The sequence below is a fragment of the Somniosus microcephalus genome, chromosome 20, assembly GCF_052327205.1.
Source record: "Somniosus microcephalus isolate GS21.2 chromosome 20, FLI_Smic_1.0, whole genome shotgun sequence".
Taxonomy (NCBI): domain Eukaryota; kingdom Metazoa; phylum Chordata; class Chondrichthyes; order Squaliformes; family Somniosidae; genus Somniosus; species Somniosus microcephalus.
In genome coordinates this window covers 23,104,607-23,176,695 of record NC_141006.1, presented here as the reverse complement: position 1 = coordinate 23,176,695, position 72,089 = coordinate 23,104,607, and the positions used below count along the sequence as shown (strand labels likewise).

General features: G+C 46.3%; 1 protein-coding gene across 1 annotated transcript; it reads left to right on the top strand.

Annotated features, from left to right (window-relative positions):
* The first annotated feature begins 20,824 nt into the window (after positions 1 to 20,824).
* LOC147103089 (glycoprotein endo-alpha-1,2-mannosidase-like protein) lies at positions 20,825 to 69,136 on the top strand. Its single transcript, XM_085962410.1, has 4 exons — positions 20,825 to 22,275; positions 46,720 to 46,829; positions 67,269 to 67,345; positions 68,402 to 69,136. Exons 1-4 carry the CDS (start codon positions 21,789 to 21,791, stop codon positions 69,036 to 69,038), a joined length of 1,311 nt encoding a protein of 436 aa, XP_085818536.1. The 5' UTR covers positions 20,825 to 21,788; the 3' UTR covers positions 69,039 to 69,136.
* Positions 69,137 to 72,089: the final 2,953 nt, after the last annotated feature.

Sequence of the window (72,089 nt, the reverse complement as noted above, 5' to 3'; positions counted from 1 at the left end):
GGGCAGAAAACGTTAGTGGGAGTGGTATATAGACCTCCAAACAGTAATGCGGAGGTCGGGGATGGCATTAAACGGGAAATTAGAGAAGCGTGCAATAAGGGCACAGCAGTTATCATGGGTGACTTTAATCTACATATAGATTGGGCTAACCAAATTAGTAACAATACTGTGGAGGAGGAATTCCTGGAATGTATACGGGATGGTTTCCTGGACCAATATGTCGAGGAACCAACTAGAGATCAGGCCACCTTAGACTGGGTATTTTGTAATGAGAAAAGATTAATTAGCAATCTTGTTGTGCAAGGCCCCTTGGGTCAGAACAATCATAATATGATAGAATTCTTCATTAAGATGGAGAGTGAAATAGTTGACTCAGAGACTAGGGTCCTGAATTTAAATAAAGGGGACTATGATGGTATGAGGTGCGAGTTGGGTAAGATTGATTGGGGAATGTCACTCAAAGGGTTGACGGTGGATGGGCAATGGCAAACATTCAAAGATCGCATGGATGAAGTACAGAATTTCTTCATCCCAATTTGGCATAAAAATAAAACAAAAAAGGTGACTCAACCGTGGCTAACAAGAGAAATTAGGGATAGCATAAGATCCAAGGAGAAGACATGTAAATTGGCCAGAAAAAGCAGTAAACCTGAGGATTGGGAGCAGTTTAGGATTCAACAAAGGAGGACAAAGGGATTAATTAAGAGGGGGAAAATAGAGTAAGCTTGCAGGGAACATAAAAACTGACTGTAAAAGCATTTATAGATATGTGAGGAGAAGAAGATTGGTGAAGTCAAGCATAGGTCCCTTGTAGTCAGAATCAGCGGAATTTATAATGGGGAACAAGGAAATGGCAGACCAATTAAATACATACTTTGGTTCCGTCTTCACAAAGGAGGACACAAATAACCTCCCAAAGATGTCGGGGAACATAGGGTCTAATGACAGGGAGGAACTGATAGAAATCAGTATTTGTAGGGAAATGGTGTTAGGGAAATTGATGGGATTGAGGGCCGATAAATCCCCAGGGCCTGATAATCTACATCCTAGGGTACTTAAGGAAGTGGCCCTAGAAATAGTAGATGCATTGCTGGTCATCTTCCAAAATTCGATGGACTCTGGAACAGTACCCATGGATTGGCAGGTAGCTAATGTTACCCCACTGTTCAAAAAGGGTGGTAGAGAGAAAACGGGGAATTACAGACTGGTAAGCCTGACATCGCTAGTGGGGAAAATGCTAGAGTCCATTATAAAGGATGTAATAGCAGAGCACTTGGAAAAAAGTGACCGGATCAGACAAAGTCAACATGGATTTACAAAAGGTAAATCGTGCTTGACTAATCTACTGGAATTTTTTGAGGATGTAACTGGTAAAATAGATAAGGGAGAACCAGTGGATGTGGTGTATTTGGATTTTCAAAAGGCTTTCGACAAGGTCCCGCATAAGAGATTAGCGTGTAAAATTAAGGCACATTGGGGGGAGAAATTCGGTATCGCCCCGTTTGGGGTGCTAGTATTGGCGGTGCGCAAAGTTTAGCGCCAGGCGAAAATTATCACCACCTCCAGCGATATTGGGAACCTGCGCCCCTGAAGGTGATTGCGGCGCTAAATCAGGCGCTGCATGACAGTCTTAAGGCGCTAACCCGGCGGCGCGACGCAATATCACCGAGGGCGGGTGCAGCGCAGGTGCTGTCAATTATCGAGTGCAGCCAGACACGCTGGCGCCGGACAGCTCTTAAAGGGGCGGATCAATCATCATCTCCAGCCGCACCCTGCGCATCGTAGGCCTCAAACTCGGCGGTAACCTACCTGTGGCGTCGACAACTGCCTGAACATGGAGAGGGCCAGGGAGAGAGCGCAACGCTTCAGCGAGGGGGCATTGGATGCTCTGGTTGGCAAGGTGGAGCGCAGGTGATCTGTACTCTACCCAGAGAATGGCAGGAGGCCTCAGCACAGCGACTATCGCAGAGCTTGGAGGGAGGTTTCCAACAGAGTCACCTCCAGCATCATGGTTCCCAGGACTCCTGTGCAATGCAGGAAGAAGTTCAACGACCTCACTCGGGTCGTCAGGGTGAGTGCCTTTTTCAGAATCATCTTCATCCCTCCATCTGGACCTCACTTTATGGCCAGAGGGTGTGCAAAGCCCCAATGGCCAGCTGTCATCCAGCACCCATGGCCTTTTCTGGAAACACACACGCACATTCAGCTCTGTGCATAATGTAAGGGCTCCTGGAGCATGGGAGGCATGTCATCCCAGATCAGGGCAGCATAATGTAAGGGCTAATCGACCATGGGAGGCATGTCATCCCAGATCAGGGCTGCAGGTTTCCTCACACCCCGTCCTTTCTCTTGCAGGCCAAGCTGGCCCATAATAGAAGACAACAGCATCGGACCGGAGGAGGCCGGCCTCACCTGCAGACCCTCACAGACCTGGAGGAGCGAGTCCATCGGATTGTGGCAAGCTGGATGATTGGCCCCGTTGCCTCTGGAGATGCCGACCCCATTGTGGACAGCAATGGTAAGGTCATCACCTTTTTGACCTCTCTCCTTCCACTTGTTCCCCACACCAGCATGCTTTTTCACTCTCGAGCCAACTCAGAGCATTGCAGCACTCATACATCCCTTGCTGCCACCCTGTCCTTTCGCTAAAGCCACTCTTGAACCTCCCTGCTTTCAGATGCTGCATCACCAGCTCGGGAGGCGGGCCCTCAAGCTGCCAGTGCAAGTGACTCTGGAGGCGACGAGGAGGAGGAAGCCGGACCACCCGTGCCACCCTCAGGCGAGCCAGCCCATGTCCAGTCTGGGGAGACGCCTTCCCTGGAGGGGAGCAGGGGGAAATGGTCTGAGGAGGATGCAGCTCCAGGACCCAGCAGCCTGCAGAAACGCGAGGGGGGTAGGGAAGCTCGGGGGCTCCCCGGAGGGCGAGTCGGGCCGCGAGTGCTGCTGCACAGAACGCAGAAGAGGTGCGTGCCCTTGTAGCAATGAGCGCCCAGGCTGGGCAGAGGCACACTGAGCTCATGGCTGCAGTGGCAAGGATGCCCGATTCCATTGAGACACTGGCAAGGAGTGTCCAGGACTTCGGCGCAGCACAGGCAAGGATTGTCCAGGACTTCGGCGAAGCACTGGCACCTGCCACGCAAGTGCTGAGTGCTGCCATGCAGTCAGTGGCTGGTCTCATGCAGATGCAGATTGAGGCCACGCGAGCACTGACTGCTGCCACCCTCGCTGGATCGGGCAGGATTCCCCGGGGCCCTTGCCGCGCCACAGCAGGCCAGCAATCTGTGCACCAGCTGATTGCTGCGCATGCTGCGGTGCTGCCCCGTCAGAGTGCCAGTGTGTCAGCCGACCAGGGAGCTGCTGTCCGTTCTCAGGATGACAGCATTCCTGATGCCACAACTGGCACTTCTCCACTGCAGCTGCCACCACCTGTAGGACAGACTGCTGCCGCCCATGCAGAGTTGGAGCAGTCAGCAGCCGGGCCCTCCAGGCCCAGAGCTGGTTCAAGCCGTACCTCAAGGGCATCTGCGGTCTCAGTTTCGGACAGTCAGCAGGCCTCCCCCAACCTTGCTGCAGCCACTGGGGTCCCATTACGGAGGAGCTGCAGGGCGGGAAGGGGGCAATTCTGCAAGGGAAGCAGATCACCATCGAGGGGCAAAAAGTAGGAGGTGTTGCTAAATTATGTTATTTCTTTCATTCAAGGCCGAGGATGCTGGTCTGAATGTTGGTTATGTTTTGGACATTGTCTCCAGGGTGTGAGAGCCAGTTATGTTTTGGACATTGTCTCCAGGGTGTGAGAGTAAGTTATGTGGCAGTCTGTTTGTTTTGGTGTTTGTTTCCATTGTTTTGTCATGCGGGAAGGATACACAGTTTGTTAAATAAAGAAGTTTATTTATTCACAATGTCCATGTCTGTTCTTTGCACAAATTGTTGCCTTGACTGGCTTAGGGGTAGCAGGACGGTTCCATTCATGTTCTTGGAATGGCAGCAAGCATTCCCTCAGAGGGGCCTAGAAGCGACTTGCTATAAGCCTCTGACGGACGGCCCTTGCAGTTTGTGCCTCCCTCCCGTCTTGGTGCTGCTCCTCCTTCTCCTTCTCCTCCTCCTCCTCCTCCTCCTCTGCTGGTGCTTCAATGTCTGGTGGCATTGGCTGGGTCCTGAGGATTGCCAGGTTATGCAGCATGCAACACATAACCACGAAGTGGGAGACTCGCTCAGGTGAGTACTGAAGGGCTCCTCCGGAATGGTCCAGACAGCGGAACCGTTGCTTCAGCACGCCGATTGTGTGCTCCACGATGTTCCTGGTCGCTTGATGGCTCTTCTTGTATCATTCTTCAGCAGGGGTGCTGGACGAACGGAGCGGGGTCAGCAGCCAGGGGCACAGAGGATAGCCCTTGTCCCCGAGAAGCCAGCCTCCTGGGTGAGCCGGGGCTTCAAAAAGGTCTGCCACAGAAGTCTGGCGCAGGATGAAGGAGTCATGGCTGCTGCCTGGTAAGTGGGCATTGACAGCGAGTATCAGCTGTCAGTGGTCACAGACCAGCTGCACATTCAAAGAATGGAACCCCTTTCGGTTGCGGAAATCCTCCACATTCTCTAGAGGCGCCCGCAAAGCCACATGCATGCAGTCAATGGCGCCTTGCACCATGGGGAAGCCCGCTATCCTTGCGAAGCCCTCTGCGCGCTCTCGCTGCTTGTCCGGGGTCATTGGGAAGGAGATGTACTGCCGTCTCCTTTTAAAGAGGGCATTAGTCACTTGACGGATGCAACAATGCACCGCGAACTGTGAGATGTTGGCAATGTCCCCAGCAGCGGCCTGAAAGGAGCCGCTGGCATAGAAGTTTAGAGCCACAGTGATCTTCACAGCCACTGACAGAGATGTCCTGCACCTTAGTTGAGGCTGCAGATCTGGCTGAAGCAGGTGGCAGAGCTCAGTGACCACCTCCTTACTGAAGCGCAGCCTTCGGAAACACTGCTCCTCCGACATGTTGATATACGAAAACTGTTGGCAGAAAACCCTGGCAGCATAAGGTCTCGTGTGCCGACGTCTGTTGGCCCTCCTCCATCTGGCCATGCCTGCCACTCTATCCCTGCGTCTCTGTGCCCTGTCAATATGATTGAGAAGGACGACGTTCCCATCCAATGCAGCCCCCATAGTAAGTGCGCACTGAAAGTTATGCCGGTTGAGAAGCTTACCAACTGCGAAGTTATGTTCAGAAGGCTAAAGTTCCTCAGCCAGCGCTGGCTCACTGCAGAAATGGCTCTCCGTTTGTCTCTGAGCAACTCTCTCTCTCTCTCACAGAAGGTGTGGTCCAAAAATGGCTACCACTAATAATCCAGGAAGAGTCCCCTTTAAATAGCGCCCCCCCAGCCCGACAGCGACTGGGAAACGTTCCAGGTAACCTGTCGTTGGTAGCGACAGGTGGAACGTAGGGGGGCGCCACTGAATTTCCGGTCCGGGGCGCCCCAAGGGCATTTGCACACTGAAATGACGTCATGATCTGCGTGCACCGGTGAGCGGGCGCTACGGTTTAGCACCGGCGCTAAATGTCCACTCAATTTGGGAAGAGGCGCAGGATTCGCTGCGCCCGGGCGCTAGTTGGTTAGCGCCCCACTTCTCGACCTCTTTAGGCGCTAATGGGTGGCGCAACCAACTGAATATTTCCCCCATGGGATTGGGGGCAAGGTACTGTCTTGGATAGAGAACTGGTTGGCAGACAGAAAGCAAAGAGTTGGAATAAACGGCTCTTTTTCCAAGTGGCAGGCAGTGACTAGTGGGGTACCGCAGGGATCGGTCCTTGGACCCCAGCTATTCACAATATATATTAATGATCTGGATGAGGGAACTAGATGTAATATCTCCAAGTTTGCAGATGACACAAAGCTGGGTGGGCGTGTGTGCTGTGAGGAGGATACCAAGAAACTCCAGTATGATTTGGACAGGTTGGGTGATTGGGCAGAAGCATGGCAGATGCAATATAACGTGGATAAATGCGAGATTATCCACTTTGATGTCAAAAACAGGAAGGCAGATTATTATCTGAATGGCAATAGATTGGGAGAAGGGGAAGTGCAATGAGACCTGGGCGTCCTTGTGCACCAGTTGCTGAAAGTAAGCATGCAGGTGCAGCAGGCGGTTAAGAAGGCAAATGGTATGTTGGCCTTCGTAGCGAGAGGGTTTGAGTACAGGAACAAGGATGTCTTGCTGCAGTTGTACAGGGCCTTGGTGAGACCACATCTGGAGTATTGTGTGCGGTTTTGGTCGCCTTATCTGAGGAAGGATGTTCTTGCCATGGAAGGAGTGCAGCGAAGATTCACCAGGCTGATACCTGGGATGGCAGGAATGACATATGAGGAGAGATTGGGTCGATTGGACTTGTACTCGCTGGAGTTTAGAAGAATGAGAGGGGATCTCATCGAGACTTATAGGAGGAGAAATTCGGTTGGTAGCGCCTCCAACTAGCGCCTAAAGAGGCCGAGAAGTGGGGCGTTAGCCAATTTTCGGCCGGGCGCAGTGAACCCAGCACCTCGCCCCATATTGAGCATACATTTAGCGCCAGCGCTAAATCTTAGCGCCCGCTCACGGGTGCAGGCAGATCATGGCGTCATTTGAGTGTGCAACGCCTTTTGGGTGCCCCGGACCGGAAATTCAGTGGCGCACCCCTCCGTAGCGCCTGGCGCTAATAAGGATAGCTTACCTGGAGCCTTCCCCAGTCGCTCTCGGGCTGGAGGGGCGTTATTTAAAGGGCACTGGTGTGGTTTAAAAGCGGCAGCCTTTTTGGCTCACAACTTCTTCGAGAGTTACAGAGAGCTGCTGGGCTGCACACTGCGAGTCATTTCACCACTGAGCCAGCGCTAGCAGAGGAACTTCAGCCTTCTGACCATCACCTTGCTGTTGGTGAGCATTTCCAACGGCAAAACTTTCTTTGCGCACTTATTATGGGAGCTGCATTGGAGGGGAACGTCCTGCTGCTGAATCATCTGGAAAGGGCACAGAGATGCATGGAGAGAGGGGCAGGCATGGCCAGACGGAGGAGGATCAACAGACGTCGCCACACCAGACCTTACGCTGCCAGTGTTTTCCGACAGCAGTTTTCCTACATGAACATGTCGGAGGAGCAGTGTATCAGAAGGCTGCGCTTTAGAAAGGAGGTGGTGACTGAGCTGTGCCAACTGCTTCAGCCAGTTCTGCAACCTCAGATAAGGTGCGGGACATCTCTGTCGGTGGCTGTGAGGATGACTGTTGCCCTAAACTTCTACGCAAGCGGCCCCTTTCAGGCCACAACTGGCGACATAGCCAACATCTCGCAGTTTGCGGTGCATTGCTGCATCCGTCAAGTGACTGATGCCCTGTTTAAAAGGAGGCGGCAGTACATCTCCTTCCCAATGACCCCGGACAAGCAGCGGGAGCGCGCAGAGGGCTTCGCTGCAATAGCGGACTTCCCCATGGTGCAGGGTGCCATTGACTGCACGCACATGGCTTTGCGGGCGCCTGTAGAGAATCCGGAGGATTTCCGCAACCGCTAGAGGTTCCATTCCTTGAATGTCCAGCTGGTCTGTGACCACCGACAGCTGATCCTCGCAGTGAATGCGCAGGTCCCAGGCAGCAGCCACGACGCCTTCATCCTGCGCCAGACTTCTGTTGCAGACCTTTTCGAGGCCCCGGCTCACCCAGGAGGCTGGCTTCTCGGGGACAAGGGCTATCCTCTGTGCCCGTGGCTGATGACCCACCCCTTTAATAGCTGGCCGGCGCCAGTGTGTCTCGGGAAAAGTGATTATTGACAGCACCTGCGCTGCACCCCGCCACCGCGAGATTGGGTTGCGCCGCCGGGTTAGCGCCTTAAGAGTATCGTGCAGCACCTGATTTAGCGCTGCAATCACCTTCAGGGGTGCTGCAACCCAATATCGCGCCAGGTGGCGCTAAATTGCGCCTGGCGCTAAACTTTGCGCATCACCAGGACTAGCGCCCCAAACGGGGCTATACCCAATTTCTCCCCCATAAAATTCTAACAGGACTAGACAGACTAGATGCTGGAAGGATGTTCCCGATGGTTGGGGAGTTTAGAACCAGTGGTCACAGTCTAAGGATAAGGGGTAAGCCATTTAGGACAGAGATGAGGAGGAATTTCTTCACCCAGAGAGTGGTGAACCTGTAGAATTCTCTGCCAAAGAAGACAGTAGAGGCCAATTCATTAAATATATTCAAGAAGGAGTTGGATATATTTCTTAAGGCTAAAGGGGTATGGGGATATGGACGATCAGCCATGATCTCATTGAATGGCGGAGCAGGCTCGAGGGGCCGAATGGCATACACCTGGTCCTATCTTCTATGTTTCTATGTTTCTAGGGCATCTCATTCGCATGGGTCAGGCGGGTGCAAGCACCATCTCAGATGCATCGCTGCTACCCGGCTTCCCCAGGTCTGCCAGAAACTCTGGGGCTCGCTCACCCATTGGTGCTTTGCCCAGGCTCCCACCTACCCAACCACAAGGGGGCTGATCAGCAATCATTTTAAAATCACTATAAGGACTGCAGCAGTTCAAGGAGAAGACCCACCACCAACATCTCAAGGCCAACCAGGGATGAGCATTGAATGCCACCTTGCCACCGTCACCCACACCCTGAGAACACATTTTTTTTTAAACTCACGTCGCACAATTTGAGCTGAAGTCATGTAAATTTTTATCACTATTTGATATCAGGGAAGAACAAAGCCAGCATAGAACGGCCCAAAAGCAACCATGTGCCGCTACATTAGGTGACTCACCATTTCCAATAGTGTCAGCTGTGGCTCAGTGGGTACCACTCTCGCCTCTGAGTCAGAAGGTCAAAGGTTCAAGACCCACGCGAGAAATTTAAGCCACATCATCGAGGTCAATACTTCGGTCGAGTGCTGCACTGTCGGAGGAGCTGTCCTTCAGATGCGACGTTAAATCGAGTTCCGTCTGCCACATGTTGTCAGGTGGATATAAAAGGTCCCACGGCACCATTTGAACAAGAACAGGGGAGTTCTCCCCAGTGTCCTGGCTAAAATTTATCGCTCAACCACCATCACTAAAAACAGATTATCTGCCCATTATCTCATGGCTGTTTGAGGGAGCTTGCTGCGCGCGATTTGACTGCTGCGTTTCCTATATGGCAACAGCGACTACACTTCAAAAGTACTTCATTGGCTGTGAAGCACTTTAGGACGTCCTGAGGTCATGTAAGGCGCTATATAAATGCAAGTTCTTTTTTTTCTTTTTCAAAAGGAAGTTTACTGGAATTTGAGTTGGTCATCAACATGTGGCAGATGAAGCTGCAGTGGTCATAATATTCCAGTAATTGCTTTTTGTAGTAATAATGGTGGTTAGTTGTATAAAATTACCTAAAATAAAACTAAAATAAGACAAAATGACTTGGCTTACAGAGTTAAAAGTAATAGTCCTGCTATACAGCTATACTTAAGTGGAATCAGTAAATGTGACCATGAAGCTGTCGGATTGTCGTAAAAACCCAATTGGTTCACTAATGCCCTTGAGGAAAGGAAACCTGGCATCCTTACCTGGTCTGGCCTATATGTGACTGCAGTCCCATAAAAATGTGGATGACTCTTACCTGCCCTCAGTTGTATCAAACTGCTACTGCCATGGTTCAAGAAGAGGGCCCACCACCACCCTCTCGGGGCAACTAGTGATGGGCAATAAATGACGGCCACATCCCGTGAACAAATATTTTTTAAAAATAAATAAGGGTCACAGACTTGAAGCGTTAACTCTGTTTCTCTCTCCACGGTTGCTGCCTGGCCTGCTGAGTGTTTCCAGCATTTGCTGTTGTTATTTCAGATTTCCAGCATCCGCAGTATGTGGCAGCAACACTGATCAGATAAGCGGATCTCTGTGCATGTTTAACAACCACGTACAGAAGTAAACACATCCCCAGTTAAATTTTAATGTTAGTGCTGAACCAGGGCACCAGTCAGCTCTTCACTGACACCAAAAGAGCTTGAAAACACAAGTCTAAAAAGTCCCCAGTTGGTCCAACATTTTTAAATTTCACTTCACGCTAACGGCAGTTATACTACTAACCATCAGTTACACAGAAGATCGTGCAAAGCCAAGGTGACATCAAACATCCCAAGGTCTCGCACCACTTGCATCACCAGTCATACAGCAGATTTCCCGTTAAAGAAAGAAAGACTTGCATTTATATAGCGCCTTCCATGACCACCGGACGTCTCAAAGCACTTTACAGCCAATGAAGTACTTTTGAAGTGGAGTCACTGTTATAATGTGGGAAACGCGGCAGCCAATTTGCGCACAGCAAGGCCCCGCAAACAGCAATGTGATAATGACCAGATAATCTGTTTTTGTTATGTTGGTTGAGGGATAAGTATTGGCCGGGATGCAACGCATAAAGCTATGTTATACAAATACAACCCTGAGAATTCCTTAAAGAGAACGTATGATCTATGGATGGAATGTGCAGAACAAACAAGAGTAAATTGAAAATGTAGGGAGCCTCCTTTCAAGGCTAATATATTTAAAAACTGGCCGACATCCAAGTATTCATGAATTAACCTGGGATTTTTAATTTGACCTTTAAGCTCTGTGTCGCTCTTGCTAGGGATTCTACTGAAAAACCATTAAGAGAAATAATGAAGAACAAACACTCACTGAAAATTAGTTCTGCTACATAAGCTTTACATAAATTAGCATGATATTTACATATTAGCTGCACATGCAGAAACTGTCTGTTATCTTTGTGGGTTTTATTCAGATATCTCTCTCATGCTCAGCATCAAGCACCATGCCTGTAAGTGCGCTTTCGCTTCCTGCAAATCAGAGTGCCTACCTTATGTGCACAATATCTGGGAGACTGTGGGGGCAATTTTCCCACTGGAGGCGAGATGGAGGCGGGTTTGAGTTTGGGTGGGTTTGAAACCCGCGTCCACTGATAGGTTTCAAAATGTTGCGATTTTCCCATGATTGGCCACTTGATTTCAGAGGTGTGGGATGCCCTTGGTCAATTAGTGTTTTGGGACTGAAACCCGCCTCTGTTGACAGCACTTTTCCAGTCTGATTTTATGGCTTCTTGCTCCCTTGTCTCATTCCACAGCATTTCTGCGTCCCCTGCACCACCTCCAACATCTTTTCAGAAACCTATGTCCAATTCCAAAGCAAGGGCCTACCCGAGGCTCTCGGATGAGGCGCAGCAAATGTTGTTTGAGGGGGTGACATGGAGGTGCTCTTCCACTCATCTCGGAGGAAGAGGCCTGCCAAAGAAACCAAGGCTGTGTGGGTACAGCTGGCAAGGGATATGACCTCCAGATCTGTGTGCAGATTGGGAGAATGTTTCTGTGTATTGATGAAATGCCATCCCTGTTGGAAAACATTAAAATGATTTGAAGCCAAAATGTTGGTGTTATGGCATCTCTTCTTTCGCCTTAGGCAGCTTCACATTGCGGGCACCGCCACACTTGCATTGTCAGGTTGGTGGCCTGAGTGAAAGGAGGCCAGAGAGTCATGTCCATTGTCAATAATGTCCTAGGATGGAGCCAAGGACATGTGCCAACTTGGGCAACCTATGCAAAACTGGCCAGGATAAGTTCACCCCTTGCATCCCTGGCAGCCATATGCTCACGTGCTGCCGCTGCCGCTGGTCGATACACCGGCGCTCTGACCTCCTCCTGCTCCTCCTCCTCCTCCTGCTCCTCCTCCTCCTCCTCCTGCTCCTCCTCCTCCTCCTCCTGCTCCTCCTCCTCCTCCTCCTCCTCAGCCTCCTCCTCCTCATCATCCTCATCTGAGGAGGGCTGGAACTGAGCCGCTTGCTCATCAGGAAGCTGCAAGCCATGACACTGTGCGATATTGTGCAGGGCACAGCTGACCACGACCATTCTGGAGACCCTGTATGGTGTATACTGCAGGGCTCCACCTGATCGGTCAAGGCAACGGAAGTGCATCTTCAACAACCCAATGGTTTGCTCTATGATGGACCTGGTCGAAGTGTGGATGGCGTTGTAGTGCTCTTCAGCCTCATTAGCTGGCCTCCTGATCGGCGTCATTAGCCACTTCTTCAGGGGATAGCCTTAGTCACCAAGGAGCCATCCGTTAAGTTGGTTTGGTGGATTGAAAAGCGGAGGAACACTAGAGTGCCGCAGGGTGAAAGAGTCATGGCAACTTCCACAGAACTTGGCGTAAACATGAAAGAACTCCTTCTTGTGGTTACACACCAGTTGAGGGAGTGGAAGCCCTTTCTGCTGACAAAGATAGCTGGGTTGTGATGGGGCACCCTAAGGGCCACATGTGTGCAGTCTATGACGCCCTGCACCATTGGCATGCCTGCCATATTTGCGAATCCAACCGAACGGGTGGTTATACTTGCTTGATCCCTTGTGAACTGGATGTAATTGTGGGCCTTAGCAAAAAGGGCCTCAGTAACCTGCGTGATGCAACTGTGGCCGCTGACTGGGAGATGCCACTGATGATCCCTGGAAGGAGCCTGAGGCAAAGAAGTTGGAATGCGGTGGTGACTTTGACAGCCACTGGTAAGGGGTGTCCACCCGTTCCTCTGGGCACCAGGTCTTGCTGCAGCAGGCCGCAGATCTCTCGGACAACCTCTCACGAAAGTCTCAGCCTCCTTTGGCACTGCTGCTCACTCATGTTGAGGTAGCTCATCCTTTGTCTGTAAACCTTCTGTGGGGAGTATCTCCTGCGGCGAGATGCCTCGATGCGCTGGTGCCTTCTGCCCTGTGCAGCATCAGGTGGCTGAGCAGGAGGTTGGGGCTCCTGCTGATGTTGCTGCTGAGCTGCCTGGTTCTGCTGCTGCCCTGGATGGTCCTCATCCTCATCTGAGGTCCATGCAGAAAGAAAACGAATGGTTCCCATGCTGCTTGTAGATGCCTCCTTTGGGGAAGCGCTCATTACAAGCGGGGAGAGGGTCTTCCAAGGAGGTCCCACAGTTGATGGAGTCAAGCTGCAGCACCTCTGACTTCGGAAAGCCTTCTAAAAGTGCTCAGAGACCTTTTAAAGCCAAGGTCCGGCACCTGCAAAAAATCCTTGCTGCAATAAACGATGTCTTGTTAGACCTGCAGCAGTGAGGAGGCCACCCATGAGTCAACCCGCCTGGTTTACCTGGCGTGGTTCAGGAGGTGCGTGGAGCACACCGAAATCCTCGAAAAATCACGAGGGCCTCTCAAAATAGGCTTAGAGAGGCCCTTAACAAGCATTTAAGGATGTTAAATAGCGCAATGGCCAGCTGGAGGTGGGAGCGTTTAACAACCTCCAAAACCGGCACTGGTAGAATCCCATGGAGGCGGGTTGGAGGCGGGTTCCGAACCCGACCTCTTTGAATCTGATTTTCCCACCTTTCCCGCCTCCAAACACGCCTCCTCCAACGTCAGAAAATCGCCCCCTGTGACTCTATTTAACTTACTGGATAAGTCACAAGCCAGCTCGTGATCTCCTAGACCTCAAAGGGCAATATCATAAATATTCTATCAGATGGTGGCTTAGTGTATAACCTACATTATTAGTAGCATATGAGTAGTAGTAAAAACAATACAGCAGATTACAGTAGCATACAGAATTTTATACACTCAATACAAAAATAACAAAGGTGCAACCCTTGACTAATTCTCTCAATAGTAATAAAGCAGCTTCCGTAGCATAACTTACATAGAATTACATAGAATATACAGCAAAGCAACAGGCCAGTCGGCCCATCTAGTCTGTGCTAGTGTTTATACTCCACTGGAGTCGCCTCCCATTCTCTCGACCTCATCTCAGCCTTTCAGCATATCTTTCTATTCCTTTTTCTCTCTTGTACTCGTCTAGTTTCCTTTTGAAAGCATCTAAGCTATTGGCCTCAACCACTTCCTGTGGTAGCGAGTGCCACATTCTAACCACTCTCTGAGTAAAGAAATTTCTCCTTATTTCCCCATTATTTTTATTAGTAACTATCTTGTATTTATGGCCCCTTGTTTTGGATTCTTTCCACATATACCGCGACCAACACATTGATCATTTTAAAGACCTCTTAAAAATGAAGAGGTGAGGTTCTGTTTGATCAACCAAGCCTCGGGCCTCTATCTCATGACTTCAGGAGAACTGAAGGAATTGACACAAGGCGGGCCGAGATATGCTTTCCATACCTTTGAGGTTCGAGCAGAGACAAAGAAAATTAAATTTGTATCTTTCCAAATCAAATAAAGCATATTTAGCATTAAAGACACTGAGAATTTCTGCAGTCATAGGGCCCGTGGAGTGTCAGCAGATTCTACCTAATAGCTGTTAGAAACATCCATTTGTCACCTTGATGCAACCCACACTTGCCTCGATCGAACACTTGCAGAACAAAGCAAGCAATTAAAAGGAAAAGCTTCTGATGGGATCAACCCAAATGCCGCAAGACTGCCATTAATAACTGAGAATACATCAAAGCCAATTTGCCTCAACTAAGAAGGTTTATCTCTCAGAGTGGATACACTGGCCTAATAAAAAGTGCAGCTCTTAAACTGGATTATTCCCTTAAACGAACCTGGTTTTAACTCTGAAAACAAAACCATGAAAAGAAAAGCAGAAGAGCGCACCATGAATAAGATACTCCATTTTGTGACACTTATACATACGGATACAGGAATCCCGCCATATGCGGATTTCACGTATACACGGTTTCCTCACTGCAACAACTTTTGCCAACCAGCGGTGAATTTTTGCGTTAACGCGGTTTGCCGCTCTTTTCAGCATAATAACAACTACGCTTGTTCTCGCTCCAATCGTGGATATACTGTACCTGTACTGTGTGTGTGTGAACGTTTAGCCCTTAATCATGGCCCCTAAGTGTAATCTCAGTGGTAAAGGTGAATCAATAGCGAAAAGGGCAAGGAATGTACTAACCTTAGATAGGAAATTAGATGTCGTTAATAGGCTTGCCCGTGGTGAAAGTACAGCGTCGGTTGAACGACTAATGGAGGTTAACGAGTCCACCATTAGAACCATAAAAAAAAGGCACTGTTCCTTGCTACTAATCTCTCGGACCTCTTTATGGAGATTGACCCATTCTTGGAGCGTAGTTTAAAATTCAAGCGAGGTTTGGAGGATTTAATGAGACCATACAAGCAGGTCCAGAAAGATATTCAGAAAAAAATGAGTCAACCATCCATCGCAGAATTCTTTAAGAAACCGCCCAGTTGATCTTTTTTATTGTGTTATTTGAACATTTATTGTTTTTGTTATATTATTGTGTATTTTATTTATGTTTAATAAAAGAACAAGCAACTTACATAGGCTCTGAACAGTTTATATGTGGCCGCGTTCCCCCTAACCCCATTTTTCCCATAGGGTCTTGTATTTGCCAACCGCAGTTTTTCTAACCACGGGGGGTTTCAGGGACATATCCCCCGTGGTTGGGGAGGGATTCCTGTATTGAAAAATACATCACCATCTCCACTGGCAATGCCCAATGAATAGACTGAATTGTATGTGCAGGGAATAAGACTGTTCAATAACACATGTCAGCTTCTTAATTATAAAATATAATAATGTAAAATCTCAGAAATGAAAACTTAACATTATTACAGTAAAAGCATAAAAAGAATTAAGTACTAAAGTCTTCTCCTTCGCGAAGCCTTGCCTCCTGAGAACAGCAAAATGGTTTTAAAGTCAATTTAATGAAAATCATAAACTATACTGAGCTGCATTAATATCCAAAATATGCTTCACGCCTATCACTAAATCTCATTTGGGTCTTTCAAAAGATTACACAATTAGAATAGATTACTTTGGATGATCCTGCTGAAGCCTCCTTGTAGATTATAGCTGTGATATTAGTAGGATGCTTGAGAAGCTTCTATTTGTAGTTGCTCTCTGGGCCACCTTATAGGGAGACAGGTGGCCCTGCGCCAAACACTAGTTTCCCATTTAATGTGCTGCAGGCCTGGAATGACCTTTGGTTCCATCATTGGTCTGCACTGAGTTGGCTAATCTCAGTGCAATTGTTCTCCTGGACTGAGAAAAATAATAAAAACCAGCTGGTGTACCCACTCCTGATCACTTATCTCCGTTGGAAAGTACACATGTCTGGACATTGAGTCAGATTTGGCACAACTGTAATAGCCCCGTGGTTGAATAGCCAGCCATCATCTCTGCCCTCGCTGACCTGCATTGGCTCCCTGTCCCTCAACACCTCAAATTTTCATCTGTGGGTGTAAATCCCTCCATGGCCTTGCCCCTCCCTATCTCTGTAGCCTCCTCCAGTCCGACAACCTGCACCCTTCCCCGAACTTGCTGCTCCTTTGGCTTCTTGCGCATTCCCCCCCCTCCCTTCTGTGCATTTAGCTTCATGCTCTGGAACTCTCTCGCTAAACCTCTCTGCCTCTCCACCTCCCTCCTTAAACCCCATCTCTTTGATCACCTCCCTCCTTAAACCCCACCTCTTTGATCACCTCCCTCCTTAAACCCCACCTCTTTGATCACCTCCCTCCTTAAACCCCACCTCTTTGGTCACCTCCCTCCTTAAACCCCACCTCTTTGATCACCTCCCTCCTTAAACCCCACCTCTTTGATCACCTCCCTCCTTAAACCCCACCTCTTTGATCACCTCCCTCCTTAAACCCCACCTCTTTGATCACCTCCCTCCTTAAGCCCCACCTCTTTGATCACCTCCCTCCTTAAACCCCATCTCTTTGATCACCTCCCTCCTTAAACCCCATCTCTTTGATCACCTCCCTCCTTAAACCCCACCTCTTTGATCACCTCCCTCCTCAAACCCCATCTCTTTGATCACCTCCCTCCTTAAACCCCATCTCTTTGATCACCTCCCTCCTTAAACCCCACCTCTTTGATCACCTCCCTCCTTAAACCCCATCTCTTTGATCACCTCCCTCCTCAAACCCCATCTCTTTGATCACCTCCCTCCTTAAACCCCATCTCTTTGATCACCTCCCTCCTTAAACCCCACCTCTTTGATCACCTCCCTCCTTAAACCCCACCTCTTTGATCACCTCCCTCCTTAAACCCCACCTCTTTGATCACCTCCCTCCTTAAACCCCATCTCTTTGATCACCTCCCTCCTTAAACCCCACCTCTTTGATCACCTCCCTCCTTAAACCCCATCTCTTTGATCACCTCCCTCCTTAAACCCCACCTCTTTGATCACCTCCCTCCTTAAACCCCACCTCTTTGATCACCTCCCTCCTTAAACCCCACCTCTTTGATCACCTCCCTCCTTAAACCCCATCTCTTTGATCACCTCCCTCCTTAAACCCCATCTCTTTGATCACCTCCCTCCTTAAACCCCACCTCTTTGATCACCTCCCTCCTTAAACCCCATCTCTTTGATCACCTCCCTCCTTAAACCCCATCTCTTTGATCACCTCCCTCCTTAAACCCCATCTCTTTGATCACCTCCCTCCTGAAACCCCACCTCTTTGATCACCTCCCTCCTTAAACCCCACCTCTTTGATCACCTCCCTCCTCAAACCCCACCTCTTTGATCACCTCCCTCCTCAAACCCCACCTCTTTGATCACCTCCCTCCTTAAACCCCACCTCTTTGATCACCTCCCTCCTTAAACCCCACCTCTTTGATCACCTCCCTCCTTAAACCCCACCTCTTTGATCACCTCCCTCCTTAAACCCCACCTCTTTGATCACCTCCCTCCTCAAACCCCACCTCTTTGATCACCTCCCTCCTCAAACCCCACCTCTTTGATCACCTCCCTCCTCAAACCCCACCTCTTTGATCACCTCCCTCCTTAAACCCCACCTCTTTGGTCACCTCCCTCCTTAAACCCCACCTCTTTGATCACCTCCCTCCTTAAACCCCACCTCTTTGATCACCTCCCTCCTTAAGCCCCACCTCTTTGATCACCTCCCTCCTTAAACCCCACCTCTTTGATCTAGCTTTTGGTCGCCTCTCCTAATATATCCTTCTTTGGCTCAATGTCCATTTCTTTTATTGTTATGCCTCTGTGAAATGCTTTGAGAGGACTGTCTTTCTTTATTTATTAGTATAGGATAACTATTACTATAACCGCTACCTGTGGTCTTTAAACAGCTTTATCACTGAAATATTCGTGAAATTGTAAATGTAAAAGGGATGAGTTACAAGGCAAGATTAAAGAAACTCAATCTATACAAACTAGAGAGAAGATTAAGGGGGAACCTCACGATAGATATCAACTATTAAACGGTATAGATAGGATAAACCCAGAATAATACTTCAAAGTACGTCAGGCTGGTATGGCCAGTGAGCATAAACTTAAATTAGTGAAAGGCAAATTTACAGCAGATATCAGAACTTCTTCACTCTTTGAGGTAGATTTTGACTTTGTGCAATCGGGTAAAATGGCTGATAGAGAATCGACAGCCTCTTTCACATCTCTCCCCGTTTTTGTTTCCATTGAAATCAATGGAAAAAGGGGGAGCATAGAGTACAGTGGAACTATTCACAGGGGCACTCGGGAAAGCTCCCAATCCACCTATGGCCAATCCGCCCCCAACACTCAACATTCCAATGGATTACATAGGATTACATAGGATATACGGCACAGAAACAGGCCATTCGGCCCAACCAGTCCATGACAGTGTTTATGCTCCACTCGCGCCTCCTCCCATCTTTCCTCATCTAAATCTATCAGTATAACCCTCTATTCCCTTCTCCCTCATATGCTTGTCCAGCCTCCCCTTAAATGCATCTATACTATTCGCTACAACCACTCCCTGTGGTAGCGAGTTCCACATTCGCACCACTCTCTGGGTAAAGAAGTTTCTTCTGAATTCCCTATTGAAAATCTTGGTGACTATCTTATATTGATGGCCTCTAGTTATGCTCTTCCCCACAAGTGGAAACATTCTCTCTGTATCCACTCTATCAAAACCTCTATTAGGTCACCCCTCAGCCTTCTTTTTTCAAGAGAAAAGGGACCCAGCCTGTTCATCCTTTCCTGATATGTATACCCTCGCATTTCTGGTATCATCCTTGTAAATCTTCTCTGCACCCTCTCCAGTGCCTCTATATCCTTTTTATAATACAGCGACCAGAACTGCATGCATTTCTTTAAGTGTGGTCTAACTAAGGTTTGATACAGGTTTAGCATAACTTCCCTACATTTCAATTCTATCCCTCTGGAAATAAACCCTAGTCCTTGGTTTGCTTTTTTTATGGTCTTGCTAACCCGTGTCGCAACTTTTAGTGATTTGTGTATTTGTACTCCGAGATCCCTTTGTTCCTCTACCCCACTTAGACTCGCACCCTCCAACTGATAAGTGACCTCCCTATTCTTCCTACCAAAATGTAATACCTCACATTTATCTGTGTTGAACTTCATTTGCCAATTATTTGCCCATTCTGCAAGTTTATTAATGTCCTCCTGTAATTTGTTGCAGTCCTCCTCAGTATTGACTATCCCCCCCAATTTGGTGTCATCCACAAATTTAGAAATTGTGTTTTCGATTCCTAAGTCTAAATCGTTAATGTAAATTGTGAAAAGCAGTGGTCTCAGCACTGATCCTTGTGGAACACCACTACCCACCTTCTGCCACTGTGAATAGCTACCCTTTACTCCTACTCTCTGCTTTCTGTCCTGAAGCCAGCTAGCAATCCATTCTGCTACTTGTCCCCTGACTCCGTATTCTCTGACCTTGTTCATCAGTCTATTATGGGGTACCTTATCGAAGGCCTTTTGAAAATCTAGATAAATTACATCTACTGCATTATCATTGTCTACTCTCTGTTACCTCTTCAAAAAATTCAATAAGGTTTGTCAAGCAAGATTTTCCCTTTTGAAATCCATGCTGACTACTCATTATTATACTTTTTGTTTCTAGATGTTCTTCTATTTTCCCCTTTAGTAGGGATTCCATTATTTTTCCTACCACCGATGTTAAGCTGACTGGTCTATAATTCCCTGGACATGTTCTATCCCCCTTCTCAAATATCGGTATTATGTTAGCTATCTGCCAGTCCTCTGACACTATACCTTTTTCTAACGAGATATTAAATATGTGTAGTATTGCCTCTGCTGTCTCTTCCCTAGATTCTTTTAAAATGTGGGGATGCAATCCATCTGGACCAGGGGTTTTATCCTCTTTGAGTTTGATTAGTTTATTTAATATTTCCTCTTTTTATTTTAAATGCACTTATCTCATTACTAATCTCATCACCAAATGCCATGTCCACCTGTTCTATCTCCCTGGTAAATACAGAAGTGAAATAATGATTTAATATTTCTGCCATCTCCCTATCGTTTCCTGTGGTACTGTCCTGTCTATCCCTTAATGGTCCTATTCCCATCCCAACCTTCCTTTTTTATTGATGTGCCTGTAAAATATTTTACTATTTTGTTTTATGTTCCTTGATAATTTAATTTCATAGTTCCTCTTTGCCTTCCTAATTGGTTTTTTGACTTCTCTCCTAATCCCTTCATATTCTCTCTTATCATGCACTCCCCTGCTGTCTATGTACTTAATGTATGTCTCTTTCCTCACCCTCAATTGTTCCCTTGTGTCTTTATTCATCCATGGAGTCTCATTAGTGTTTAGAATCAACAAAAACTTGCATTTATATAGTGCTTTATGGAGTAAAAGATCCCAAGGCGCTTCACAGGCAAGTAATCAGCCAAGGAGGGGAACATTGGGACAGAGCTTGGTCAAAGAGGTAGGTTGTAAGGAGCGTCTCAAAGGAGGAGAGCCCTGGTGGAGATGCAGAGAGGTTTAGGGAGGGATTCAGAGCTTGGGGCCTAGACCGCCACCAATGGTGGGACGAAGGGTGTGGTAGCAGGAAATGGAAATAATCAAACTGTCAGCGGTCTCTCTAACCCTCTAATTTTAAGATTCTGAACGGGGAAAGTTTCTCCTTTAATGCTTCAAAGAACCTAAATAGTTTCAATTTTTAATCATCTGTTAAATATATATCCATCCTGGCATTAAAAATTAAGAAAAAGATTTCTACTTCCTTATTTGATTGCTGCGCGGGGATTCTATTTTTAAATCCACTTAAAAACAAGTGATTTTATTTCATTCCCTTCCAGGCTGGGACAAGGATTGATGCCAATGTGATTTCAGAGAGGGCTGGAATCCACTCCCCATGAAGCCCCTACCTGCTTCTCTCAGTCCCGGGTGCTGTTTGATTTTCAGAAGAAGGGAGACGCATCTGGAATCAGAGTCAGTCACCCAGACTCGACGCCCGCTCCTTCAAGAGCTTGTGACATCCTGACGCTCCTCCCAGTGAAACTGACAAAAGGCACTCAGTTTCTGCTACAGTTTTTTTAAAAAACTGCATTGACTTCACAGGACAGCACTTCCCTCTTAAACCCTGCCAGGAGATGCGAGGTGGTGGGGAATCTACAAATGGAAGGAAGGACAAGGACTGGGCTGGATGGCCTCTGTGATGAGTCTCGGGGTTGGGTGCTTTGTGTGTGTGTGATTGACGGTCCATTTGCAGATCGCATCTGATCGGCGGCCTCCATGGGAAGGTAGAGTCTGCATTCAGGCGCTCCTTTAATAATAATTTATCTCCATCCACATATTGGACGAAGGGGAGGGGAAGGGAGAACAGGAGAGGGGGGGGGAAGGAAAGAAAGAAAGAGGTGGAAGATCGGATTGGGGTGGAATGTGGAGAGACTGTCACTGACCCCAGGATATTGACCTGGATTTCTGTGGATTTGTTGAAAGATATTTGACTGAATGTTATGATGTGACTGCATTTGCAGCATAGCTTTGTGAACTAAAACCGGGGCTTGTTTCTAGTCTTGTTCTTAATATAGTAAAATATAAATATTATTACAACCAGAAGAAAAGGAGGACTTGAGAAATCATGGCCAGGTTCCGCAGGAAAACCTGCGTCGCCTTATCGCTCTTCACGCTCTTCATTTTCGGTACTATGATGGGGTTGAAGACACTGAAACCGGCCGAGGGCTTCGGAGAGCTTGACCCTGGCCTTCAGCGGATGCCCTTTGCGGAGAGGGTGGACACCAGGCGGCCCACCTCGGTCAAAGCCATCTTGATGCTGCCTCCCACCGTCACCCGAGCCCACCCGGACGCTTACCCCGCCGCCAATCGCGACCTGCACATCTTTTACTACGGCTGGTACGGCAACCCCCGGTCCGATGGGAGGTTCGTGCACTGGGACCACCTCCTGGTGCCTCACTGGGACCCCAAAGTGGCCGCCAGTTACCCGAAAGGCAGGCACAACCCCCCCGAGGACATCGGCTCCAGCTTTTACCCTGAGCTGGGACCCTACAGCTCCCGGGATCCCCGGGTCATCGAGGAACACATGAGGCAACTTCGAACCGCAGCCGTAGGTAAGGAGTCTAAAAGCATTAAAGTGAGCATTTCTTAAATCAGAGCCAATATTTTAACAATGGCATTGTACACTGGCGTGTAAGACTGAATTCTTAAAGAAAAAGTACGAAGATATCCGTGTAATTTTAAAGATGCATAATGATATACATTTCTGGTGTGTATATTATATTATTTATAATATCAATGTATAGTATGTGGGGTATATATACGGAGTGGATGTCATTACACACAGTTATGGATACAGATAGACATCACTCAGGTTTAACCCTCTGTCACCATATTCTCCCCTGTTGTACCTTGAAGATACACGATGAAGGATTTTGTTGTAGTGTTTAATCAATAATTTTATTGTGGCGATTCGGATCTCTCAACAAAGAGATCAGCGTTGCTACTCATGATGAAGGATGAAAGTCCACCACCATGTTTTTCAAGGGGTGAAAAATGTAAACAGTTCAATATTCATTTTGGAAATGTCATGGTAGATCAGTTTGGACGAGAATTTCCGGAAGCTGCCTCAATAATAGCAAATGTGGCATCAAGGTTGCAACTGTGCAAATGGTTGGAGCCAGACTGGAGAAGTTGGGTCAGTCTGCAAGATAAAAGTTGTAAGCAGAAGCTGTGCTGCTGAATATGAAATTGCTTAAAATCCAGAATAAGATCCAGATCTCCCTTTAATCATTCAATGCTGGGTTCCTGAGAACCATACAACAATACAAGAGTAGCAGGGTGTCAGAATGAAAGGGAAAGTGGAGTGAAGAATCACAGTAAAGTAACTGAAGTAAGCGAGCCTGGTGCAGCGACACACAGGAGAGGTTAAAATGGATAGCTTGCAACCTCCATCAAGCCCTTAGGTGACTGTAAATCCTGCAGAACATTGATTGAACAACAGTTGGAAGTGGATCTCACAGCCAACCAAGGGCATGATAAAAGTAAGATGAAAGCATCCATTTCCCTACAAATTAGAGGACTGCTAAATATTTATAATAATAATTTCAACTTTGAGAAAAGAGAGAATCTGGTCCTGGATGTAACAATGAATTGCTACAATGCTAAACAAAATGTGAGCGAAAAAAAGAGAGAGTAATTTTTTGTGTGTGCAGGAAATGGGACAATTCCTTGATCTGACTAATTTGATTGAATTTTTTGAGGGGGTGACTAGGTGTGTGGATGAGGGTAACGCAGTGGATGTGGTATACATGGATTTCAGTAAGGCCTTCGATAAAGTCCCGCACAGGAGACTGGTCAAGAAGGTAAGAGCCCATGGAATCCAGGGTGCCTTGGCACATTGGATACAAAACTGGCTTAGTGGCAGAAGGCAGAGGGTGATGGTCGAAGGTTGTTTTTGTGACTGGAAACCTGTGGCCAGTGGGGTACCACAGGGATCGGTGCTGGGTCCCTTGCTGTTTGTGGTCTACATTAATGACTTGGATATGAATGTAAAGGGTATGATCAGTAAATTCGCGGATGATACTAAAATTGGTAGGGTGGTAAATAGCGAGGAGGGTAGCCTCAGTCTGCAGAACGATATAGATGGGTTGGTCAGATGGGCGGAACAGTGGCAAATGGAATTTAACCCGGAAAAGTGCGAGGTGATGCACTTTGGGGGGTCTAACAAGGCAAGGGAATACACAATGAAGGGAAAGACCCTAGGCAAGACGGAGGGTCAGAGGGATCTGGGTGTGCAGGTACACAGATCCCTGAAGGCGGCGGAACAGGTGGATAAGGTGGTAAAAAAGGCATATGGGATACTTGCCTTCATTAGCCGAGGCATAGAATATAAGAGCAAGGAGGTTATGATGGAGCTGTATAAAACACTGGTTAGGCCACAGCTGGAATACTGTGTGCAGTTCTGGTCGCCACACTACAGGAAAGATGTGATCGCGTTAGAGAGGGTGCAGAGGAGGTTCACCAGGATGTTACCAGGGCTGGAGCGCTTCAGCTATGAAGAGAGACTGGGCAGATTGGGTTTGTTTTCCTTGGAGCAGAGGAGGCTGAGGGGGGACATGATTGAGGTGTACAAAATTGTGAGGGGCATAGATAGGATGGATGCTGAGGAGCTTTTCCCCTTAGTAGAGGGGTCAATAACTAGGGGGCATAGATTCAAGGTAAAGGGCGGGAGGTTTAGAGGGGATTTGAGAAAGAACTTTTTCACCCAGAGGGTGGTTGGAGTCTGGAACTCACTGCCTGAAAGGGTTGTGGAGGCAGAAACCCTCACAACATTTAAGAAGCATTTGGATGAGCATTTGAAATGCCATAGCATACAAGGCTACGGGCCAAATGCTGGAATATGGGATTAGATTAGACAGGGCTTGATGGCCGGCATGGACACGATGGGCCGAAGGGCCTCTATCCGTGCTGTATTACTCTATGACTCTATGACTCTATGAGTACGTGCCTGGATGGCAGACTTACAGCCAAACCCGTGAACTGAGAGAATCACTATTTCTGGACTTCCAGATAATTGTCTGAGAGAAAAGCTGCCAATGAAACAAGATCTTAGCTTAGCAATAAAAAAATGTGGCCCCAGGAGTTGTGAACTGAGAAATAAATAAACCTTAAGGGCTATAATTTGGAAAATGATCAATAAACAGTAAAACATAAATGCTACCCATCAAATCAAAAGGAGAGTGAGATAAGAGAAAATAGTGTGGATGGTATGGAATGGAGTAGAGATCCAAAGGTTGGAACAAGTGAGCGGCTAACTACTAAAGCATATATTTTCACTAGTTAGTTGCAAAGCAACAACTGTAGTTACCAACCGAGTGGGCTAGTTGGATTGCCAAGCTAGCCATTAATAAGGTGTGAAAGTACTAGTGGCTGGGTGTGATTTTTCATTGATTGGTTGTCTTGAAAGTGGTGCCTGTGTTTGGTTGTGTGTCTGTGCTGAACATGTTGTTTTAAGGGGATTGAATCATAGAATCATACAGCACAGAAGGAGGCCGTTCAGCCATCGTGCCTGCTCTGGCTCTTTCAAAGAGGTATCCAATTAGCCCCATTCCTTTGCTCTTTCCCTATAGCCCTGAATATGCTTCCTTTTCAAGTATATATCCAATTCTTTCTTGAACGTTCAATTGAAATACATTGTAAAAGGAAGAGGTGATCATGTTGCAAGAGACAATCAGAGTGAGAAGGCAGCTGGGTTAAGTATTGAGAGTTTGGTCTGAATTGGAATTCAGCGCTGGCTTGAAACTACTTTGAGTCCATTTATTATGGCAGTATAGTGGAAACCAATGGTGTATGGAACTTACACGACAAGGGAGTTTCTAGAGACTTTGAGGGTCCAGGGCAGTCACAGATGTAACAGATGTTTCCAGGTGGACTCACTCGAGCTCAGTTACTGAGCTCAAGAAACAATTGGAGCCATTTTGGACTATATTGTAGGAGGATGGGTCCCTCCAGCAGACATTGCAGGAGATGGTCACCCTGCAGCTTTGGAGGAATAGCGAGACAGAGAAAGAGAAGTGGGTGATCGTCCCCCCAGGGAAGAAGGAGGGATCAGGTGGAGGCAGTTCAGGAAAGCCCTGGAGTCTGAAGTTGCTGCTAGGTATCCAGCATTGTACATCTACGATGCAGATGAGGGTGACAACTTGGAATAGAATCCACGAGCAATGCCCAAAATTAAAATAATCACAGAAAGAATTAAATGGGTAGATTAGAAAAAAAATCTTTACGCAGAATGTAGTTAGAATTTGGAATTCTCTGCTGCAAATTATTGCTGAAGCAAGAACCACAACTCAAATTCTGTTAAAAGGCAATTAGAAAGTCACTAAAGAAAGAGGAATATGAAAGGGAATGGGAAGTGAGCAGGAGAGCGGGATTGGACCAGGTGACTCATGGAGAACAATACTCTGTGCTGTAACGTTCTATAATTCTATGTTGCCAATCGCAGAGCAAGAAAAATCAGGTGCGATCCGTGGGGGGAAAAGGTAATTGGAGAAATTTGACTGAAATGTAGCAGTTGCAAGGAAAGCAAATGAGAGGAAGGATGCTGCCATCAGCAATAACTAAAAGAATTATACCATTTAAATTAAATATAGGAGCACCGGTGAAAGCATTACCTGAGCAGGATTACAACAGATTACAGAGTAGATCAATAATACTCAAGAATAGATATACTCATGAAAGGCAGATGAGTTGCAAGCATTACACATGTAAAAAAAGAAAGACTTGTGACGTAATAAAACTCACTACGCACTTGGTTCGAGTATAAAGCAAGGCTTTAATCAACTTGTTTCAGAACATGGAGGTCTAGTTGTACTTCACTAGTTCCTGTTTTACAAAATGGCCCCTGGGCAAGCTGGGCCCACGCCCGAGTATTTATACTCCTTGGACAGCGCCACCAGTTGGCCATCCAGTGTTATTTCATGAGTCGTTTCTTCATGATGATGAGATTTATAACAACTTGCATTTCTATAGCGCCTTTCATGACCTCAGGACATCCCAAAGCGCTTCACAGCCAGTTAAGTACTTTTTGACGTGTAGTCACTGTTGTAATGTAGGAAACATGACAGCCAATTTGCACAGAGCAAGGTCTCACAACCAGCCATGTGACAATGATCAGATAATTTGTTTTAGCGATGTTGGTTGAGGGAAAAATATTGGCCAGGACACCAGGGAGAACTCCCCTGCTCTTCTTCAAAATAGTGCCATGAAATCATTTACATCCACCTGTGAGGGTAGACGGGGCCTTGGTTTAATATCTCATCTGAAAGACGGCACCTCCGAAAGTGCAGTACTCCTTCAGTACTGCACTGGAGTGTCATCCTGGATTGGGCTCAAGTCTCTGGAGTGGGACTATGAACCCACAGAGGTAAGACTGCCGCCTACTCAGCCACAGCTGACACAGCAGTGCAGTACTCGGGAACAGATATATATATTTTTTAATTCATTGATGGGATGTGGGCGTTGCTGGCAAGGCCAGCATTTATTGCCCATCCCTAATTGCCCTTGAGAAGGTGGTGGTGAGCCGCCCTCTTGAACCACTGCAGTCCGTGTGGTGAAGGTACTCCCACAGTGCTGTTAGGTAGGGAGTTCCAGGAGTTCGACCCAACGACGATGAAGGATCGGCGGTATACTTCTAAGTCAGGATGGTATGTGACTTGGAGGGGAACTTTGAGATGGTGGTGTTCCCATGCACCTGCTGCCGTGTCCTTCTAGGTGGAAGAGGTCGTGGATTTGGGAGGTGCTGCCGAAGAAGCCTTGGCGAGTTGCTGCAGTGCATCTTGTAGATGGTACACACTGCAGCCACGGTACGCCGGTGGTGGAGGGAGTGAATGTTTAAAGTGGTGGATGGGGTGCCACTCAAATGGGCTGCTTTGTCCTGGATGGTGTCGGGCTTCTTGAATGTTGTTGGAGCTGCACTCATCCAGGCAAGTGGAGAGTTTTCCATCACACTCTTTACTTGTGCCTTGTAGATCGTGGAAAGACTCTGGGGAGTCAGGAGGTGAGACACTCGCCGCAGAATGCCTAGCCTCTGACCTGCTCTTGTTGCCACAGTATTTATGTGGCTGGTCCAGTTAAGTTTCTGGTCAATGGTGACCCCCCAGTATGTTGATGGTGAGGGATTCGGTGATGGCAATGCCGGTGAATGTCAAGGGGAAGTGGTTAGACTCTTGCTTGTTGGAGATAGTTATTGCCTGGCACTTCTGTGGTGTAAATGTTACCTGCCACTTATCAGCCCAAGCCTGAACATCGTCCAGGTCTTGTTGCATGCGGGCATGGACTGCTTCATTATCTGAGGAGTTGTGAATGGCGCTGAACACTGTGCAGTCATCAGCGAACATCCCCATTTCTGACCTTATGTTGGAGGGAAGGTCATTGATGAAGCAGCTGAAGATGGTTGGGCCTAGGGCACTGCCCTGAGGAACTCCTGCAGCGATGCCTTGGGGCTGTGATGATTGACCTTCATTCATCTTCCTTTGTGCTAGATATGACTCCAGTCAGTGGAGAGTTTTCCCCCGATTCCCATTGACTTCAGTTTTACTAGGGCTCCTTGATGCCACACTCGGTCAAATGCTGCCTTGATGTCAAGGGCAGTCACTCTCACCTCACCTCTGGAATGCAGCTCCTTTGTCCATGTTTGGACCAAGGCTGTAATGAGGTTGGGAGCCGAGTGGTCTTGGCGGAACTCAAACTGGGCATCAGTGAGCAGGTTATTAGTGAGTAAGTGTCGCTTCATAGCACTGTTGATGACACCTTCCATCACACTGCTGATGATTGAGAGTAGACTGATGGGGCAGTAATTGGCCGGATTGAATTTGTCCTGCTTTTTGTGGAAAGGACATACCTGGGCAGTTTTCCACAATGTCAGATAGATGCCAGTGTTGTAGCTGTGCTGGAACAGCTTGGCTAGAGGCGCAGCTAGTTCTGGCGCACAAGTTTTCAGCACAATAGCCGGGATGATGTCAGGGCCCATAGCCTTTCCTGTATCCAGTGCGCTCAGTCATTTCTTGATATCACGTGGAGTGAATCGAATTGGCTGAAGAATGGCTTCTGTGATGGTGGGGGCCTCAGGAGTAGGCTGATATGGATCATCCACTCGGCACTTCTGGCTGAAGATGGTTGCACTCACGTGCTGGGCTCCACCATCATTCATGGGGCCTCCTCCTCCCGTTAGTTGTTTAATGGTCCACCACCATTCACGACTGGATGTGGCAGGACTGCAGAGCTTTGATCTGATCCGTTGATTGTGGGATTGTTTAGCCCTGTCTATAACATGCTGCTTCCGCTTTTTAGCATGCATGTAGTCCTGTGTTGCAGCTTCCCCAGGTTGGCACATCATTTTTAGGTACGCCTGGTGCTGCTCCTGGCATGCTCTTCTACACTCCTTATTGAACCAGGGTTGGTCCCCTGACTTGATGGTAATGGTAGAGTGAGGGATATGCCGGGCCATGAGGTTGCAGATTGTGGTGGAATACAATTCTGCTGCTGCTGATGGCCCACAGCGCCTCATGGATGCCCAGTTTTGAGCTGCTAGATCTGTTCTGAATCTATCCCATTGAGCACAGTGGCAGTGCCACACAACACGATGGAGGGTGTCCTCAGTGTGAAGATGGGACTTCGTTTCCACAAGGACTGTGCGGTGGTGACTGCTACCAATGCTGTCATGGACAGATGCATCTGCGACTGGTAGATTGGTGAGGACGAGGTCAAGTAGATTTTTCCCTCGTGTTGGTTCTCTCACCACCTGTCGCAGGCCCAGACTGGCAGCTATGTCCTTCAGGACTCGGCCAGCTCGGTCAGTAGTGGTACTACTGAGCCACTCTTGGTGATGGACATTGAAGTCCCCCACCCAGAGTACATTCTGTGCCCTTGCTACTCTCAGTGCTTCTTCCAAGTGGTGTTCAACATGGAGGAGTACTGATTCATCAGCTGAGGGAGGGCGGTAGGTGGTCATCAGCAGGAGGTTTCCTTGCCCATGCTTGACCTGAAGCCATGAGACTTCATGGGGTCCAGAGTCAATGTTGAGGACTCCCAGGGCCACTCCTTCCCGACTGTATACCACTGTGTCGTCATTAGTGAAAGGAAGATGGGTCGCTAGCATTGCATATGACAATGCTAAATGGAATTTGACTTAGTTAGTGGTGACAATTTTAGGTCTCAGTGCTTGTGAAATCTTGACCTAGTAGAGTGAGCACAATAAAGGCCCAACGTGACATGAAATACTGAGCACTTGTACAGGAATACCAGGATCAATTTCCAGGTCATAGAAGCAGTGAAAAAGGATAGGTAAACAAGTCACCCATGTGGAGAACACCATTTGCACTGCAAGGGGAAAAAACTAAAAGTGGAGCTTGATAGAATGGAGGACTTGAAGGTCACAAATGAAATAGATGAACCAATGGAATGACTGAGTTCATTATTAATTGCTGACAAAAAAATTAGTACATTTTGAATTTGGTTCAATCTCACAGACTAAAGCGGGGTTAATAAGAGGGGAAATCCCAAGCTTCCAATTTGAGATAAAAAATATCTCAGCAAGTCAGATGCATTCTAAACTTTCTGGCAACTGAAACTGAATGAAGCAATTTCCTTGTTTAGGCATTTACATTACATCTTATGAGAGGTACAGATTCATAAGAACATAAGAACATAAGAAATAGGAGCAGGAGTAGGCCATACGGCCCCTTGAGCCTGCTCTGCCATTCAATAAGATCATGGCCTCTTATGACTTCCTTTTGACATTACCTCTGCTCTGGAAGTTTGTAACTAAACCACTCTTAATATATACAAGCAGATTGATGATATCAAAACATCGATGGATGGCACAATGGTGCAGTGTTCATCCAAAGAGGAGCATGAAGTCCAGAAGGCACTTAAAGTTATTGGAAAAGTCAATCTAAAATTTAGTAGAGATAATTGTCTATCTGGAGTCGCTGAGCTGAGATTGTTGGTGACATCATTACTGGTGAAGGCGTTAAACCTAACAATATGAAAGTCTCATAACTGACCGCATACTACATCTACAGCAAGAAAGATGTGAGGCATTGTCAATTACCTGGGTAAATTCATGCCGAATATTTCAGGGAGAACAAAGTATCAGGTCTTGCAAAACTGTTAGAAAATACTCCTGAATGGAACCAGAATCAGAAACAACAACATCTTACATTTACATAGCTCCTTTAACGTAGTAAAACATCCCAAGGTGCTTCACAGGAGTGTAATCAGGTAAAAAAAAAATCACACTGAGCCAAAGGAGACATTAGGACAGGTGGTCACAGAGTTAGGTTTTAAGGAGAGTTTTAAAGGAGGAGAGAGAGGTGGAGAAGTGGAGGGGTTTAGGGAGGAAATTCCAGAACTTAGGCCCTAGGTGGCTGAAGGCACAGCCGCCAGTGGTGGGGTGAAGAAAGTGGGGGATGCACAAGAGGCCAGTATGGAGGGAGCACAGAATCACAACAGTGCAGATAGAGGCCATTTCGGCCCATCAAGCCTGCACCGACACATATCCCACCCGATCCCCGTAACCCCTGCACCGACACATATCCCACCCGATCCCCGTAACCCCATGTATTTAATCCCCCTAACACTAAGGGTCAATTTATCATAGCCAATCAACCTAACTCGCACATCTTTGGACTGTGGGAGGAAACCGGAGCACCCGGAGGAAACCCACGCAAACACGGGGAGAATGTGCAAACTCCACACAGACAGTCGCCCGAGGCCGGATTCGAACCCGGGTCCCTGGCGCTGTGAGGCAACAGTGCTAACCACTATGCCACCGGGCTAGTGAAGGTTACAGAGATAGGGTGGGGGCGAGGCCATGGAGGGATTTGAAAGCGAGGTTGAGAATTTTAAAATTGGGGGCCGGGAGCCAATTTAGGTCAGCAAGCACTGGGGCGACGGGTGAACGGGTTAGGATACGGAAAGCAGTGTTTTGGATGAGCAAGATGAAATATGGCAAACCATAAAAGGACTGCTCAGGCAAGAGCTGGTTCCAAAGTTTGACGATCCTGAAAGGCCAATAAAAATTCCCACCGATGCATCACCAATGGAATAAATCACTGCAAAAGTGCGATATATGACATTCATTCACCATTACACATTTAAAATATCCAGGGATCGAGGAGGAGCTGTTAAGTTTTACATCTGCTTGTGAAAGTTCATTCAATCTGTAATGGTTCCACCATTGAAATAGACATTTGAACGATTATTAGGCTACAAAAGTATAACCTGAGGGTATCAATTACATTGGACAAATTTGGACAAATTTTATATGCAGCACTGATCCAGCACCAAGAGCAGCAGACCAGAATGCAAAAGTCTATATAAATAAAACAGACTAGGGTATTCATGCTTACTTTGATATGACTATTATACGTCATGAAGTTAAAATATGAAGCTAATCAGAACTCAGACTATAAGGAACAAGACCTCTGGGATACAGAAATAAATAATAATGGAGGATGGATACAAATAAAACAAGACATGAAAAAATATTAGAAATGAAAAGAGGAATTAACAGTAATAGATGGGATAATGTACAATGGGAGTGAGATTGCAGTGGCGAAAAGAATCATGCAAAGAAATGCTGCAAAAGATTCATGAGGACATATAGGCAAAGAGAAATGTAAAACTGGGGTTTAGGAGGTCCTGTGTTCATCAAGGACAACTCAGGACAGTGGTCATTGTGCTTAAAATGAAGACTAAACCATTAAAGCTCACATCTATCGTACAAGAGTCTCAGTTTTGTTCACTTGGCAGCGGAAAGACTGCTCGCTTGTGACTAATTGCTATTCCATTTACCCAGAGGTGAGCAAACTGCACAATGCCACTTGCAAAATGGTGATAAATTGCATTAAACCAATTTTCTTCAGACATGTAATACCTAATGGACTACAGTTTGTAAAAGATTACTTCAGGCAGTATGCCAAAGAATGGGATTTCATTTCACACATCTTCAAGTCCAAATTTTCCACAGTCAAATGGACTCCTGGAGAAGTTAGTACAGACCATAACGAAGAAATAATGGGACAGTGAGAGTGATGGGTATGAGAGTCCCATAGCTTAATGTAGTGTCCTAGTACAGAGTGGATTAGCATTAGTACAAGTACTCACGGGGAGACTGATAGGAGCAGGGAGAATTACTGAAGACCACTAATTCAAAGATGGGAAGGCACAGAAAAGAACAAAAGTTTAAGCAAAAGTAATCTTCCAGCCCTGAAATCAGGTGATAGTGCCTTAAAAATAGAACCACAAATACATGGGGAGCGATTTTCTGCCGTCGGAGGAGGCGGGTTTGGAGGCGGGAAAGGCGGGAAAATCAGATTCAATGAGGTCGGGCTCGGAACCCGCCTCAACCCGCCTCCGCGGGATTTTGCCGGTGCCAGTTTTGGAGGTCGGGAAACGGTCCCGCCTCCAGTGGCCATAGCGAAACTTGTGATCATTAAATGCTCATTAAGGGCCTCTCTAAGCCTATTTTGAGAGGCCCTCATGATTTTTCGAGGATTTCGCCATGCTCCACGCATGGATTGAAAAGCGGAGGAACACTAGAGTGCCGCAGGATGAAAGAGTCATGGCAACTACCACAGAACTTGGCGCAAACATGCAAAATCTCCTTCTTGTGGTTACAACACCGTTGAGGGAGCCCTTTCGGTTGACAAAGAAAGCTGGGTTGTGATAGAGTGCCCTAAGGGCCACATGTGTGCAGTCTATGACGCCCTGCACCATTGGCATGCCTGCCATATCTGCAAAGCCAACCGAACGCGCGGTTATACTTGCTTGATCCCTTGAGAACTGGATGCAATTGTGCGCCTTTGCGAAAAGGGCATCAGTAACCTGCGTGATGCAACTGTGGGCGGCCGACATGGGAGATGCCGCTGATGTCTGCTGATGATCCCTGGAAGGAGCCTGAGGCAAAGAAGTTGAGTGCGGTGGTGACTTTGACAGCTACTGGTAAGGAGTGTCCACCCATTCCTCTGGGCACCAGGTCTTGCTGCAGCAGTGCGCAGATGTCACGGACAACCTCTCGCGAAAGTCTCAGCCTCCTTTGGCACTGCTGCTCACACATGTTGAGGTAGCTCATCCTCTGTCTGTAGACCCTCTGTTGGGGGTATCTCCTGCGGCGAGGTGCCTCGATGCGCTGGCGCCTTCTGCCCTGTGTACCATCAGGTGGGTGAGCAGGAGATTGGGGCTCCTGCTGCTGTTGCTGCTGAGCTGCCTAGTTCTGCTGCTGCCGTGGATGCTCCTCTTCCGAATATGAGCTCCATGGTGAAAGGAAATGAATGGTTCCCATGCTGCTTGCAGATGCCTCCGTTGGGGAAGCGCTCATTGCAAGTGGGGAGAGGGTCTTCCAAGGAGGTCCCACAGTTGATAGATACAAGCTGCAGCACCTCTGACTCTGCTAAAAGTGCTGAAAGATCTTTTAAAGCAAAGTTCTGCCACCTGCGACTAATCCCTGATGAAAGCTCCGTTGTAATGGTGGAGCTGCAGCTGTGAGGATGCAAGCCACTTGTCAACCCGCCAGGTTTAGCTGGCGTGGTTTAGGAGTGTCATGGAACATGCTGAAAATGTCGAAAAATAATGAGGGCCTTTCAAAATAGGATTAGAGAGGCCCTTAACGACCATTTAAGGCTTTTAACAGCCTCTCTGAGCTGCTGGAGGCGGGATCGTTTCCCACCCTGCAAAACTGGCACTGGCAAAATCGTGGGGAGGCAGGTTGCGAACCCGCACTCATTATTTGTGATTTTCCCACCTTTCCCGCCTCCAAACCTGCCTGCTCGGGGCTGAGAAAATCGCCCCCTAAGTGTCTAAATGGGGTAGAGGAGCAGAGGGATCTGGGTGTATAGATACACAAATCACTAAAAGTGGCGACACAGGTTAATAAGGCCATAAAAAAAACAAAGTACTGGGATTCATTTCTAGAGGGAGAGAATTGAAAAGCGGAGAAGTTATGTTAAACTTGTATCGAACTTTGGTTAGACTATGCTTGGAGTACCATTAACAGTTCTGACCTCCATATTCTATAAAGGATATAGAGGCACTAGAGAAGGTACAAAAAAGATTTACTAGGATGATACCAGAGCTGAGAAATTATACCTATCAGGAAAGATTGAACAGACTGGGGCTCTTTTCTCTAGAAAAGAAAAGACTGAGGGATGACCTGATAGAAGTCTTTAAGATTATGAAAGGGTTTGATGGAGTAGACGTAGAGAAGATGTTTCCACTTGTGGATGAGACTAGAACTAGGGGCCATAAATATAAGATAGTCACTAATAAATCCAACAGGGAATTCAGGAGAAACTTCTTTACCCAGAGGGCGGTTCGAAAGTGGAACTCACTACAACAAGGAGTAGTTGAAACAAATAGCATAGATGCATTTAAGGGGAAGCTAGATAAACACATGAGGGAGAAAGGAATAGAAGGAAATGTTGAGGGGGTTAGATGACGTAGGGTGGGAGGAGGCTCGTGTGGAGCATAAACACCGGCATTGACCAGTTGGGGCGAATGGCCTGTTTCTGTGCTGTAAATACTATGCAACTACGTAAATGAAAGTGTGTAATACTGTGGTGTGACTCATGTAACATGGTAACACTTGGGTTTGTCTATTATACCGCAGGGACCTGTCCCTACCCTACCAGTTAGGTCACTGCTAGGTCCTGCTCCCATCACTGCAAATAGAGTAATCGTAAAGAAAGCCTGTGTATTTTGAAAGTCTGACAAGATTGCCACAGGGAAAAGATCACTAGTGATTGGAGAGTTGGTCTCAAATTTAAAAAAATCACATTTACACAAAGGAAAATGGAACAAGCTGGTGTGCTGACAGTAACCTGCCAAGATCAGAGCCGCAGGCCGTAATTTTCTGTGGTCCGTGCGGGTGCGATCGGAGGCAGGTCGGGTGGGAAAGTTGAAATTTCTTGCAGCGGGTCGGGAACATGCCGTCATCCTGCCCCCACGCGCCTTTCCCTCGGGTGTGTCTATCAGCGCGGCAGTGACCCGACCGGCAGAGGTGGGCAACCCAACTTAAAGGATTATTAGCGTGTTCTGAGACCCTTAAGAGTCTTTTTAACCTTACCTTTGCAATTTCACTGGATGCCCACGGGACTCACGCTGCTCAGGGACCACATCTGTCAACCTGAGGCGGGAGTTGAGTGGTCATTGATCCAGCTGATTAGTTGACAGCATCAAATGTAGGATAAAAGCTCCCACCTGACAGCTGATCACTTTCCTCAGACAGAAGCTGTTGCTGACTACATTCCCAGCACAGATTAAGCTTTCTGCAGGCTGCAAATCTTTCCAGCAAAGTTTCCATCCAGTGTCGCCTCATTGGAAGAACCTTTTTCACCATTGACAGATTGCTTCTGTCATCTCTACTTCACCTGCCATGTATTCCATCAACATGGGTGCCGTTTACACTGTCTCAGCTTGGTCCTCAGAATCTGACCACAATGAGCCCCAACACTAGCAACGCCCGGCACACCAGCAGCACCAACAACAACACCACCAACCTTCTCCGCAATCACCTGATGTTGCACAGGACAGAGAGCATCAGCACCCGACCACATTGCTGCCCGGGATAGCCTCATCACGGCCAGATTTACTTCACTTTACGCTGTACACCCATATAGCTGCCACATGATGCCGTAGGTTGGCACCACCCCACACTAACACAGTAAAGCATCCCTACAATGCCCAAGCCATTCCTTTCACACTGACCACCATTGCTGGAGGTAACGTTATGTCTCACCATTCACTGCAACTCACTAAGCCACTTCCAAAGATGCACACAAATCTGTCCAAGACAGCACATTAACGGAAACTTTACATAAACATTGGATAAAACACCCAAGTGGCTACTCATGTGAATCTACTTGTGTGTCATCTTTCTCTTCCGCGTGTTTCTATGAGGTGCTACCCCTGTCGCTTCAGCAGAGGTAGAGGCAGCCTGCTCACTTCCCTGCTGCCAAGGAACTGGAGAGCACCTTGCTGCACATCAATGGGGCCATGAGAACCCACGTCTACGCGGAGAGGTCTATGAGCCTCTGCCATCTACTCTCCATAGACAGCCATCTATTCTCCATAGAGACCATGTGCTCCTGTGAGTGGCGCATTAGCTGTTCCATGCAGGTGGCCATCCTCTCCATGGAGGAGCTTACAGTTGTCATTGCCTGTGACATGGTGGTGCTCATGTTGTAGATGATCTCCTCCATTCTCTGAACATTTGCAGACATCACGCTCGCAAAACCTGTCAGAGCCCCCTGCACTTCTTCCTGCACCTCCAGGACCGCCCTCTTTCTCAATGGCCCCCGAGGCTCAGTGTCTGCATGCAGCTGAGCAGAGCTGGGAGTGTCCTGCGCCCTCCGATGAGGATTCTCCACTGCTGTCCATCTCCATCATCTGCTCTTGCTCACTTGTGACTTGAGAGACACCAGGCGACAACACTACTCTATCTCCCATGGGACCCACCAAGGGGTGCGTATCTGCTCTGGTGCTGGGTGCGCTTATGTCTGGTGACGGTGCACCGTCAGAGGCTGGAGGCTCCTCTGAGGAGTCATCTTCCTCTTGCTCCTGGACAGTGAGGGGGGGCCTCTTGATGGACCTGTGGGACAGTAAAGAAATGAGTTAGATATGTCATGTGAAGAATGGGTACAGATACCATTATGCACATGATGACCGTTCAACGGCTGCTGACGTCAGTCCCTATATGAGTGAGTGCTGTATGCCATGTCGCTGTATGATATGTAATTCTGTCACCAGGTTGCTGAGATGTCCCCCTCTCTCCATCTCCCACCTCCAGCTGCTCAGCTACTCCAGATATTTCTAAAGCAGCCTCCTCTGCTGTTGTAAGGTTTGCAAATGATGGAGGGCCACCGCCGGCTCTCTCCCTCTCCCTCTTATTGTGGGCTCTCTTTTCCTGCAAGAAGGGAACGAAGAGAAGGTTGAGTGAGAGCGATGGAATGAGTGTACGGAATGGATGGTTTATATTTGTAGAGGGTGACTATGATGGAGTAGGGTTGGTATGATTGCATTAGGATGAGGGTGAGTGTGAGGGGTGGTTAGTCAGATGGGGATGTGATAATGTAGTTAGAGAGAGAGGGATGGGTGGATGTGCAAGGTATGTTGGTGTGAGTAAGGATGTGGGAAGGCAGAGTGATGGGGATGTGATGAGAGGCACAGCAGGATGAAGTTGAGTGTGGCTCACGTTTCCTGATCTAATGAGATCATTGAAATGTTTGCGGCACTGCACCCAGGTCCTCCTGACCACATCCCTGCTGTTGACCTCCTCTGTAATCTGCAACCAGGCTGTTTCAGTCTCCTGGGAGATCTCTTCCGCCCATTGGAAGGGAAGAGGACCTCCCTGCGTGCATATGGAGGGAGTCATCGGAGAACCTGAGTGCAGCCCTGTGCCTCTGTACAGTCATTTCCAAAGTGTTTGCAGCACTCCAATGCTGTAGTGCACTGACTGCATTATTTTAGATTAACCTTCAAATGTAATGTGGCCATGGCCCCTTTAAATATCCCGGCTGAAAATGCATCATGGATGAGGTCAGCAGACCTGCGCCATTTAATTGGACTGGGTAACACGCAGGGCGGGCTTAATAGGCCCCACTGACGTAAATAAAAATAGAAAATGCTAGAAATACTCTTTCACATTGATGAAACACAAATACAGACGTGTATTTTCGGATATAGTGATGCTGCCACTTTTGCAACACCAACAACTCTGAAGTCGGATCCTGGTCTGACTGTGGAACAGAGCCATGTGACCACCTCCCCCCCCCCTCCTCCACTTGGTGAGGACTCTCACACTTTGGTCGAAATTGATGGTGTAACTACAGGCCTCCGACACAGCCACAGATCTCAATTTATTTCCGAATCAGTGGGCAAGGCGAGAGAAATGTAAACTTGACTTGTCTGGTGCAACTTCTGCCATCAACTGAGCAAGAAGCTGAACCGAGCTTTCCCTACGGCACTGTTCAGTATTCATGACAGTTTAATGTATCTGACTCCTTGATTCATTGTTAAGAACAATCCAACAGCAGACTATCAAAATTATCAACCAGCCCAGCTGAAACCGGCATTTTCTACAAGTACAGGCATGGCTGAAATTCTAAAATCTGATTTCTTTTTTAATTTGAGAGCAACTCTCTGACCCTTAGCGATCTTTTCACCATGGCAATCTTGTCAGGATTTCATAATATGCACGCTTTAACGGGACTCCATTTGCGACAGCCATTTTCTGTAAGTTTCCAGTCACAATTCTTTGCAGCAGCGACAGCTTGCAATTTACATAGTGCCGTTCACAAACTTAAGATGTCCCAAAGAGCTTCACGGCCACCACAGTACAATTGTCACCGTTGCAATTTTGGCAAACATGGCAGCAAGAGAAAGATATTGAATACAGTATTGGTAAATAGGGAGCATAGAAAGGCATAGACCCAACAAGCCCATCATTTATTTGATAGATCTCAACTCCACCTGCCTTTTCACACTATCCCTCAATGCATTTTTTCTTTTCAGAGACATCCCTAAGAATTGGATCACCTCGCATTTTAACCTGGATCACCTCGCATTTTAACCTCGTTGCATTTGGAGCACCTTACATTGAAATTTCCTCGCAATTAAATCTTCTCAGATTTGATCATCACACATTTAGATCATCTCACAAGTAAATCTCCTCGCATTTAGATTACCTCGCATTTAGATTACCTCGCAAGTAAATCTCCTCACAAGTAAAACTCCTCACAAGTAAATCTCCTGACAATTAAATCTCCTCACAAGTAAATCTCCTCACAAGTAAAAGTCCTCACAAGTAAATCTCCTGACAATTAAATCTCCTCACAAGTAAATCTCCTGACAATTAAATCTCCTCACAAGTAAAACTCCTGACAAGTAAATCTCCTCACAAGTAAATCTCCTCACAAGTAAATCTCGCAATTAAATCTCCTCGCAATTAAATCTCCTCACAAGCACAATTAAATCTCGCAATTAAATCTCCTCGCAATTAAATCTCCTCACAAGTAAATCTCCTCGCAATTAAATCTCCTCGCAATTAAATCTCCTCACAAGTAAATCATCTCGCAAGTAAATCTCCTCACAAGTAAATCTCGCTATTAAATCTCCTCGCAATTAAATCTCCTCGCAATTAAATCTCCTCACAAGTTAATCTCCTCACAAGTAAATCTCCTCACAATTAAATCTTGCAATTAAATCTCCTCACAATTAAATCTCCTCACAAGTAAATCTCCTCGCAATGAAATCTCCTCACATGTAAATCTCCTCACATGTAAATCTCCTCGCAATTAAATCTTGCAATTAAATCTCCTCACAATTAAATCTCCTCGCAATTAAATCTCCTCACAATTAAATCTCCTCACATGTAAATCTCCTCGCAATTAAATCTTGCAATTAAATCTCCTCACAATTAAATCTCCTCGCAATTAAATCTCCTCACAATTAAATCTCCTCACATGTAAATCTCCTCGCAAGTAAATCTCCTCACAATTAAATCTCGCAATTAAATCTCCTCACAAGTAAATCTCCTCACAAGTAAATCTCGCAATTAAATCTCCTCGCAATTAAATCTCCTCGCAATTAAATCTCCTCAAAAGTAAATCTCCTCGCAATTAAAACTCCTCACAAGTAAATCTACGCGCAATTAAATCTCCTCGCAATTAAATCTCCTCACAAGTAAATCTCCTCACAATTAAATCTCGCAATTAAATCTCCTCACAAGTAAATCTCACAATTAAATCTCCTCACAAGTAAATCTCCTCACAATTAAATCTCCTCACAAGTAAATCATCTCGCAATTAAATCTCCTCGCAAGTAAATCTCCTCGCAAGTAAATCTCCTCGCAATTAAATCTCCTCACAATTAAATCTCCTCACAATTAAATCTCCTCTTGCATTGTTCCACGGAAGCTCAGCATAAGCTCGAGGAACAGCACCTCGGCCTAGAAATTCAGTAAGGCGCTGCAAGCTTTGCGCCCAGTTACCGCCTAAAGAGGGCTTCTGCGCTAGTATAGGAGGTTGCGCTGATATTGAGATCGGCGGTAATGGCGGCGGTAGCCGGTAGCGCTGCGCCGGCACTGATGACGTCATCGGTGTGCGCAGTGCCCCGTTTCCGCCCCGATGCCGGCCCGATGCCCATATTCAGTTGCCGCCGCCTCCTCCGTGGCGGCCGCTACTAACATCCGGAGACCAGGGCCTTACTGCAGCCTTAGTGGGGCGCATAAAGGTGGAGGTGCGGCCGGCCGCTTTTTCGGCGGCCGCCTGCCCGCACCTCCTTCCCCGGCCTCCTCCACCCACCCCCCCGCGGCATTGCCGGCTGCTTTCCGCGAGCCCGGCACTTCTCCGTGGTGCCGGGCTCATTTGCCGGCACAATCCAGCGGCGATCTACCCGTTGCAGGCACCTCCACCTTAAGAGAAGGAGGAGGCCTGCAGTACCACAGCCTGCCGCACCGCATCGGGTGGCGCAGCGGCACTTAGAGCGCTGATATTCAGTTTCAGCGCCCCAAGCGGGGGCGGGCACACCCTGGAATAGCGCCCGGTTCCGACTTGGGGCGCAAAAAGTGAATATTTGACGGTCGCACATGGCTCCGCGCCCAGCGCTAACTTTTGGCCGTTAGCCAGCTGGCGGGGCCATAGTGAATTTCTAGGCCCTCATCTTTTGATTAGGCACTCTACAGCCCTCTGGACTCAACATAGAGTTCAACAATTTCAGATCATAACCTCAGCCCCTATCCCATATATATATATGTGATGTTCCTGGGACTAGGGACAGGGTCACTGGCAAGGCTTGGAAGCTAAGCCAAGCCTTGGTTAGTATGTGGAGGGGTGACCATCAGGGAAGACCAGATGCAGAAGGTCACGGAAGGAGCCCTGAGGAGGGGCGGTTGGTGAGAAGGTCACGGAAGGAGGGGCGGCTGGTGAGTAGGCCCGGGCGTTGGGCTGAAGATTGTCGGACAGGAGGAATGGTGGAAATGGAATGGCGGCGCGCACCGACGCAGCGGCTTTGCTTCTCCCAGTCATGGGAGCTTGCAAGATCACATTTTGTTGTTCATGTACTTGTGCAATGACAATAAAGTTGAATTATTATTATTATTATACATTTTTTATTATTTTTTTTATCCACACTTTTTGTTTGGCCTTTTTTCTTCCCTCCCACATGGCAGCTGTCCTTCATTGTGCCAGCGCAATTCACACCACATCTAGAGCCATCCTTTGTTCCTTAACCTGTCCTATTACCACCTCCTCTTGCCTTGAATATCTCTTAATGTCTCTCAATCTCTCCTGCTTTCTAGCCTATCACTGACCTTCCCTTTTGTTCTTTCATCCTTTTCCCAGCTCCTAACTTGCTTCACAATCTATTCCTTTTCCTGCTTTTTTCCAGTTCTGACAAAAAGTCATCGACCTGAAACGTTAACTCTGTTTCTCTCTCCACGGATGCTGCCCTGGCCTGCTGAGTTTTTCCAGCGTTTTCTGTTGTTATTCCTCACAAGTAAATCTCCTTGCAATTAAATCTCGCAATTAAGTCTCCTCACAAGTAAATCTCGCAATTAAATCTCCTCACAAGTAAATCTCACAATTAAATCTCCTCACAGTTAGATCCCCTCGCAATCTTCTCTTTGGAAATTATAAGCTCCAAATCCCTGACTTTTCCTCTTACAAACTCCTCTCAAGGGCACTAACATTCGTCCTATAAGTGATCAGAATTCCACACTGTTCTCCAAATGGAGTTCCACCAACATTTATTACAGAAGCAATATAACTTTTTTCTCCCTCTGCTAAAATAATCCCATACCATTTTTGCCTTTTTCAGTGAGTCCACCTCTGAAGGAGATGTAGAGGTAGCTATAACATCCTGGTGTTAATACCTTTCGTTAATAGCTTTCGTTATCACTGTTTCAGAGATATGGAGGGGCGAGGCCATGGAGGGATTTGAACACAAGGATGAGAATTTTAAAATCGAATCAATGAAAGTTGAGATGTGGCCTTATCAGAGGCCATGGAGGGATTTGAACACTAACTCCAACTCAGCTGTCCCTACTGTGGAAAGGATAGACATATTTGACAGATTAAATTCTGCCGTCCAGCTTCTTGAACTTTTGAACTTCTATGAGATAAGTGACCAGAAAGGCCACATCTCAACTTTCATTGATTCGATTTTAAAATTCTCATCCTTGTGTTCAAATCCCTCCAGGGCCTCACTCCTCCCTATCACTGTAACCTCCTCTAGCCCTACAACCCTCCGAGATCTCTGCGCTCCTCCAATTCTAGCCTCTTGTGCATCCCCAAATTCCTTCGCCCCACCATTGGTGGCCGTTCCTTCAGCTGTCTAGGCCCTAAACTCTGGAATTCCCTCCCTAAACCTCTCTGCCTCTCTCTCCTTTATGACACTCCTTAAAAACTACCTCTTTGACCAAACATTTGGTCACCTGTCCTAATGTCTCCTTCTTGGCTCAGTGTTAATTTTTGTCTGATAATCTCTCCTATGAAGTGCCTTCAGATGTTTTACTTCATTAAAGGCGTTACATAAATGTAAGTTGTTGTTATTATTAGTTGGTAATTTATTACATGAGACTGTACTATTGCTAAGACTGCTATTGGCTTTAAACATATTTAAGACACATTTAAGAAGATACTAAGAGGACAGTCTTTACCAGAACACCAGCAGCATTTTGTAAATGTTGCCTCTTGCTATTTTCAGGATTGATTTGCGCTCCATTCTTGATTGCGTATGTATGTGATGCTCTTCGTGCATTGCAGGAGTTGAGTCAGATCATTAATACCAGAGGCCGTCAGGTTGCCAGTGTCTATGATAACTTGCCCCCTCTGTCTCTCCAAAATTTGCCACTTGAAGGGATTTTTGTGGGATGTGTTTGTCTGGATGAGCAGAAATTGTCTCCAATTAAATATTGGGAAGACCAAAGCCATTGTTTTCAGTCCCCGCCACAAACTCCGTTCCCTAGTCACTGACTGCATCCCTCGCCCTAACATCTGTCCGAGGCTGAACCACACTGTTCGCAACCTTGGTGTCATATTTGAGCCTGAAATGAGCTTCCGACCACATATCCGCAGCATAACTGAGACCACCTATTTCCACCTCCGTAACATCGCCCGTCCCCGTCCTTGCCTCAGCTGCTGAAACCCTCATCCATGCCTTTGTTACCTCTAGACTTGACTATTCCAACACACTCCTGGCTGGCCTCCCACATTCTACCCTATGTAAACTTGAGGTCATCCAAAACTTGGCTGCCCGTGTCCTAACTCGCACCAAGTCCCGTTCACCCATCACCCCTATGCTCGCTGACCTACATTTGCTCCCGGTTAAGCAGCGCCTCGATTTCACAATTCTCATCCTTGTTTTCAAATCCCACCATGGCTTCGCCCCTCCCTGTCTCTGTAATCTCCTTCAGCCCCACAACCCCCCGAGATATCTGCGCTCCTCCAACTCTGCCCTCTTGAGCATCCCTGATTATAATCGCTCAACCATTGGTGGCCGTGCCTTCTGTTGCCTGGGCCCTAAGCTCTGGAATTCCCTGCCTAAACCTTTCCACCTCTCTACCTCTCCGCCTTTAAGACGCTCCTTAAAACCTACCTCTTTGACCAAGCTTTTGGTCACCTGCCCTAATTTCTCCTTATGTGGCTCGGTGTCAAATTTTTTGTCTTGTAATACTCCTGTGAAGCGCCTTGGGACATTTTACTACGTTAAAGGCGCTATATAAAAAGTTGTTGTTGTTGTTGTTGACGTCCATTCCGTCCAGAAAGCTCACCACCTTTTAAATAACACATCGATTATTGACATTGCAGCCGGCTATGTGTCGCACTATTGACACTGTGCTGTTTAGGGTTAGGACTAGGGGTTGGGGTTAGTGGTTTGGGTTAGGGTGTTAGGGTCAGTGATTAGGGTTCATGATTATAGTTAGGAGTTAGTGGTTAGGTTAGTGATAAGGGATTAGCGTTAAGGTTAGAAACTGCTATTACCAACGCTGTTGTCACGAGACACATCCTTAATTCTTTCCCATTGCTTTCTGTGGAAGTGTGGCTTGCTGAGGGTGAGATACAGTTCAGTCAGCCCGTCTTCCATCCCCTTTGTTTAGATCTGGAATTCCATAACTTGGGAGTGAACTGAAAGGAGTGCGTTTGTTCAAAATTCCAAAAAGTGGGAAAGATTTAATTCCACGCAGAGTTTGGTCCATTGGAATTCTGTATATTGCAAACAAATGGCACCACTGGATTCCATGCAATGGTGGTCAATTGGAATGGGTTTGACACATATCTCCACTTGAATCTTTGCGAATCAACCAGCAACAATCTGCAAAGCGCTAATCCGCTCATTTGTAAACGAATATGTTAATTGTTCATGTGAACTAATCAGTTTAAATGCTTCATTATTCCTTAACTGATCAAATAGAGTGTTGAAAAAGTCTTTCAAATGTTCTTAATCTGCCCTGTTATTGTAAAGTAAATGTTTTTTTCCTCGCGCAGCACACTCTGTGCATTGCACGTTGCTGTGTATCCCAGATAGGTGTATAAAATCTGCAGAAAATCAGTTTTACACTGAAGTAGGTCCTTGCAGGCCTTGCTGAGGAGATCTGAATGAGAACTAATTGGAGGTGAAGCCCATATTTCACATCAATGATTAACTTATTTCGGTCCATAAGCTGCAGTGAGGCTCCCAGCTGCATTAAGATTATAATTTGAGGGTCGTGCTGGCAATGCTAATGCAGGAGCTGAACGCTACTGTAATCACACCTCTGCATTCACTTACATACCATAAAATCATCACTGTGAAAACAAAGCCCAATAATGTTGCATTAGTGAAAGCGAATTGTTTTTGCTACAGTATTTCACCGTGTACTGCACTGACTCATATGCTGCAAAAGCCTCAGAAAGCTTTGTAATCTTGTGTCAGTGAGTCAGAAGGTGCGGGATTCAAGTCCTACGCCAGAGACTTGAGCACAAAATTCAGGTTGACACTCCCAGCGCTGTACTGAGGGAGTGCGGCACTGTCGGAGGCGCCGTCTTTCGGATGAGACATTAGACCTCTCAGGTGGATGTAAAAGACCCCACGGCACACTATCGAAGAGCAGGGGAGTTCTCCCCGGTGTCCTGGCCAACGTTAATCCCTCAACCAGCACCATTTAAAAAAACAGATTACCTGGTCGTTATTGCATTGCTGTGTGTGGGATCTTGCTGTGTAAAAAATTCCTGCCGCGTTTCCTACATGACAACAGTGATTGCACTTCAAAACCATTAAATTGGCTGCAAAGCGCTTTGGGAATAGTTTGCATCAGTTTTACAAATGATGGTGAGAGTGTAGGTGTAGTGGCGGAGGATGTGGAACAATTGGAAGAGATACCTGTGGAAAAAGAATTGGTCCAGAACAGATTAGCAGAACTCAAGGTGGGTAAGTCACCAGGCTCTGATGCCATGGTCCTCCGAGGTTGTGAAAGGTGCTATATAAATGCAACTTCTTTCTTTCTTTGATGGCAGGACGGTACAGATGTTGACATTAAACATCTCTAATAAGCTGTGCAGATTTAGCAGATGACAGAGTCTCTGCGCACACTTGGATGGGTGGGGGGGGCAGCCTATGATTAATCACTCTGGATTTGGGTCGTTGGGACCTGTCCCTATTGGGAGAGAGTGTGAACTCCATAGTGGTCAAAGAGAAACACTACAGTAGCTTGATTTGGAGGCTCTTCAATATGGTGGTGGGCTTCCACACGTTAAACACCCAGCTGGCCCAAAGGGAAAGTTTGCCAACAGATCTGCAAGGCAGTAAGGCAATGGCTCAAGTACCCTGGGCAACTGTCAGTGCCCCCCCCCCTTCACCCTTGAGTAATGGGACACATTGAATGGTTGCGATGTAATCACAGCAACTTTATCAGGTTTCAATCAACAGATTATCTAAAGAATATAGTTACTTGATACATTCTAATAAGGTTTCAACTTTATTTCTGTGCAACCTTCACTGTATTTCCTCTCACCCAATTCCAGGTGTGCTGGTGTTGTCCTGGTATCCTTCTGGACTAGAAGATGAGAACAGCGAGCCAGTGGATGACCTGGTACCTGCCATTCTGGATGCTGCAGACAGATACAGTTTAAAGGTAGTATTATGGGCCGCCAGCAATGTATTAAACACATATCCACTATTCAGCAGCACGTATTCACTTTACTGTGTCTGTGTTCTAGCATGATTTCCTCTCTCTCTCTCTCTCAGAAAATCCTGAGGAAAATACAAGGTGTAGTGGGGAGGTAAAAAGGGAAATTAGAAGGGTTAGAGGGGACTATGAAAATAAGCTAGCAGATAATATAAAAGGAAATAGTAAATCTTTTACAAGCATCTGAAAAGATAATTAAGAGAGGGCAGGACGACTCAGGTTGAGGGGGGCAAATCAAATATGGAGGATGAAGGTATGACAAAGACATTAAATGAATAGTTTGCATCAGTTTTACAAATGATGGTGGAAGTGAGAGTGTAGGTGTAGTGGCGGAGGATGTGGAACAATTGGACGAGATACCTGTAGAAAAGGAATTGGTCCAGAGCAGATTAGCAGAACTCAAGGTGGGTAAGTCACCAGGCTCTGATGCCATGGTCCTCAGGCTGGTGAAGGAAGATCAGTGAGAAGATAGCAGAGGCTCTAGTTGCAATATATCCTTAGATGTGCAAATTATGCAGGGATGGTAGTTAGTGTAACACCTCTGTTCAAGATGGGAGGAAAGGATAAGACAGATAACTGTAGACCTGTTAGTCTAACATCAGTGGCTGGGAAACTTAGAATCCATAATTTGAGGTCAAAGGTGTGGGCATTTAAAAATGCATGGGTTAATCAAGGACAGCCTGCATGGATTTGTTTAAAGACAAGTTGTGTTTGACAAATGTCACGAGTTTTTGTTGAAGAAGTGACCAATTGGATAAATAAAGGGAATTGTCTCAGACGTGGTCGATATGACATTCGATACCGTGTCTCACAGAAACTCAGGCACATGGTATAAGTGGAAATGTGGCAGTGCGGCTAGCAAGCTGGCTGGTGGGCAGGAAACAAAAGGTTCGGGTTAGTGGCTGTTGATGAGATCAGAGAAAGGTTGGAAGTGGTGTACCCCAGGGGTCAGTGTTAGGTCCATTTTGGTTTTTGGTATATAGAGATGATTTGAACAGGCACTGGGAACATGATATCAACATTTACTGAAGACACAAAATTAAAGGGTTTGACAAAAGCGAGGCAGATTATAAAAGACAGATTAGGAGAATGAGCAGGCAGGTGCCAGATGTCATTAATGTGGAGCAATGGAAGTTAATATATTTTGGGAGGGAAAACAAGGAATAGGTGAATACACTCAACGGAAAGATCGCGAAGAGTGTGAGGCACCCAGGGGTTAAAAATACATAATTCCCTGAAAGCGCAAGTACAAGTAGTTAAAGCTATAAAAGGCTCAATGCCATTTTGGATTTTATAAATTGGAGTATAGAGTACGAGAGCAAAGAGGTAATGATAAATTTGATAAAGGTAGTTAGAGTACTGTGTGCAGTTTTGGGTGTCCCATTATAGAAAGGACATTAAAGCCATTGAGAGCGTACAGCATAGATTCACCAGGATGATGCCAGGGATGGGGAACTATAGTCATGAGGAGAGACTTGAGATACTGGAACTGTTTCCCCTGGAGCAGAAAAGGCTAAGAGGAGAATGAATTGAGTTTTTTTTTAATGATGAGGTCTTTTGGTTGGATGAATAGGGAAAGACTATTTCCCCTAGTTGGGGAGTCAGTGATGAAGAGTTATCAATTTAAAATGGTCATAAATAGACCAAGAAGAAAGGTAAGGAGAAATTTCTGTACACAGAGTGGTAGCAGCATAGCATGTTTCATCACAGCAGGTAGCTTAGTCAGAAAACACTGCGGGGGAGAAATTCGGTGGGCTGCGCCACCAGATAGCGCCTAAAGAGAGCACTCAGTGGCTTTAGCGCCACTGGCCACGCCTCCCGCGATATTTAGCTGGGGCGTTAATGGCGGCGTTAACCTGTTGTGCTGCGCTGCCTCCGATGAAGTCATCGGTGTGCGCAGCGCCCCGCTACCGCCCTGATCGCGATATTTGGCAGCAACCGCCTCTGTAGCGCTGTTCGCAAATGGCGCCCGGTTCACGGGGCCTTCCTGTGGCGGCAGTGGCGCAAATTAAGGTGGAGGTGCGAGGCGGCCGTTTTTTTTGGCGGCCGCCTGCCAGCACCTCCGTCCCCAGCCTCCTGTTCTCCCCCGCGGCATTGCCGGCTGTTTTCCGAGAGCCCGGCACTTCGCGGTGCCGGGCTGTTTTGCCGGCACTCGTGATCGGTCATCGCGCTGGTGCAGGCCCGTCCCCCTTAAGAATGGGAGGAAGGCCTGCAGTACCGCAGCGCACCGTGCCACGGCGTGTGGCGCAGCGGCACGTTGCGCTGCGATATTCAGTTTCAGCGCTCTAAGAGGGACGCGGGGCGCCTCGAGCAGCGCCCCAAGTCCCTCTTGGAGCGTTCAAGCTGAATTTCCGGCGGTCGCTACTGCTCCAAACGCTGCGCTAAATCCGGCGCCCAGGCGAGCTGGGCGCCCCGTTTGCGGCTCCACCGAATTTCTCCCCCTGCATCTTTTAAGGGTAAAATGGATAATATTTGAAGCAGAGGAAGTTACAGGGCAATGGAGAGAGAGCAGGGCAGTAGGGTTAGCTTTGTATTGCTCTAGCAAAATGCCAGCACAGCCTCCTTCTGCACTGTATGGTTCTATACTTCCTGCCCCATCTTCCATTTTTTCCATGAGCACTTCCTCTCTACCTTTCTCTGTTTTATTTTGTATCTGTTAGCTCTCTCGTTCTCACTTGAGAGCTCGCACTCTCATTTGCGCTTCATAACCTACTCTCGGTGTGATTGCTTTGCTCCATGTCCATTCTCGTCTCTCCCTCTCTCTTTCTCTCTCGCACACACAATTTAAGTCAATAACTCAAGGTGCTTTCCTTTAGGTTGATCGAATTGAATCACTGATATTTTGCTTTAGTATGGAAATGAGGTGGACAGTATCCATGGTTACCATGTTATGCAAATACATCACCACCGCTGTTTACTCTTGGTTATACTTCGATAGTAAAAGATTCATGGACTGGAGAGGGTGCAGAGAGGAGCAATTAGAAAGATTCCCAAGTGTAAAGGGCATGAGTTATGAGGAAAATGAAAACTTATGAAAAATATGTTTTAAACAATTACTAAGACGAGCCTCTTCATTGAAAGAATGATGCATACTTTCAATAAAATGGCAGGCACATTGTAAAGGCAAAAACATTTGGGGCATTAAAAATACAATTGAACACTCAGCTTGGAGAGTCAAGGTATAAGAGGCATCAATGGGATGAGTGGCCTTTGCTTGCAGGAACATAGGAACAGGAGCAGGCCATTCAGCCTCTCAAGCCTGTTCCGCCATTCAATTAGATCATGACTGATCTGTGTCTCCACTCCACTTACCCACCTTTACTCCATGTCGATTATCTAACAAAAATCTATCGATCTCAGTTTTGAAGTTTTCAATTGGCCCACAGGCTCAACAGATTTTTGAGGGCGAGAGTTGCAGATTTCCACAAGCCTTCATGTGAAGAGATGCTTCCTGACATCACCCCTGAATGGCCCTTGTACTTAACTCATGTTCACACAATAGATATTCTTGAAAAGATTGTAAAACACAAAAAGGGATACAGTTTCCGCCTGTTTACACTAGGAATATCAGCGCAATCCAGGCGAAATCAGCCGAACCAACGCAAAAGATCGGGTAATTTTAAATGTAAGTAAGTTACGCCCAAAACCACTTACATTTGTGTTTTCCACGATTTTTTACACTAGTTTAAGATTCAATTCGCCCGGAGCAGGCACCGCCCACAAAACTGGCCACGCTCCCGGGTTGAAATTGCGAGATTCCTCCAATTGTGCTGGTTCAGGAAGGCTCTTCAATTGCGCTCAGTTTCTTAGGCACACTAGTAGGGTTGTTTTAAAAGCTTTATCATATCAAAAAATATTTAATTTACTAAGAAACTGACTAGTGTACACCAATGAAACTATTAAACGATTTAGTGTAGTTTTTTTTAAGTCATTTTCAGTGATTTTAAATCAGGTTACTCACAGGTGGAGGACTGGACACCCTTAATAAACATGCTTATTTTTGGTGATGAACCCAGTTTCAGTTGTAGTAATCAAACTGCACCAGGTTACCGCTCTTACATACATCAAGGAATACCTTTTAATGGAAAGAAAAGAAACAATTACGGTTTATTACACTGCCCGACTGCGCTGGTTAATTTACATTTGTGATTATGCAAATTAATTTTATCGGAAACTTAAACTGTAACCCAACCAGCGCAACTTTGGACGGAATTTCCTTATTGCGCCCAAAACAGAAACTTTACCCCAGAATAATCTTTATCTGCATATGGATATTGGGTAACCATGTCAGGGTTGATTGCGTGATCCAGCACTCCCAATGGGAAGCAGTGCTCACTGGAATGTGAATCTGTGGAAATCTTGGGCATGCAAGATGCAAGTTGCTAAGCTCCCCAGGGGGTGCTGGATCACGGAATTATGTCTTTGCTTCATTTAATCTGGAGAAACTGCACAATTTGTGGCCTGTAGTAATATTGATGGATATAGTACATCAACGTAGGCCTCTTACTCACAGAATCATAGATTCTTACAACACAGAAGGAGGCCATTCGGCCCATCGTGCCTGTGCCGGCTCTTTGAAAGAGCTATTCCAGTTAGTTCCATTCCCCCGGCTCTTTCCCCCATAGCCCTGAAAAATTTTCCCCTTCAAGTACCTGTATTTATCCAATTCCCTTCTGAAAGTTATTATTGAATCTGCTTCCACCACCCTTTCAGGCAGTGCATTCCAGATCATAACAACTCGCTGCGTAAAAAACATTTTCCTCATCTCCCCTCTGGTTCTTTTGCCAATTATCTGAAATCTGTGTCCTCTGGTTACCGACCCTCCTACCAATGGAAACAGTTTCTCCCTATCTACTCTATAAAACCCTTCAGAATTTTGAACACCTCTATTAAATCTCCCCTTAACCTTCTCTGCTCTAAGGAGAACAATTCCAACTACTCTAGTCTCTACAGATGACTTAGGTCCCTCATCCCTGGTACCATTCTAGTAAAGCTCCTCTGCATCCTCTCCAAGGCCTTGACATCCTTCCTAAAGTGTGTTCCCAGAATTGGACATTTTTGCACTACATCTTACAATTACATATTCCTTTTGTATTTCGATGCTGTTCTCTTCCTCACCAGCTCCTGAGAGGAATTAGCGGGTTCTCTGCCTCTTGATATAATAGTGCTTTAGACTTGAGTAATTAGCTGAATGAAGCAGAATAACTAAAACAGCATAACTGTTTTATTCCATTGTGCACATGTTGCATAATCTTACTGTTTCTCCTGGCACCTAAAATATGTTTCCAGTAAGTGGCTGAATCTGTTCAGGTTTGTAATCTGAATAAGATGACTTTCTACTGTGGAATGAAAAGCCCTATTTCATTGTGCCGTGGGCTATAACGCTGCCCTTTCACCTCAGGAACTTGAATCCCTTCCAGACTGATGGGATGAAAGTCATCGCTCTCCGCCAGCTGTAAGAGGATAAGTGAATGACTTTGGGAAGCCTCAATCCAATTTTTAGCCTTTCCATAAAGACCAAATTGCCTATAATATAGATGCTAAATGATGCTATATAGTTATAAAGTGGTTATAAGTACAGCTACTGTGGGAAGTGGAAATCTCGTACTGTTATAGTAGGGTGTGCTTTCCTGAGGCCAGAGCAATGGAACAATTACATTTCCTTTGAAGGCTGACTGAAGTTCCATGGCAGTGATACTGTGAATGGGAATTATGGGCTCTGGTCTTCACTCTTTATTCAGGAATTGCATTGGTGGGGAGGGAGCTATTAGGTACCAAAGTGATCAATTTTGGTATCCAGGATTCATCAAGCGGGTGTCCAGTCCACCCACTGACGTTGCGGTCGAGCCTCATTTTAATATGCACAGCAAGCTGCCAACGCTGAATGTGTGCTGACAGGCGCTGCCCAATGGGAGGCGCAGGAAATCCGGCAACTGCTCCGTGGAGCCAAATTACAGACCAGATGTGTCTTTAAAAGGGGGAGGCAATCCTGTGGGTGGGGCATGGAGGGAGGGGCATCAGGTGGGAAGATTTTTGAGGGGTCAGAGGAGCACTAAAGTCACGAGTGACATTCTATATAACTATGACTGTGTCCATGGTGTATTATCCTACTTCATCCTCCTCGACTTCTCTGCAGCCTTCAACATGGTCAATTACACCATCTTCCAGCACCTCTCCTCTTGTCCAGCTCAATGGGACTGCCCTTGGTGGGTTTCGATCTCAGCTAACCAATCATAGCCACTGCATCTCCAGCACTGGCTTCTCAGCCCACCCAATACTGTCATCTCAAGAGTTCCCTGAGGATTCTTGGCCTCCTTCTCTTCCTTATCTACATGCAACATCATCCACAGGCATGGGGGTTAGCTTCCATATAAGGAGCTAAAAGGATGGTAACAGGGTGTGGTTTTGGTTAAGCTCGCTTTGATTTTAAGGGAAGCTGAATTTTAATTGCAATAATTCCACTGAAAAGAAGACGCCAAGCGACATCTCGTTATCGCTTACTGAGCTCTAACTCAATAGTGATGAATTGTGCATTAGCCACACTGTGGCTTACTGTACAACCCAACCAATAGCTTCAAAATCATCAATAGGTCTTCAAATGCCTGTAGTCACTGGAGATCTGCCCTGTTGCAACATATCAACTTGTAATTAAACAATAATGCATCTGTAGGTTCATAAACAGGTCATTTGGATGTCATGGGAAGCTTTTATTACAGCACACTCCAGGCCTGCTGCTTGGTTTCCTCCTGCAGTGTTTAATTTCATTGCTACACCCAAAGCATTTGAAGTTTAATTCTCATCCATGATTTCAAATCCCTCCATGGTCTCGCCCCTCCCTAAATCTGTAACATCCTCCAGCCCTGCAACCCCCCAAGAACCCTGCGGTCCTCCAATTCTGGTCTCTTGCGCATCCCCGATTTGAATCGCCCTGCCATTGGCGGCCGTGCCTTCAGTGGTCTAGGCCCTAAGCTCTGGAATTCCCTCCCTAAACCTCTCCGCCTCTCTCTTCTCCTTTAAGACGCTCCTTGAAACCTACCTCTTTGACCAAGCTGTCCTGCTATCTCCTTATATGGCTCAGTGTCAAATTTTTGTCTAATTACATTCCTGTGAAGCAACTTAAGATGTTTTACTGTGTTAAAGGCGCTATATAAATGCAAGCTGCTGTTGCTGAAGAGGCCCGACTGCAACTTTGTGACCTTATAGAGGATAAAAGTCACACAAGGACAAGTAGGACTCCCACTCTCGATGGTTATCCAGTGACTGCTGCTGGAAAGTGCATGTAAGTTAGGGCAAGGGTACGACTGGGCTCGGCTCCTATAGTTGAATAGCCTGCTGGTGCTTCACGGTCAAAGTCCACACATGAAAAGTGTCGGTTTTGCACAAGGTACCAGAGGGAAATCATTGCTGAAAGGACTGTACCCCGGCAAGAGTCAGCGACGTCAGGAGAGGTCATTCGAAGGTCTAAGGGAATCGAGATTTCAGTGCAAATGGAGAACGCACAATCTGTCTATTGCAGTGCAGGAACTTCCAGAGCCTAATGGATATTAAATATCACTAACTACACTGCACTCATTAGTATTCCCTTTTATTTTTAAAAGGTAATGTATGTTAGCTGAAGCTCTGAAATTTTCTTTTTTCACTGAGGTAAGGGCAATGCACTGTGGCTGATTAAAGCTTTTAATTAATTTTCCAGGCTGTAATTAGACGCAAAACTCTATTGCTCCCGCTGGGCCTATCCTGCGTTCATGTTTATTATCCTGACAGCCAGGGAATGAGTTCAACGAAGATGCTTCCATTTGGCTGATGGATAAGTGTTCCTACTTAATGAAGCGTTCTCCCCTGAACTTAGCCTGCATTACACCTAAAACAAGCTCCCAGCAACCTCCATTTTAATTAGCTAATGTAACGTAGCTGCTGAACCCTGTAACTGGGAACACACTTCATCCAAATGTAGGGCATATAAAGAGCCTCCCATACTCAGTCCAACAATAAATAAGAATTCCTTTGTTTAAAACAATTTTTTTGAAAAATATTTTCTCTTCGAAGCATGCCTAATTCAGCGTGCATCTCTGATTTATCAATATTCATGTGTTTCCTTTAATTGCTCCTCCACGCAACTCAGGAGCGAGATGGAGCCGGTGTAGTCAGTCTGCTTGAGCACAGCTTTTAAGTCGCTGCAATATGCCCTTAAGATGTACCCAGACCTGTAGTGTATGTACCTTTAAGAGAGAACTACTTTTACAGCTCCTGTATACTGTAGTACCGGCAGTGACCACACCTGTATATAAGCCTTGAGCATGCCTCTGTACCCCCAGTCTTGAGACTACCCTACTCCAGTAAACACCTGTTGATTGTTAAGTTACCGCATCCGTGTAGTTATTGAAAAACATCCTACTCTCAGAATCACGGATCTAACAGTGGCAAAGAGTGTCGATTCGAATCTACCTGCAACTCTGTATTTCCCTTCGAGGATTCGCTCCGGGAGGGCGGTGGAAGAAAGTCGAGGCCAGAAGCACGGGCGTCGACCGCGAGCAACCGCCCAGTCGTCCGGCAGAGAGTGAACATCACAGGGGAGGCTGTGGAGAGCCGGGCTTGGTTCCCCAGCCACGACGATCAGCAACAGACTGACAACAGGTACAGCGCAGACCCTTCCCGGACAGCGGCGGCTGGAGCCAACCGACGGCAGAGAAAAAGCCGAGCAGCGGCGACGGGGTAAGAGAGAGGGTGAAGCGCACAGGGCGCAGCCGGGGGTTGAAAACCGAGCGGCGTCGAGGAAAAACAAAATGGAGAGTGAGAGGGTAAAGCAGCAGCCGGGTTCAGGACCGAGCGGTGGAAGCGGGAAAGGCGCACAGAAAAAAAACGCGCAGAGCACAGCCAGGGCTCAAGGGCTGAACAGTGTCCGCGGGGAGAAGAAGAGAGAGCGCGGGAGACGCCATTGAGCCACGGAGAAGAAGGAAGAGCACGGGAGATGCCATTTTTAGAAGCCGCAGCGGAGAAGAAGGGCGAGCGCGGGAAGAAAGGAAAGCGCGGGAGACGCCATTTTGTGCCAGCGGAGAAGAAGGGAGAGTGCGGGAGACGCCATTTTTGACAGTTAAATCACACCCAGGGATGCCGAAGAGTGGCAGCATCTCTACGTTCGACAATGAAGTCGAAGATTGGGCGACATATGTGGAACGTATTGAGGTGTACTGCAGGGCGAATGAAGTGCCAGATGCTAGGAAAGCACTGGTTTTGTTAAATTCCATGGGTGCAAAAACTTATGGCTTACTGCAAAACCTAATAACCCCAGAGAAGCCCGTGAATAAGAATTTCGAAAGCATAGTAGAAATCCTACCGGACCACTTAAACCCCACACTGCTGCTGATAGCAGAAAGATTTAAGTTCCATAAAAGGAACCAACGTAAAGACGAAAGCAATGCTGAGTACTTAACGGAACTGCGCAAGCTATCGAAACACTGCCAGTTTGGAGTGGGACTAGCAGATACGTTAAGGGACAAGTTTGTGTGTGGGCTTCAAAGTGAAGGAACCCAGAAACGGCTTCTATCAGAAAAGGATCTTACGCTGGACAAGGCTTTCAGCATGGCAGTATCACACGAAGCAGCCGCAAGGGGCGCTGCAGAGATACAACGGAGACCGCAAGAATATGTCACCAATGAAATGTCCTATGGAACAGGGAAGTGTTATCGCTGCGGCAGAACAACACACGACCAGAAGGATTGTTGGTTCAAGGACCAAGTGTGCAGACAGTGTGGAAAAGCAGGACACATAGCAAGAGTCTGCAGGTCTGGGAAGAAAACCAACAGCAAGAAATCTCCACAGGAGAAGTACAAAAAGGTACATAAGGTGATGGATAGTAGTTCAGACAAACAGAAAAGTGATACAGACTCCGGAAGCAAGGAGCTGGGTTGTCTGAAACTACATAAGGTAACCAAAATGGAGGATCACCAGACTATCTGGGTCACACTCAAGATAGACGGAGTCCAAGTGAAAATGGAATTGGACACAGGATCAGCCCTAACAGTCATAAACCAAAGGGACTACAAGCGGCTATTTTCACATATACCCTTGAAAGCTACAGAGATTGTCTTGAAGACGTACACGGGGCAAAAAGTCTACCCCAAAGGAAAAATAAGGGTGGAAGTGATATACAAAGGCCAGGAAATACCTAAAATGGACCTATATGTATTGCCAGATGGAGGACCACCACTACTAGGACGTGAATGGATCCAGAAAATACAATTAGATTGGCATTCCATACAGGCACTGAAGGTTGAGGCCAAAAAGGATGACGACGTCACACCTGGACGACTGTCAAAAATGCTAACTGACGCAAAAGAAGTGTTCCAGGAGGGACTCGGAACACTAAACGGCATAACAGCAACGATTAAAATAGAAGAAAATGCAAGCCCAAAATTTCTTAAGGCCAGACCAGTGCCTTATGCGATCCGACCAGCCGTCGAAGCAGAGCTGGAAGGGTTGGAACGTGCAGGAGTACTGTCCAAAGTAGACTGGAGCGAGTGGGCTACACCCATCGTTCCTGTAATGAAGAGGTCGTTGAGTAATACGCCTGGGGAACCAAAGAAGGTCCGCATCTGTGGGGATTTTAAGGTGACAGTGAACCCAGTCCTTCACACAGTACAATATCCACTTCCACGAATTGAGGATATTTTCGCCTCGCTATCTGGTGGTAAACGCTTCACCAAAATTGATCTAGCCCAGGCGTACTTGCAAATGGAGGTAGAAGAAGCCTCGAAACAATACCTCATGATCAACACTCATAAAGGTCTCTACCAATACAACCGGCTGGTGTTTGGGGTAGCATCGACTCCGGCTATTTGGCAAAGGGCGATGGATCAAGTCCTGCAAGTGATTCCAGGGACCCAGTGTTATTTGGACGACATCCTGGTCACGGGCGAAAATGACAGTGATCACCTCGCCAACTTGGAGAAGGTGCTCACTAGATTAAAGGAATATGGGCTACGAGCTAATCACCACAAGTGCGAGTTTTTCCAGAGGCAGACCTCGTATTGTGGCCACGTTATCGATGAAGAGGGGTTACATAAGTCTCCTGAAAAGATTGAGGCAGTAGTCAAGGCTCCAGCACCGGAAAATGTGTTACAACTGAGGTCGTTCCTCGGGCTGGTGAACTACTACCATAAGTTCTTACCAAATTTGTCTACAGTATTACACCCACTGAACAACCTACTGCAAACAGGGGTACCATGGAAGTGGAATGACGAATGTAAACAAGCTTTCCAGAAGTGCAAAGAATCGATCACATCAAAAGAGGTGTTGGCCCATTTCAACCCAGCACTACCAATTCGTTTGGCGTGTGATGCATCACCCTATGGTATTGGAGCGGTGCTGTCGCACAAATTCCCAGACGGGTTGGAGAGGCCAGTAGCCTTTGCATCTCGGTCACTAACCTCAGCTGAGCGCAACTACGCCCAGATTGACAGGGAGGCCCTCAGCCTAGTATGGGGAGTAAAAAAATTCAACCACTATCTGCATGGGCAGAAGTTCACCTTGCTGACTGACCACCAACCACTTGTCTCCATCTCTAATCCAAAGAAGGGCGTTCCGGTGATGACTGCACAACGGTTACAAAGATGGTCCCTTTTTCTAGGGGCGAACCAATATGAAATAGAATACAAAGGCACGAAACAGCATGGGAACGCTGATGGGCTATCACGCCTGCCACTACCTACTGTGGAGGAAGCACCAGCGGTGGACCCTATCGAGGTATTTTATTCGTCAATAATTGAACAATTGCCAGTAACTAACGCGAATATAGAGGAGACCTGCAATGATCCGACGCTGTCTCGGGTATATGATTTGACGGTGAGGGGATGGCCAACACATGGCGACTCACTGTTGCCAGCATTCTCATCCAGAAGAGAACAGCTGTCAGTATGCCAGGGGACAGTGATGTGTGGATCCAGAGTGCTGATTCCACCCAAGTTAAGGGAGAGAGTGCTCAATGAGCTTCACGAAGGTCATCTGGGAGGGGTGAAAATGAAAAGCCTTGCTAGGGCTTATGTGTGGTGGCCGGGAATCGATCAACAAATCGAGGACCTAACCAAGAGCTGCTCAGGATGCCAGAAGGTCCAAAATGCACCACCACATGCCCCTCTACACCCATGGGAGTGGCCCTCATCTCCATGGCAACGGGTGCATATTGATTTTGCTGGTCCATTCATGGACTCAATGTTCTTAATAGCAGTGGATGCTCACTCGAAATGGCCTGAGGTGATAAAAATGTCCTCAACCACTACAGAGAAAACGATTGCAGTCCTACGGACCATATTTGCCAGGAACAGCTTGCCAGAGCAGATTTGCTCTGATAATGGACCACAGTTTGTGTCCGAAGAGTTTTGGAAATTTATGAGAAGGAATGGGTAAGGCATTACACATCCGCCCATATCATCCAGCCACAAATGGATTGGCTGAGAGGTTCGTACAAACCTTTAAAAAGGCGATAAAGGCCATGTGCGACGATGAAATTCCACTACAGCATAAGGTGGACAATTTCTTATTAGCCTACAGAAATGCGACATATACAGTTACCAACCAGACCCCGGCCATGATGTTCTTTAACCGAAGGTTGAGATCTCGTCTGGATTTGCTCAGACCAAATGTGCGAAGAAATGTGGAGGATAAACAATTCCAGCACATCAATGAGAAGCCGACAAGGAGCTTCAATGTAGGACAACCAGTCTTGGCCCGTGGCTACCGAACAGAGAAATGGCAACCCGGAATGATATGCACAAGGCAGGGGCCATTAATGTACACAGTGGATGTCGGGGAGAACATTGTGAGACGCCACGTCGATCAGATCTTAGCGTCACAGGAACGAGTCAACCCCATGTCTCGCGTACCTGGGGATGAACCCGACATACCGGTAGCATCTACCTCAGAACCAGTAGCAGTGGAAACCGATGAACTAACCGACGAAAAGGGGCCAGAATCGCCTCCGCACCAAGAACAAGAACCTCAGGAAAGGCGCTATCCCGAAAGGATCAGGAAGCCGCCCCAAAGACTGAATCTTTAAATGGACTATTGTTGTTTAATGTGCATGTTAAAGTGTTAATTGTTATTTGAATATTATGGGTACTGCTAATCTAAAAGGGGAGGAATTGTAGTGTATGTACCTTTAAGAGAGAACTACTTTTACAGCTCCTGTATACTGTAGTACCGGCAGTGACCACACCTGTATATAAGCCTTGAGCATGCCTCTGTACCCCCAGTCTTGAGACTACCCTACTCCAGTAAACACCTGTTGATTGTTAAGTTACCGCATCCGTGTAGTTATTGAAAAACATCCTACTCTCAGAATCACGGATCTAACAAGACCCATTCTCCATTGCTGCAGTGAATGCGTTGCTCCTGGGCACACTGAGCTCACTGGCGTGATTTACCGATTCCTCACCAACAGTGTGGGGTACAAGCACTCGTTGCTACAAAGTGTTTCATGAGCTGAGGTAGCCACTGCCTAGTATTCTCAGGATGGGTTGGGACGTGGCTGCATCTGTGCCCCTTTAAAGCGTGTAGTGAATGTGTCCAAAAAGAAAAAAAAAGGAAGGCTTGCATTTACACAGCGCCTTTCACAACCTCAAGACGTCCCAAAGCACTTTGCAGCCAATGGAGTGCTTTTGAAGTGTAATGTAGGAAACGTGGCAGCCAACATATGCACAGCAAGATCCCACAAACAGCAATGAGATAATGTCCAGATAATCTGGTTTTTTTAGTGATGTTGGTTGAGGGATGAATATTGATCAGGGCACCAGATAGAACTCCCCTGCTTTTCTTCAAAATAGTGCTATGGGATCTTTTACATCCACCTGAGTGGGCAGACGGTTTAATGTCTCATCTGAAAGCCAGCACCTCCAACAATGCAGCACCCTCTTAGTACTGACTCAGAGGCGAGAGTGCTGCCCACTGAGTCACGGCTGACAGATGCACTTCCTTCCACGCCCTCTCTTCCCTGGTGAGAATGGAGAACCAAGTACATTAATCTGTTCTTGTACTCTGCCAGCACTGTATTTTGGAGCAGCATTAGTTGAGCGCCTGGGAGCAGTCTGACACACCTAGTCTTGGCCAACAATAGCACAGAGAAATCCAAGAGAAGGAAAATCAATCATTATTTAAAAAAATGCACAGACAGCATCATCTACTAAAAATAAAACTCCTCTCACCTCTCTGTACACAACATCTTGCCTCAGTCCTAGAATTGTTTGCGATTAAAAACTGTTTGAAGTAAATTCACAGAAAATCATTCTGCCACACCGTCTGTTAAGGAAAACGATTTTTGAAAGCTGCCTCAGATCTGAGAGGAATAAGCAGGTTCTTTGTTTTAATTGTTTTTTACTACGCCATTAATAAGACTGTAGAATGTAATGAGTCACTGAGGCAGTAATTAATGAGGCGTCATAAATAAATGCTGGATTGGACCCATGACAAGGTTCCACCTCTATCAGTTATGGAGACGGGTGACATTGTCGACACCTCAGAGAATAGAAGTCATAAAACTGAGAATGCAAAGCCTTCAGAAATCTGTTGAGTGAGACCCACAGAATGTCATACACCACACAACCAACACTGCATCTTCAAGAGGGAACTGAAATGATACCAGCAGAATTGATGTGATAAAAATCTCTCCAAGTTAATATTAATAGGCAGCAGGCCTAATTGCATCTGGACTACTGCCACTGCCACCTCTCATAGACATTAAAACCCACAAGGATGTGCTAATGTCCTTGCTTAGCCAATGTTCCCTCTCTCACTGTTTTGACCTTTCCTTTTGCCCCTCTCTATGATTCCTTGGGTCTAATTTTCTCCTCTCTGGTCGCTCAATCACTACAATCTCATCTCTTTTAGTCCTTTCAGACCTGGTAGTGTCCTATAATAAGGGCCTTGGCTCTTTATCTTGATTTTTCAATTTAAAAAAAAATGTGACACTGACTGGAGAACTCACAAGTAACAAAACTGAACCTCACACGAAAATGCTCATGCACCTCACCGGCCCGCAAGACACATTCTGATTACTCCTTGTTTCACTCGGTATTCAATAGAGGTCAGTTCCGAGGCCAGCAATGTCCCCTCCTTTTGCATCTAGTGTCAATGTAAAGCACTCGTAAGTCAGGTTAGAGGCAAAGTGAAGCTGTGCATGATCTGGTCATGATGTTGTAGAAGATTGGAAGATACATCTGAACTTACCTAAATTGAGATCAATTCAGATTGGTTGAATGAATCCATAGTCCAACTTGGGCTCAATCGAATTAGAAATTTCATTAAGAACATATACCAAACTATAGCACAGATAATCATGGTTAACAAGGACAAAAGAAAAGCAAGTAATTATGTATTTAGATTCATTATTGTACATTAAGAGTTATTCCCATATTTAATTATAAATAGAGAGTTAGTTTAGTTTTGAGATTCTGTAAATTACATTTAGAGGGTGACAACATTGGGCTCGTGAGATACTGAAATAACAGAGTAACTATAGGGGGGTCCCAAAACAGAACATGGGAACAGCCTGACAATTACTGTCTCTGACTGACGCTGTCAAATCTTCACAATATCAGGTAATCATCGCCCTGTTTGTGTGGAAATATGATCGCTTTGCCTCACAATTTAGAAAGTTTTGTACACAATTTTGCTAATTACTGGCAAAAAAAATTAATGGCCAGTGTATTTCCGAATCTCATGTCAAGGTTCAGAAGGAAGGCTTATTCTCCTCTGGCCAGGGATTCCGGTAAACCACGCTGATTTAAGGAGCTCATGCAGTGCTATTTTGATTAAACTGTGTTTTGTCCGAGCATAAAAGTTACATGCACCGTGCCAAATTTACCCCAACATCCTTAACCTCCGCCTCAGAAGAGCAGCCCCCCATTGTACCCGTGTGTCAGTTCTGTTTCCTCCACCAGCTATCCTTATAGTCTCTTTCCGAGTGAGACTAACTTAATGCCAATCTACGGGCAGTTTTGCACAATGAACTCTGACCTGAAAGAAACAAGGTTCAGATCACCGCAGATTTATTTACTACACAATCCTCACAGGAGCGGAGAGGGCAGTCATTATCTCATTGATCCGCACTGCGTTTGAACCGTGCTCCCAGAAATGCAAGGATAATGTTCCAGTTCACCACACCACTGAGTTGTCAAGCTTTTTTTAAGTCTTTAAATCGTGACTTCCTGCACACTTAGAGGATTACAAGGACATACCGATCAATATACATAAACTAAAGTGTGCTTAAATGCTGACGTGTTCTCATTCTAATCAATAGACCCTGACAACAATTTAAAAAGATTAAAAAATAAGCATGTCAAGGACAGAAGGAAAGCAAGTAATTATTCATTTAGATTCATTATTGTGCATTAAGAGTTATTCCCATATTTAATTACAAATAGAGTTATTTAGTTTTGAGATTCTGTAAATTACGTTTAGAGGGTGACAACATTGGGCTCGTGAGATACTGAAATAACAGAGTGACTATAGGGGGGTCCCAAAACAGAACATGGGAACAGCCTGACAATTACTGTCTCTGACTGACGCTGTCAAATCTTCACAATGTCAGGTAATCATCGCCCTGTTTGTGTGGAAATATGATCGCTTTGCCTCACGATTTAGAAGGTTTTGTACACAAGGTGAGGGGGGTCAGTGCTGGGAATCTCTTTCTTACCTAGGAATCCTAACGGGCCAAGGCCATTGTGTAGTGTTAGATACCATTAAAGCTGGAAAGAATGGGAGAGCTAACAAAACGTACAGGAAACTTTTTTTTATCCGGCACAGACGGGACCGACGTGGTGCCGGTTCATCAAAAATTCCGAATAACCGAACGCTACAGTAAAAGATAGGGAGAGCTGACAGCTCCGTATAAAGCAACAAACCCTGTTGCTTAGCAACAACTGTAGAACAATGGCCTCAAGTTTCAAGCGTCTCTGTAGCTTAGCAACAGCTGCAGCCACACCCTTGCACAGCACAGATTGGAAGAAGGCAAATACAATATGAAGTAAAACCTACTCCTGAATTTTGCCGGTTAACCGAGATTTCCGGTTATTTAGGTGCCGGTGCCAGTAAATCGAAAGTTTCCTGTATCAAGAAGTAGTGATTGGAGGTAGTGATTTGGGTGATAGTGTAAATTGAGAGATATTGATTCAGCTCCCTGTTATACTACATTGGGTCCATGTGATCTCCTGGACTGGTTTCGATCATCTGAGGGGGTCGGAGAGGAATTTTCCAGATTATTTTCCCCTTTATTAGCTCTGGGGTTTTTTCTGTTCCTTTGCCTCTCCCAGGAGATTGCATGGTTGCGGGGGGGGGGGGGTGGGGAGAGGTAGAAAGGGTCTGGTCACAAAGCTCCAGGCATCATGAGTGTGGGGCAGGCTTGATGGACCAGCTGGTCTTTTCCTGATCATTATTTTCATATGTTCATATGTCTTCAATGGAAATGAAAATTGGAAGAGATGCATAAGAACATAAGTATTAGGAGCAGGAGTAGGCCCTATGGCCCCTTGAGCCTGCTCCGCCATTCAATAAGATCATGGCTGATCTTTGACCTCAACTCCACTTTCCCACCACATCTCCATATCCCTTTATTCCCCTAGAGTCCAAAAATCTATCTATGTCAGCCATGAATATACTCAAAGACTCAACATTCACAGCCCTCTGGGGTAGAGAATTCCAAAGATTCACAACCCTCTGAGTGAAGAAATTCCTCCTCATCTCAGTCTTAAATGGCCGACCCTTTATCCTGAGACTATGCCCCCTAGTTCTAGACTCTCCAGCCAGGGGGAAACAACCTCTCAACATTTACCCTGTCAATCCCCCTCAGAATCTTATGGACGTGATGGGCGGCTGAATCGATAGTGCCTGTTTTACACTATCACCCAAAGTCAAAATTACCCACATTGAGTTTTAAAAGCCTATAGGTCAGAACAGGAAGAGAATGAAAGAGAGAAAATACTTGCAGTTATATAACATCTTACCATGAATCAATCACAAAACACCAAATTCAATGTTTACACAGACCCCTTAGAAAGTCGTAACCCAGTGCTGCCAGATATGGTACCTTCCATCCCGTGCTGTCTAGCCTTTGCCTTGTCCCTCCCCTCCACTGCAACAGACACTTGGAATCCAGCAGTTTAAGAAGGCCCACCACCACCTTCTCAGGGAATGGCGTTAGGATCGTGCAACACGTGCAATTACAAAGGGCCCCAAACCAGACAAGGTTCCCGAGCAGACCCAGTCAGTGGTCACCTGCTCTATGGTAGTGGCTGATTTCTGTTCATTTGGTCAACTATTTTTTTATTTCCTATTGCAAACATGCCTTTTCACAATTGCACATGTGCGGTATTGACATCAGATTAAGTTAGTAGTATTTAAGATCATTGTCTAGTAAATTGTAAGGGCCCCAAACCCAACCCCAGTGAGCCAAACCTCATTCCAGCCCCAGCCCTGTCAAACCTCATGTAACATCCACTGTTTTAGTGAATGAATGTTCATATTTATCTTTTCCCCCATCCACAGTGAAGCCAGGTCAATGGACCCTCTAGGCTGCCAAACTCCAGTAGCCCCTCTGCAGTACTATCAAGCCACAGGACCCCCACTCTAATTCTGCCAAAAACCTAGACCATTGCCCTGTGCTGTCCAAATCTTAATACAGGCACATCTAGAGTACTGTATCCTGTTTTGGGCCCCTCGCATAGTGGAGGATATAGGAGCCTTAGAGAAGGTTCAGAGGAGGGTCCCTAGAATGGGCTTTTAGCTACCAGGATAGGCTTAAGGAATTTGCCTGGATGAGTGCAGCTCCAATAACACTCAAGCAGTTCAACACCATCAGGACAAATCAGCCCGCTTGATTGGCACCTCATCCACCACCTTAAACATTCACTCCCTCCACCACCGGCGTACCGTGGCTGGAGTGTGTACCATCTACAAGATGCACTGCAGCAACTCGCCAAGGCATCTTCGGCAGCAGCTCCCAAACCCGCGACCTCTACCACCTAGAAGGACAAGGGCAGCGGGTGCATAGGAACACCACCACCTCCAAGCTCCCCTCCAAGTCACACACCATCCTGACTTGGAAATATATCGCTGTTCCTTCATCAACGCTGGGTCAAAATCCTGGAACTCCCTCCCTAACAGCACTGTGGAAGTACCTTCACCACACGGACTGCAGCGGTTCAAGAAGGTGGCTCACCACCACCTTCTCAAGGGCAACTAGGGATGGGCAATAAATGTTGGCCTTGCCAGCGACACCCACATCCCATGAATGAATAAATTTAAAAAAATTAAAACTGGGCCTATTTTCATCGGAGGAGCATAGACTTCAAGCTGATATGATTCAGCATTTTAAATTGACAACGGGAATAGATTGTGTTTGGACAGATTGGTTATCTGAGCTGGATCAGGAAGGGAGAACTATGGATCATTAGTATAAATGTGAAAGCAAAGAGTTAGGTTAGATGACAGGAAATATTCCCTTTCACAGTGTTATCAGCCTCTGGAATAGATTACCAAAATGTGCAGTAAATATTGATTCAGCACAGTCCTTCAGAGGTTAGCTGGACAAGTTCCTGAGATTCAAGGGCATCTCAAGTTTTGGACGTACGTGAAGGGTACCTTTAATTACTGCCATGCATTACTGCCATCTCCTGGAGCTTGCTCAATTCCATTTGAGGATCTTTTATATGCACCTGAGAGGGCAGACGGGGCCTCAGTTTAATGTCTCAGTGCTGTACTGGAGTGTCAGCCTGGATTTGGTGCTCAAGCCTTTGGGGTGGGGCCTGAACCCATGACCTTCTGACTCAGAGGTGTGAGTACCACCAGTGAGCCAAGGCTGACACCATCCATTCTAGCAAAGGGTCACTGGACAGCAATCGGGAGCAGGGCCCCCTCTCCAGAGGGGTGCTAAGGTCAATTGCAAGGACCCCGACAGCAAACCCAGCTAAAATCAGCTCACTCAGCACGGATGAAAGATGGAATCTAGCTGGTCTGTACAGGTTAGTACGACACATTATGCATCTGCTTACTAAGCCACTTCAGGAGCAGAGCCAAATCTTATTTGTTAAGTTACTTGCGACGCAGATGACAGATGAACACACGCATACGCTGCAGGAAATGAAGTTTGTTTGAGTTCACAGCAGCTTTGGTTTGCTACATCCAAACACCTCAGAAATTACTGTTCTGTAACAGTCTGCCGTCTAATATGAAACGGGACTGGTTACTGTTGTGTTATATTGCTGATATTATTCCAGCGAACTTTCCTCAATTCCCCTATGGATCATTCCGCGTTTAATCTAAAATATCTGTGTGCCCTTTCACCTTTTTAACTGTGTGCTCTTTCACCTTTTTAATTGTGTGCCCTATTACTTTTTCTAGGTGGCATTTCACATCTTGCCGTACATAGGACGCAACGACCACACGGTGTACGAGAACATCAAGTACATCGTGGACAAGTGAGTGCTTGCAGCGAACAAACCTCTGTGACTCCCTGGGCTCCAGGCACAGTAAGCACAGGCTGGACACGAGGATGGGCTCCCGGAGATGAAGACTGTAGTGGATAAGAGGGGGATGAAGAATGTGCCCTTTTGGATAGAGCAGTCATAAGATTTGTGTTAGCTGAGTCTAGGAGGAGGAAAAGGAAATGCACAACCTGTTTCCTAAAAATGGAGGTAGAGGAAACAAATAATGGAAAAGTTAAAAGAACTGATCATATGTCTCCATATGAAACTTCCTGCATGATTGCAAGTACCAAAAATAACCCCTCTTCAGAACATCAGGAGATTACTGAGTGGATCATGAGTGTTAGTAACCTTGGATTGGAAGAGTCAGGAGTTGGGTAGAGCAGAGCTGAAGGAAGGGGAGGGGAAACTAAACTGGAGAACTAATGGTTGTGGGCAGAACCTAAAAGAGGAGGTACAGGGGATAAATTATTCCATATTCATTCAATCTTCTAAAGGGAGGCATACTTGGTGTCACTCAATCACCCCTAATTACCACGTGTTATGCTTTAAGACTGCTAGTTAGGGGCAGACTTATGGTGTAGAACTTCCTCGATATAACAACATATTATTAAACTCCAAAGGCATCATGAAAGAAGACAAGAGTGGGCCCTGGGTAGAATGTCACATGTATGATGGATGCCCCCAGACTGCCTCCATTCAGCGGCAATGAAAAAACAGAGACAAATGAAAGATACCTTCCTGTACGATATTTAGAAATGATAGACAATTTAGTGGGATATCTTTACCTTTTAACACACTGCTTACCACCACCAAGCCAAAATCACCCCACTAACAGCTCCGAACCCCTATCCCAGCAGTTTCTAAGACAGGCCTCTTCGTTGGCAAGGACAAGTGGTGACACACACAGGCCATGTATGACCAAGACCAGCAAGGCTCTCAAAGGCCTTGTCGTGGGCCAGATCCTTCCTCAGCTCGTTTAAATTCCGTAATAGCTTGTTGTCCAAGATTTCTGTATTTCACAGGTAACTAATTATTTTCTTTTTGTAGATATGGGTCCCATTCCGCGTTTTACCGGTACAGGACCAGTACCGGCAGATTACTGCCTATGTTTTACATCTATGACTCCTACCTGACACTCCCAGCTGCCTGGGCCAATCTCCTCACACCCTCAGGATCTCGCAGTATCCGCAATACGGCATATGATGGCATGTTCATTGGATTGATAGTGGAGGAGAAGCACAAGCAGGATATCCTGGAGTCAGGATTTGATGGATTATACACCTACTTTGCATCCAACGGGTTCTCATTTGGATCGTCCCACCAAAACTGGAAGACTATCAAGACTTTCTGTGACAGCAACAACCTGATGTTCATTCCGAGCGTGGGGCCTGGATACGTAGACACCAGAATACGCCCATGGAACAATCATAACACAAGGAACCGGGTCAGCGGAAAGTACTATGAAACAGCCCTGCATGCCGCTCTCACGGTGAGGCCAGAGATCATCTCCATCACATCTTTTAATGAGTGGCATGAGGGCACGCAGATAGAGAAGGCAGCACCAAAGAAGATTGCACAGTACACCTACCAGGACTACCTGCCACACGAGCCGAACCTGTATTTGGAGCTGACCCACAAATGGGCAGAACACTTTTACAAAGAGAAAGAACAATGGCTGATGTAAAGGCCTTATAGACCAAAAAGCTCCTCCTAAAATATCCGCAACTGAACACTGACTTTTGTTTTGTTTTTAAATAAATTTACCACAAGCCTTTTCTGATCCGTAACGTTTACAGAATATGCCTTTAGCAGCCCCCTGCACCATTTCTTCTTATGTGCTTGATCATGCTTCTAGTGCCGGAGTTGAGAAGCTTATGTCGACCGGTCTCAGTGGTATCTTAGCTATGTGCACATCCCATGAGACCATTCGACTGGTAGTTTGGGACAGGTTTTTGGATTGAGATAATGTAACAGTTGGGTTAGCTTGGAGTCCGCTCATATCAATGTTCAGCGGCTGATCAATCCAGTGACAGTGTGCTCTTCCTTCTCCTTGCCCACCCCCCGCAACCCACCAAAAATAATAGCGTAACATTTATTTTTCCCAGAAGCTGTCCACTAATTGTTATAAGTATTTTCTGTAGGGAATTGACTTCAAAAGCAATTAAGACACTTCTTTTTGGGGAATGGTAGGTAACTAGTTCAAGTAAGGAGCACCATCCAGTTAATGGTATCGTTCAAAGCTGTGGTCCACAAGTTTATTCCTTTGTGCTAAGTAGAAGCTGAGGTAGCACATGTCCTATCAGACATCTTCAGTGCAATTGCCAGTGTCAAGCAATGGTACTCATTGCTGAAAGTGCACTATAGGGGGGCAAAGAGTCTGAGGCTCCAGCCAAGGGCACAAATATATGTTATAGGGCGTTATTCACTTGATGTTTTATGTGATTGGTTTAGGCGATAATGCGTACTGCACTGAAGAAACAATTCAACGGTTGGATTAAAGGGTGAGATAGTTGAGAGATCCTTCAGTCTTCAGGCCTGTCCTTCATTCCCTGCTGACGCATATCATTGCTATTTGATTTTGCAATAATGAAACAAAAAACGTATTTGACATACAACTCAACTCACTTCTTTTTCACCAATTCAAAGGGGCAATTCTGAGTTTCCTGGCGGCAATTGCTGTTAGTTACAGATTAGGGCGTCCACCAGTCCCCGTTTTCTGGGGACAGTCCCCAGATGAGGTACAATATCCCCCGAAGAGTCCCCGCTTCACAAAACTCGTCCCCGAAGTATGCCCATAGGTAGTGAATGTACCCCCCGAGCTATCTGTTGGACGGAGTATCAATCAGGAAATAGTTGAGGCTTGTAATAAGGGAACATCTATAATTATGGGGGATTTTAACTATCATATTAATTGGACAAATCAAATTGGGCAGGGCTGCCTTGAGGATGAGTTCATTGAGTGTATTAGGGATGGGTTTCTTGAGCAGTATGTAACTGAACCGACCAGGGGGCAAGCAACCTTAGATCTGGTCCTGTGTAACGAGACAGGATTAATTAAAAATGTCCTAGTAAAGGATCCCCTTGGAATGAGTGACCATAACATGGTTGAATTCCATATTCAATTAGAGGGTGAGAAGGTTGGATCTCAAACAAGCGTGCTAAGCTTGAATAAAGGAGACTATGAAGGTATGAGAGCGGAATTGAGTAGAGTGGATTGGGAAAATAAATTAAAGGGTAAGACGATACATGATCAGTGGTGTACATTTAAGGAGTTATTTTACAACTTCCAAAAAAAATATATTCCACTGAGAAGAAAAGGGTGTAAAAGAAAAGACAGCCATCCGTGGCTAAGTAAAGAAATTAAGGATAGTATTCGACTAAAAACAAGGGCATGTAAGGTAGCCAAATCTAGTGGGAGGATAGAGGATTGGGAAAACTTTAAAAGACAGCAAAAAATAACAAAAAGATTGATTAAGAAAGGGAAGATAGATTATGAAAGTAAATTAGCAAAAAATATAAAAACAGATAGTAAGAGTTTTTATAGTTATATAAAAAGAAAAAGGGTGGCTAAAGTAAATGTTGGTCCCTTAGAGGATGAGACCGGGAAATTAATGGTGGGAAATATGGAGATGGCAAAAACACTGAATGAATATTTTGTATCAGTCTTTACAGTAGAAGACAATAAGAACATCCCAACACTGGACAAACAGAGGGCTAAAGGGGGGGAGGAGCTAAACACGATCAAAATCACTAAGGAAGTGGTACTCGGTAAAATAATGGGACTCAAGGCGGATAAATCACCTGAACCTGATGGCTTACATCCTAGGGTCTTGAGGGAAGTGGCGGTAGGGATTGTGGATGTATTGGTAATAATTTTCCAAAGCTCCCTGGACTCGGCAAAGGTCCCGGCAGACTGGAAAACTGCTAATGTAACACCCTTATTTAAAAAGGGCAGTAGGCAGAAGGCTGGAAACTATAGACCGGTTAGCCTAACATCTGTGGTAGGTAAAATTTTGGAGTCCATTATTAAGGAGACAGTAAAAGGACATTTGGATAATCATAATTTAGTAGGACAAAGTCAGCATGGTTTTATGAAGGGGAAGTCATGTTTGACAAATTTGCTGGAGTTCTTTGAGGAAGTAACATATAGGGTGGATAAAGGGGAACCAGTGGACGTAGTGTATTTAGACTTCCAAAAGGCATTTGACAAGGTGCCACACAAAAGATTATTGCTTAAGATAAAAAATCACGGGATTGGGGGTAATATTCTGGCATGGATAAAGGATTGGCTAACAGAAGGCAGAGAGTTGGGATAAATGGTTCATTCTCAGACTGGCAATCAGTAACTAGTGGTGTTCCGCAGGGGTCAGTGCTGGGTCCCCAACTCTTTACAATCTATATTAACGATCTGGAGGAGGGGACCGAGTGTAACATATCAAAGTTTGCAGATGAAACTAAGATGGGAGGGAAAGTAGTGAGTGAGGAGGACATAAAAAACCTGCAAGGGGACATAGACAGGCTAAGTAAGTGGGCAGAGATTTGGCAGATGGAATACAATACTGGAAAGTGTGAGGTTATGCACTTTGGCAGGAAAAATCGTAGAGCAAGTTATTATCTTAATGGCAAGAAGCTGGAAAGTACTGAAGTACAAAGGGATCTGGGGGTCTTGGTGCACGAAACTCAAAAGGTTAGTATGCAGGTGCAGCAAGTGATTAAGAAGGTCAATGGAATGTTG

Coding starts and splice junctions, on each gene's coding strand:
- LOC147103089 (XM_085962410.1), top strand. CDS start 21,789: ATGGCCAGGTTCCGCAGGAAAACCTGCGTCGCCTTATCGCTCTTCACG. Junction 46,830..67,268: donor CAGACAGATACAGTTTAAAG/GTAGTATTATGG, acceptor TACTTTTTCTAG/GTGGCATTTCACATCTTGCC. Junction 67,346..68,401: donor ATCAAGTACATCGTGGACAA/GTGAGTGCTTGC, acceptor TTCTTTTTGTAG/ATATGGGTCCCATTCCGCGT.